This window comes from Tamandua tetradactyla, chromosome 5 (genome assembly GCF_023851605.1).
Source record: "Tamandua tetradactyla isolate mTamTet1 chromosome 5, mTamTet1.pri, whole genome shotgun sequence".
Taxonomy (NCBI): domain Eukaryota; kingdom Metazoa; phylum Chordata; class Mammalia; order Pilosa; family Myrmecophagidae; genus Tamandua; species Tamandua tetradactyla.
Genome location: NC_135331.1, coordinates 64,229,779 through 64,301,867, shown reverse-complemented (window position 1 = coordinate 64,301,867; position 72,089 = coordinate 64,229,779).

Here is a 72,089-nt window from a genome sequence, read left to right as displayed (position 1 = left end):
ACATTTTAGTTTTAATTTGCATTTCCCTAATGATTAAGGATTTTGATCTTCATTTAAAGTGCTTTCTTCATAATGTTACATCTTTTTTTTTTTCTGGTTAAATTTCTATTCATAAATTTTACTTATTTTGCTTCCTTTTTGTTGGCTTCAAGAATACTTAATATATTTTGGATACAAATCCCTTATCAAGTACATGCTTGCAAATATTTTCTGGATTAAATGTCTTGTCTTTTATTGTTTAACATTGTGTTTTGAAGAGCAAGTATTTTACATTTTGAAGAAGTCCAATTTATCAGATTGTCTATTTTTCATTTTGGTTTAATTTTTATATAATGTGAGATGCATGAATGAGGTTTATTTCATTTATTTATTTATTTATTCATTTTTTGTTAATGGATATCCAATCTCTCCAGCAACATTTGTTGAAATGACTATCTCTTCTTCAGTGAATTTTCTTGCCTTTTCTTTGGTAATCAATTGACTATATATGTATGGATCTATTTCTGAACTCTTCATTCTAGTCCACTGATCATTGAGGAAATCCTTTTCCCAGTATAGAACCGTGTTGGCTGCAGTAGATAAATAATAAGTCTAGAAATTTGTTACAGTGATTCCTCAAAATTTATTCTTCTTTTTCAGTTTATTTTTGCTAATTTGTTCATTTGTCTTTTCATATAAAATTTAAAATCATCTTGTGATTTTCTGCCAAAAAACCCTGCTACGATTTTGATGGGAAAAGCCTTGAATCTACAGACCAATTTGTAGAGAACTGACATTGTAAAAGTATTGAGTCTTCCTACCAACAAACATGGTACCTCTCTACATTGACCTAGTTGTTTTTTGGTTTCTTTCATCTTGTATAATTTTCAGCCTACAGCTTTTGCAAGTATTTTGTAAATTTATACATAGATATTTCATTGTTTGGGGGAGATGTTTTAAACAGCAATATTTCCAAATTTCAATTTCTTTGTAAGTTTATACATAGATATTTCATTGTTTAGGGGAAATGTTTTAAACAGCAATATTTCCAAATTTCAGTTTCTTTTTTTTTTCTTTTTTCTTTTTTGCTGCTAGAATGTAGAATGGTGATTGAACTTCTTATCCCATGTCCTTGCTAAACTCACTTATTGATTTTAGTAGAATTTAAAAAATATTATTAGGATTTTTCTAGTTACACAGTCATGTTAAGTTGCCATGGAACATATATTATTTCTTTCTTCTCAACTTGTATTCTTTGATTTCTTTTTCCTCTTTTAATGCGCTAGTTAGGACCTCAATTATGATGCTACATAGCAGTGACAAGAGCATATATTTTTCTTTTTATCAATCTTTGAAAGAAAGAATGTAGTCTTTCACCATAAAGTATGAATATGAAGCCCAAGGGGATCCATATGCATACATATGTCACCTACTAACTGCATTATTTTTTGCTTATGACCTTTATCAAGGTAGAGGAGCTTTCATTTATTCTTAGTTTACAGTGGATTTTTATACTGATTGGATATTAGATTTTGCTAAACACTTTTTCTTCATCCATTCACAGAATCATATGATAAGGTTAATGTTAAGGATTGGATCATGTCTGCCACAAAAACATTTTCAAGTCCTAACCTCTGGTCCTGTGGATGTGAATGCAAATGTAAATAGTATTTCTGAGGATGTTACCAGTTAACATCTTCAAATCAGAGTGGGCCTAAACTCACTACGGTGGGAGTCCTTTTACTCACAGAATGTTTGAACAGCAGGAGGAGTAGAAAATAGGAGAGACGTGGACATGTGATAGAGGCAGAGATTGAGTTATGAATCAGCTGCAAGCTACCACCAGAATGTTATGAACTTTGGAGAAAGAATGGCCCAGCTGTCAAATTGATTTTGGATTTCCAGCCTCCAAAATTATGAGACATTAAATTACTGTTATTTAAGCCAACGGGTCTGTGGTATTTGTTATGGGAATCTAAGACAGTGAATTAGATTGGCTGATCTTTCAGTGAAGAACAACCTTAAATTCCTGTGATACACTCCACTTGACTCAGGGTTTATTACATTTTAAAATTATTGTTTTGCATTATTTGTTAGTATTTTGTTGATTACTTGGCATATGTGTTCACAGTGAACCTGGATGCCCTGTTCTTTTTTTATTTCACTTTTTTTCTTTCAGTTTAACCAATTTCTATTGACCTATTCAAGTCCCTGATTCTTTCCTTAGATGTGTTAAATCTGATGAGCTTAATAAAGTCATTCTACATAGATACATGTTTTACATTTCTGACATTTCCATTTGAACCTTATTGTTTTAATCTCTGGGCTGAAATAAGCCACCTGATTGCATGCTGTTGATCTTTTCAACTAAAACCTTTTATATATTAATCAGAATTGTTTTAAATTCCTTGTCTGATAACTCCAAAAACTGTTTTATTTCTTAGTCCAGTTCTGTTGATTTCTCTGTCTCTTGACAGTATATTTTTTCCTTGTTTTCTTAATGCTTTGCTAATTTTTGTTGAATGTTAGATTTCTCATGTAGAATAATAGAGATTGAGGTAAATAGTTTTATACCTATACATGAACACAGCATCTCCTTTACTAGGCCTTTAGTGTGGAGAGTTGAATAATTTAGTTAATAGTTGATATATATATGCTTATGGCTTCTCTCAGGCTTCACATTTCTCTAGCTCTATCTGTATGTAGGGTGGAGCTTGTTTGCCTGTGGGTTTATTTCAGTGTCTGCTCCACATAAGCTTCAGATCTTTTCTTCACAACTGTGACGCACAGGTTCTCCCAAGGTTCTCACTCATCTCCCAGTAGTACTGCTGTGACTTCTCATTTGGTGATGTTTGGCCTGGGGATGGTTGCAGGAGGGGAGTGTTGTTTTCTGTTCCACTGGTGCAGCCTCAGTTTTAGGCAGACACAGTATCCCAGGGCCTGTGGTATGGGGCCGTCTTCATGATTAGGTCCCACCCAGTGTCACAGGATATCCAGTGGCATGGTCCTAGGGCACAGTCTCCTTTTCCAGGTGTGGAGGATTAGTTTTCTCTCCCTCCCCCCAGCCAAAATGGTTCTTTATCATTACCTACTCTAAATGTTACAGGATTAGTTGCACCAAGCAGATTATTATTTTCACTGTAGAAGGGATAAATGAGAAGAGTCTGAGTAGGAAGTCGTGCCTTTCTCACAGCTGCTGTGGTTTATCACTGCAATAGCTGCCCTTTGAGGGGGTTTTACTCACATGCCCATGGCCCCTCCACAGTCTTTCTTTTGAGCACATCTGAAGTATTTTGAGAAGAGTCCATGAGTAGGTATGAATTTACTTGTGTTTGTGGCTCCCACAGTTTCTACATTTTCATACCTTGCCCACACTTGAACTTTAGCAATTGTTTAACTTTTTTTTTTTTTTTAACATGGGTAGGCTCTGGGAATCGAACCCGGGTCTCCGGGGTGGCAGGCAAGAACTCTACCACTAAGCCACCGTGGCACGGCCCTAACATTTTATCTGCATCTTCTTACATCTTCTTTGACAACAAGTAGATTCTGCTCTAGGTGAGCAAGTCTTTGTATCCTTATTCTTTTTATGGAAGCTTTTCTTCCTTAGATTTTGGGCTAATTGTTTGCCCTGAGACCTCAATTGTCTGAGAGATTTAAGAAAAACTGTGGATTTGTTGATTGTCTGACTTTTCTTGTTTGTTTTACTAATGGAAGCAATGGTCTTTCCAGCTTTTTGCCTCTTAAGCAGAAGTCATAGCTCCCTTTTGCTTTTTCTTGAATTTAGCAAACTGTTAACGGGCAATTCCAATTTTCACTTGACTGTGATTTTTAGATTAATCTATCTAGTAAAACTGTTTTGAATCATGGACAAAATTTTAGTCACATAAAAATGCATTCATTTTCTTATAATAGCCATGCTAGGCACAAGTCATGTTTTCAGTTATTTTGGCTGGTTGTGCATAAGCCTATAAGCTGTTGGTGGTAAAGGATATTGCTACCCACAGTTAAAATATTAGCAACTACTGTTTACTTGCTTTACCACATGCCAAACATTTTATATCTGTTATATCTAATTTTTATAACAACACTTTCAGACAGGGGTTATGATCTTCATTCTACAGATGAGCAAGCTCAATCCCAGAAAAATTAAATTATATCCCTAGGTAACAAGGCAATAAGATGCAGAATCATAATTTGACTCATAAATTTAATTAGCTCCTAAACCAGTCCTTTTATTTTCATTTTAACTTCAAAATTTGTGTAACTTTGTATTTTACTATTTAAGCATAGATTTACTGACGTTGAAAGGGTCAGTAGACTTTATTTTTCTTAGCTGGATTCAAAACAACAACTATAACCACATCCACTAAAAGAAGAGTTGCTATTTAGTCTTCCCCATATATAGCATTTGGAGGGACAGTTGGCAGATTCCTCTAATGATCAGGTTTATATTAATGCTAGGTAATTTTTTGTTCAAAATAAATGTTAATTTTTTTAGCATGATATTTACCTCTGGCAGCTCTTGGCCTATTTTCTGTCTTGAAATAGGTTATAAACCTTAATTTTCAATCTGTCAAAGTGTGATTGAAAAGTTAAGGTAAATTTAGTAATTTTACCACTTTCATAACAAATGTCTAGGAATGTTTTAGTGAATAGTAAGAGTGAATTGATCATAAAGTTAATGAATATTAAGCTTTAGGGTCCTGCACTGACCTCTTTCTTGACCTAATTTTGTATTAATTTTCTATTTAATTTCATATCATTTAAATAGCCTGGGCCTCTAAAAATCTGTTGAAATTTCAGGATTCATGGAACTGGTTTCCTTATCCCTGGGCACAGTTTTTAATCTTTCAGAGTCTTAGTTGTTTTGCCACCACTTTGACCAAAAAAGGTTTAAGATATGGTCTTATTTAATTTATGCTTATCATAAAGTCCCACGGAAATTATACTTCTTTTTAATTAAGGAGAAACAGTATTCCTAAAAGCTTTGATTTGCAACAACAAAACATCTCTGTAAAATGACTTTTGGCAAACAATTGCAAAACTGTATTTTGGATAATCGCCTATTTTATTCACTATTAAGGGCTTTGAGTTGCAAAAAATAAGTAAAACATCAGAAAATGTATATTGCTTTTGAGACAATATAGGAATTGAGGTCAAAGAAAATGTCTGAATATGGAGGAATTAAACCTAGATGAGCTATTTTTTTCAGGTTTCTAAGTAAATGTGAATGCAACAGGCTGTTTTTAGGGTTTCTCTTCGATGGAGGCTTTTATCTCTGATAACTTTGGAAAATATGCTGTAAAATTGATCAAAACCTAATATAAAGGTAATTGTTGCATGTTACATTGAGTAAGTCTCAGGAAGTGAATTTTTGACAATTTAAAAGACAGTTTTGAATTGCCAGACATGGATAGAAAACCTTGTTTGCAAGTGCAATTCATTTTTGAATACGTTAAAATTCTCTCAACTGTGTTGGATAAGAATCACCAACTTAAAATTCCATATGCTGAATGAAAATTGTCTATTTTGAAAGTCAAAATTGTTTTACCCACTATGCATTTTGAATGCTAAGTTTTCACCACCTGGAAGATATTAGATTTTGTTTTCCTTTTTTTTTTTTTTTGGCACAGGCAGACTCTGGGAATCAAACCTGGGTCTCTGGCATGGGAGGCAAGAATAAGATATTAGATTTTAATAATTTTAATGATGTTGACCATAGTAAATTGATTTGTCTTCTTTTAGCTTAATTTTGTGATTTTTTTGTAGTCTAGGCATTCGTATATACAAATTGTCATAAGTCATTTGACAAAGCTCTCTTGGACTTTTTGATGAAAAGGAAAAAAGTGAACTTGGAGTATACGAAGCAAATACATACCTTAATTAGAAAAAAAAGTTATGTTTATTATATATCCTCCCTCCCCCATGGGTCTGTTTGCAGTTGATAATGAGAATTATAGCCATCAAAGTAGACCTTACAAGATTACACCTACTTGGATTTTACCCAAGCATATATGACATTATTTAGAATTGAATTTATTTGAAGATTACCTCATGCATCCATTCAACTGACATTATAAATGGTAGTGCCAATGCCACTACCACTAGATGGCAACCTAAGGGACCATATAATGCACTTCCATTTCCCTGGCAGAGGTGTGTGGGTGTGTGAGAGCGTGAGTGAGAGTGAGTGAATGAGAGTTGGTGAGGGTAAGTAAGAATGACTGAGTATGAGTGTGAGGATGAGAATGAGAGGGCACGAGTGTGTGTGATTGTGGGAGAGAGTGTGACTGTGTGAGTGGGAGGTGTGTGTCTCAACCATTCAGAATGTCCGTTTTGCTGACTTAAGAGTTGAATTGCAGTTTTTAAGAAAATCATGCAGATTTGTGAGTTATTGGCGAAGTCAATTTAACATTTTATTTCACTCAGCATTTTTAGAGGTGGTTGATATTGATGTTATATTAGCCCTCCAAAATGCAGATTGTACTTTTATTGAATGATGCATTCTATGACAAATCAAAACTCCACAATATTTTTTGAAAATGTGATGAGAATAGTTTCATGAACCTGTATATTTTGTATTTGGAGGATTATTTTTTCCTAATTATTTTGATGGTCGTTTCTTTGAGACTATTCTTTCATGAGAAAGAGCTATTATGTTTACATAAAGCAAAAAATAAGTCAATAATTTAATGAAGTGTCTGAATGATATACGAGGGAAAAACCTGTTAGGATGAAAAATACATGGAATGAAAAGCAATACTAGAAAAAAGTAAATAGAGGTCTGTTACATAATCAGGAGAAAAAACTTAGCTTATTGTCACAATGAGAAAAACCTTCATAGTTTATCAAAGTATAAGTCCTGCAAAGAGCTATTTTTGGCTAAGTTGGTAGAGGGAAATACATATACCTCTGTAGATATACATATGATGGGTTAATCTTTTGCCCTGTTGTTTTCAACTAGTGGATGCATCTTTGTTACTCTGCTCCCTTCTCCTTATACTCCTTTTTCCCTCTGGCCATTGGCTGTTTTCAGAAGAGAGGTTATGTAAGAAAAATAAATGCTGAATGTCGCTCAGTATTGAGCATCAAGTTTAATTTATTACTTTTGGTGTACTAGTCTGACAGTTTCCTCTAAGAACCTAAGAAAACTTGACTTTCATATGAAATAGAGAATTATGTGGGTAACAAATCTCATCTTCTTTTGTTTTTCTGCATTGAACCCAATCGTGAATTAATGGTGAAAACTCAGAAGCACGGACAGACACATTTAACAATATAGAGTTTTGGATGAAGTATATAAAATTGAGTAAAATTAATTTAACATTTAAAAAAAGTTAAAATTACGATATGAATTATACATGTTAGCGGGGCTTAAATTAGATATTGTGGGAATTATTTTCATCCTAACATGTTGTCCTCCATATATCATGCAGACATTTCATTTCAGTCACACCCATTGTCATTGGCTACCTGTTGATTACTGTTAATGCATGAGAGACAGATGTGCCCATTTAATTAGCATAAAGCTGGCCAAACCCTATAAAGAATGTATTAAAAATTGTCTATTTACATCTCACAGATAAAACACACATCAACAGAAAATATTAAAAGACATAAAACAGCATTTTAGATTTAAAAGACAGTGGTAGTAAAGCATAAATCTAGCGTTTGGATTTAAAATGGTAAGCAAAGTAATGAAGAAACTACTAAATAGCTGTGGGAGTTTGGTAAACTGAAGAATAGTAAGCCAATGTAATGGCCAGTGCTTATAGGTTAGTAAATAAACTAGATGTTGAGGTTTTATAAATAGATGCCTCTATCTCCCTTTCCATCATTATTAAGGCCAAAGCACAGCAAAGTATCTCTACAGGTTTGTGATAGTGAATAATGTAAAACTCAGTGGGCTGGTCATTAGCATAGGTAAAATGGACCAAGTATAAAAAAAGACCTAAATAAATTGCTATGATATAATCACTATCTAGCTCCTAAATCCATCTTTTCAGTGTATATGAGTTGGAAATAATGATGAGTTCCACATAGTAAGAACACTCAGTAGATAATGGTGACAGAAAGAAATTGGCTGAGCTCATAGAGAAGCAACAGAAACTGGGAATAAAATTAGTATATGGCACTGACACTTAAAGGTAAGAACCTAAGATAATAAAAAGAAAACATTTCCTGTGAGGATGTAGTTTATATCTCAGGGTATAATAAGTGCATTTAAGTTGTATTATCAAAATTTTTGCATAGGAAGACTTCAGCGATTTCTTATTTCCAAATGCCATTTGTAATTGTACACAACTGTTATTTTTTCTTAAATATGACACTCCTATTATTACAGGCGGCTTAGTAAATATGCACAATATTTTGATTCCATAACTGTATGTAACTAGATAACGTGATTTTAAGTTTTGAATTTTGGTTCCTTAAAAATAGGTTTGTATTCTACTTCTCTAAGAGTAGATGGTTGCTTCTCCTGTGTGGATTAGGCTGATTTGTGAAAGGACTTAGAGAGTCTAGTATCATTAGAGTAGGAATAACATTTAGAAGGTAGTAGTTCAAATGGAGTGTGCATATCCTTTCCAAGAACTAACAACTTACAGCAAATTCTTCTATATTTTTTCAATGTGTCTGTTTCTAGTAAGTGCTATCATTTCATATGTGTGCTTTTGCAACTTGCTATTTTCACTTTCAGTATATCTCGATGCAATTTCCTTGTCAATGACTGCATACTTTTAACTGTTGCATAGTATTTTTTCACTTGCACTGAAACACTGAAAAATGCTATGCAATTTTGGTGTGTATGTAAATGAATATTTTTAATAGATAAATAAAGGGGAAGTAATCAGGTCAAATAGTATGTGTTCTCACACTGAATATTGTATCCATCACAGTTCAATTAGGTGCACAAAGCCACCACAAATAGTATGGCGATAGAGTTTATTACAGGAATTGGAACCTACATGAATCTTGTTTGGGATTTTACTTTATAGGTACTCAGGGTTTGTCCTTTAGGAAGATGAATTCTGTCAGCAGTGTGTGAGATTGATTAGGAGATGAAATACTGTATATAGGAAATAAGGTGATGAGTGAAGACACAATAAAAGTTAGAAACTGGGGTCTGCAATTGAAGAGAGAAATTGCAACTTGGAACATAGAACTAATAGATGAAATATGTAATTATGAGAATAAATCAGATATATCACATTGGATAGCTATGGCTGAAAGTTTGGTTTTGGACAATGAATTGCATAAGAATATATCAGGGGGAATAATCATAAACAAGCACAGAGACTGGAAAGCCCTGGGCATAACTGGGAATTAAAAGATATTTCAATTTGGACAGAGCATTGGCCATGTAGAGAGAAATTATGAATATAAAGCTGATGATCCTTTCATAAAGGATAAGAGAGAAGGCTAGTTCTTTTTTCAGTCAAGAGATAATAGGGTTGAAGAAAGGGTAGTAGCAATAGAAATGAAAAGGCTGGAGTCAATTTGAAATTGCAGTGATAGAAACTACAGAGTTTAGCATCTGAAAAGAGTTAGAGGGTAAAGGAAGAGTCGTGTTTTATCCTGCATCTACTGAAGCAAATCTGCCATAGCCGAACTAACCAGTAAGTAAATGTCTTAAAGCATAAACCATTGGTTTCTGTTTATAAGCCTGCAGACACTATTAAAATAGTTGAGCTGAAAACAAATGAGAAATAAGGGTTAAGAACTTTATCTGTTGTCCAGACATCTGTACCCTCAGCAAGCTGTCAAATGCCAGCTTGGAAGTCAGTCACCCAGGGGGCTAATCAGCTTAAACACATGACAAAAGTCATAGACAATTCCAAAGTGCTAACGATGTTAACTAACAGTGCCACCTGCCAAGGAGTCACACACATCACTGCCAAAATAAAAAGAATAGTTTCCTCTGCAGAGCATTTGGAATTCGTGTGTGTGTGTGCGTATGTGCTTTTTTTTTCCCCTTTATTTTGTACCCTTTTCAACTACACTGAGAGAAAATAGTAGAAGGCAGAAATGTGAGAACACTCCATCTGGTGAGAGCCAGGCTCACAAAGTTTGGCTGCTTTGGGTACCGAGGAAAAGTAGCTAAAAAGCAAGCCTATGAGTGTTTGGGAATATAAAACTGCCTCGAAAATGCTTTCCCAGTCCCAGTTCATTTTCTTGTTTGCCTTATTTTCCCTTTCTGCAGTCTGAGGAATTAATGGCTGTTCAAAAAAAATTTAAGGATTACTCTTTTTTTTTCTGACTTCTCGTCTCTGATTTTCATATTAAAACTCATAAAGTTCTTGTGTGGCTGTAATTCACTGTCTTATCTTTATCAGGTTTTACTGCAAAACTGGTAAAGAACAAGCAGGAATTAAAATGTGCATGAGTCATTACTGTGGAGCTATTATTCCCCTGTCTTCCTGTCTCTCTGCTCCTAGGTGTCACTGATTATGTTTTATTTCATTCCCTTTACTTCTCGGTTGATAGGAACAATGAAGTCACGACACTATAATCTTGATTGTTCTGAACATGACATTTCGTGTTGGCCATTTCATTAGTGGCTCTACTTGCAGCACTCCATGTTCAAGGTACCTGGGTGGTTCATCTTACTGCTTTGTTCTGTAAACTCTCCATTTGTCCTTTTAATAATTGAAAATGTAGTTTCGAGAGCTCTTTCTGTCCTTTCTATTTAAAATTGACTTGAGGTTATTGTTTGTTCATTTTGGCACAGGTTTGCAGATTTTACTTCCAATCTGCCGTTCAAATACATATTCTCTCCGTTTTGCTGAAAGAATATAGTTAACAGTGGTATTATGATGTGCATTGTGGTCTTAGTAGCACCTTACTTATTTATTCTCCTTGATTTATTCAGCAAGTATTTATTGAGCACCTACCATGAATCAGACACAATTCTAGGCACTAGGGATTCAGCAACAAACAAAATAGACATTAGTACTCCCTTCTGTTGTGGATTTGAGGTTCTTATGGTGAGAGATAATAAGTGCAGTACAGTATGTCAGACTGTTGTAGGTTATGGGTGCTATGAAACGGTGTAGAAGGTGCCAAGACAAGTCAGAGGGGAGTTGTAATTTTATACAGGGTGGTCAGAGAGAGTGTCATCGAGAAACTTGTACTTGAGCAAAATCTCAAAGAGTTGAAAGATCAGATCACGTGGATAGCAGGGTAAGAGCATTTCATCCAGAGGAAACAGCAAATAGAAAGGCCCTGAGGCTGGGGACTGTGTTCAAGGGACAACAAGGAGGTCAGTGCGCCTGCGAAGACTAAAGGAAGGGGAGGAGGGTAGCAGATGAGGTCAGGGACAGAGTAGTGAGGAGCAGACTGGAAGAGATTTTTAGAACACTGCAAGGGCTTTGGCTTAATTTCGAGGGAGGCAACGTTGAAGGCATTTGAGCCAGAGGAATGCCACGATCAGGCTTAGGTTTAAAATGGTCATTCTGGCTGCTGAGTTGACAATAAACTGTAGATTTGCAAGGGCAAAAGCAAAGAGCCCAACTAGGAAGCCCTCTGTTCCCTGTTTCTAACATCTGATCTCTCCTGAATTCAGAAAATTCGTCTGGCTCTAATATTTTTCAGAAATGTCAGGAAATTTGTATGTATATTTTATTTGAAGAGAGGTGTGTCAGAATGATTTAGTGCTAGGGGCCTGGAATCAGAGAACCAGAACGGAATCATATTTCCATCTACAAGCTCTGTGTTTGACCTTGGGCAAATTACCTAACTTCTCTCAGCCTGCACTCCTTTATATGTAAAACTGGGCTAGTAACAGTTGCTGTTTTATGAATACATTATAGAGATTAGAGGAGATAATACATATAAACTCATTTGCCTGTGCCTGACATAAAATAAGCACTCATTAAGTGTGCATTATTAGTATTGCTAATTACTTTTATTACTAACTTTTTATATCATCATTTATGAAAGAATGCTATACAGGAATTGAGGGTGTAATATTATATCTTTGGGAATTATAGAAGAAGAAATCAGGAGACCCAGTTTCAGCCTGAAATGCAAATGGTTCATCTTAATCCTACAGGATATTGAAGGACACAAAAGAATCTTTGACTGGAAGCTTTAAAGGGTAGGATAGATTTTTATTTGTCAGGTGGTAACCAATTATATATTCTTAGAGCCATGATTCTTCTTGAAAACGCAGTAACACACCAGATTAGCCCTACAAAGCCATTTTACTTCTCAGTGAGAGAGTGGATGATAATTTGAGTCAAGTGCTGCAGAATATCAATTTCACTTATTTGCATCTGTGCCTGGTCATGGCACAGTGCATAAGTAAAAATCCATGCTTAGGCAGGAAGTATTTTTGTACTTTTTAACATGGCTAGGATATATGAGCATCAAGGATCCCTTTTAATTGAATAATTTTTTACAGAAACGAGGTTTAGATTCAAATTCTACATTTTCTTGTTAAAATAAAGGGGAGAAATAAGTCTATCTGAGTAATGCAGGAAATATTTTAAAAGTCTGGAAACATCAAGACAATTAGACAATATTATTTTGTCTTTCCAAAATTTGCGAATCTAGAGAAGGTGAAAAAGTAATGTATTTTTGTAGAGAAAGGAGGAAGACATTCAGGAGTTTAGAGCCAGTGCATGCTACTAGCATAAAAAATACCTGCATTCAGAAGTAAGGTGCTTGAGACAACTAAGGAATTTTTTTTTAAATAATTATTTTGTTGGGGTCATTTGAGGTCTTTATGGTTGTGAGCAATAATTTGTGGGATGCTCATTTTTGGGAACTAAGACTATATTCTCTTTTGGGTTGGGCTTGACACTAGAGAGTAGAGTCTAAAGTAAGACAGAAGAAAAGCTGGGAAACTATTTGTCTATGTACAAGGCTTGCATAAGTTAGGTTAGAACACACAATATACATGTTAGATTATTCTGGAGAGTTACAATTTCAGATAGTCCATCTTATTGTTTTAGAATATGTGTCTCAAATTTATGTTTGGAAGATTTAGTTGCCTGAGATAGAATTGTTGATTCAATACAGGTGCCAACTCAGAGGGACAGGGCAGGAATTGGCAGGGTGTTTTGGGTCTGTCTGGGGCAGTGGTGACAGCAAAGAACAAGGTTGAGAGAACTGCTTTTTATGTCAAAAAGATTGGGCTCAGTTTGTTGGTCAGGCACTTACTCCCTTTGTGATCTTGGGTAATTTTCTTCATTGTTCTGAGTTGCAGACATGAAATGAAGCAAAGAACAGTGCCTCATGTTTTTAGTAGGGATTTAATGGGTTTACACATCCTACAGATTTAGCACAAAGCCTGGCACATGGGTGGTTTCTGAATAAATGTTAGGTGGAGTTGGTGGTATTTTTATTAGAGAGTAAGAATTCATAAATTCTACAGGAGAAATAAAATTTTATTGGAGAATTAGTCGAAAAAAAGATATCTCATTTATTTAGAAATGTGAAATTCAGCAAGCACCTAGGAATTTTTTAACAGAAATCTTACAGAGACAAAAGTAATTTTGAGGTTTATTAACTTCTCAATTGGCTTTTATTTTCTACATGGATTGATTTAACAATTCACGTTATTTTTAAATTTAGTAAAAGATGGTGCACAGGTTTGAAAGGATGTGTGTCCCCTAGAAAAGCCATGTTTTAATCCTAATCCCATTCTGTAAAGGCAGCCATTTCTTCTAATCCCTATTCGGCATTGTATGTTTGAAACTGTAATCAGATCATCTCCCCGGAGCTGTGATGTAATCAAGAGTGGTTGTTACACTGGATTAGGTGATGACATGTCTCCACACATTTGGGTGGGTCTTGATTAGTTTATTGGAGTCCTATAAAAGAGGAAACATTTTGGGGAATAAATGATTCAGAGAGAGCAGGGAAGAATGACATGGCCATGAGAATCAGAGAGCCCACGAGCCAGCAACCTTTGGAGATAAAGAGGGAAAACACCTCACGGGGAGCTTCATGAAACAGGAAGCCAGGAGAGAAAGCTAGCAGATGACACCGTGCTCGCCATGTGCCCTTCCAGCCAAGAGAGAAACCCTGAACTTCATCGGTCTTTTTGAACCAAGGTATCTTTCTCTGGATGCTTTTGATTGGACATTTCTATAGACTTGTTTTGATTAGGACATTTTCTTGGCCTTAGAACCGTAGACTAGCAATTTATTAAATTCCCCTTTTTAAAAGCCATTCCATTTCTGGTATATTGCATTCCAGCAGCTAGCAAACTAGAACAGGTGGGTTCTGATGTTTGACTTGACAGAATTTTGCAAATTAGATATCTAAATTCTAGGTACTTCCTATAGTGTACTGATTAGATTAACAATACTTTCCAAGTTGATCCTTTGTTTTGCTCTGAGCTTATAATGAGTAAGTTAGACCCTCTGCTCACAAAGGATATTTTAGAAGAGAGATAGATATAAATAAAAATTTACTTCAGAGCATTAAGTGCTGAAATACAGGTATGAGCAAAGGAATATGGGTCTATACAGAGAATACACCAAGTAACTCTGCTTGGGTGAATCAAAAACAGAATTAAAAAATAATCATTCTGTGGCATTCTATGAATTTGTATTTCATTCTTTAGGAATCAAGTCAAGAAAGGACTTTTCCAAAGAGTAGCAAAAAATGTTACTGGCTTTTTAAAACATTTAAGATAACTATAATGGCAGTATGGGAGGGCAATTCTAACAGACATATTATAAGAATGAAGTATAACAGAAAAAGACAATAGTTTTCAGGTCAAATGCCCTGAGAAGACATAAGCTTCTGATATAACTTGCTTTGTGAAAAAAATTACCTAATCTGTTATAAATCTGTTTTCTTATCTATATTTGGGAATAATAACTTGCCCAGTTTAAAGATCCTTCCTCAGAGGGTCCAAATGAATAATGTTATATTACTCAGGATGATAAAGGAACACTGAAATTGCAGTGATGCACCTTGTCATTCAGAAATCATGCTGACAGTAGCTATTGCATCTTGCAGCTACGCCTTGTGGTCAGTGTGGCAGACAGCTTCTGACATGGCCTCTTAGGATCCACATCTCCTGGTATTCAGGGGTTTGTGTAATCCCCTCCCCCTGATTAACTCGTTTCTAACAGAATATGCCAACCCTGAGGGTAAGGCCCTTCTGTGATTAGGTTACAGAAAATTGTGACATCTGTCTTTCTAACAGACTTTCTCTCTCCTGCTGGTTTTGATGAGACAAGCTGCCATTTTGGAGAGATCCATGTGGCAAGAAACTGAGGGCAACTTCCAACCAACTGCCAGCAAAGAACTGAGGCATCCAGTTCAATAACCCTCAAGGAACTGAATGTTGTCAATAACCACGTGAGTAAGATTAGAAGTGACTCCGTCATCAGTTAAGCATTACATGTGATTCCAGCCCCAGCAAACCTCTTTATTGCAGTCCTCTGAAAGAGCCAGAAGCAGAGGACTCAGCTTAAGGAGGGATTGCTGACCCAAAGAAATTGGGAGATAATATTTGTTGTTTTAAGCCACTAGATTTTGAGGTGATTTGTTGCACATCAAAAGGTAACCAATACAGTAAAGGTAGTGATTATTGGAACATTGAATCCTGGGTCCTGAATGCTTATATCTGGAAGTGATAAAGGCCGTGTCTGCTGAAAGTCCTTTGGCCAGAACTAGTCACAAAGACCTGAGGACTGCATGAATGCTATTAAACACAGGGGAACCCATTAAATGCCTGATGTGCAATAATCTGTCTGCCATGGATGAACTCAAAATCTCTGCATACATTGAATTTTAATGAGTATATGCTGGGTTCGATCCTAATTCCATATGTAATTATTTAAGTAGTAGCTTGATATAAGGGGATTATCTTTTATTTCCTCTCTTATCTGCAACATCATGAAATTAATCCACAGTAATAATTATCTATATATGATATACTTTTAATAAAGTATTTTCATGTCTAGGAATAAATTACCTTGCCATTTGTTATAGGTTGGATGGTGCCTCCCAAAATGATAAGTCCTGTGAATGTAGATTTATTTGGAAGTAGGGTCTTTGAAAATGTGATTAGTTTAGATGAGGCCAAACAGGATTATGACCGGTATCCTTATAGAAGAGAGAAATTTGGAAACAGAAAGACAGACATAGGGAAGAACTGAAGAGATTGAAATGTTGCAGCTGCAATCAAGGAACAAGGATTGACAGCCACCATAAGCTAGGAAGAGGCAAGGAGAAGGAGTGTCCCCTACAGATTTCAGAGGGAGTGTGACTCTACCGATTTCCTTGATCTTGAACTTCTAGCCTCCAACACTGTGAGACAATAAGCTTTTTTTAAAAATTTTGTTATTGGAGGAGCTGTGGGCTCACAGAACAATCATGCATAAAATAATGGATTCCATATATGACCTCACCATCAATACTTGCATTGGTGTCAAACATTTATTACAATTGATGATAGCACTTTTTATGATTTTACTATTTTTTTAGCAGTAGTTTCCTCTGTTACAATTGATTAAAAGATTATTAAAATAGCATTGTTAATTATCATCCATAGTTTACATAGGTGTGTTTTTCCCCATAAGTCACCATATTATTAATATCTTGTATTAGTATCTTATATTTGTTGTAATTCATGAAAGAACATTCTTGTACTATTAACTATAGTTGATCATCTACAGTAGTGTTCACTGTGATATACAATTCTGTGTTTTGTCTTTGAATTTATATTTTAGTAACATAAACAACCTAAGGTGTCCCTTTTAAACCACCTACACCAATATAATTTAGTGATGTTAATTACACCTACAACAAAAAGTGTGCTACCAACATCACCACCGGTTTCCAAACCCTTACTATCAACCTAAAAGTACGAATTAAGCATCAACTCCCCCTTCCTTTTCCCCAATCTATCTCCTTGTTTCCCATATTCTAGAGTCTAATTCTATGACTTTGCTTATTATAATGGGTTCATATCAGTGCAATCATACAATATTTGCTCTTTTGTGTCTGTCTTATTTCACTCAATATGAAGTCTTCAATGTTCATCCATGTTGTCATGTGTATCTGGACTTCATTCCTTTTCATGGCAGACTAATATTCCATCATATGTTTTATACTACATTTTGTTTATCCATTCATTGGTTGGTGGAAACTTGGGTTGCTTCCTTCTTTTGGCAACTGTGAATAATGTTGCTATGAATATTGGTGTGCAAATATCTGTTCAAATCCCAGCTTTCAATTCCTTTAGGTATATACCTATTAGCAAGATTGCTGGATCATATGGTAATTTTATATGCAACTTCTTGAGGAACGGTCAACTGTCTTCCAAAACTGCAACATTTTTTATGTTCCTACCAACAATGAATGTATGTTCTTATTTCTCTACATTCTCTTCAACACTTACAGGTTTCTGTTTTTGTAATAATAGCCATTCTCATGGGTTATGAAATGATATCTTATTGTGGTTTTAATTTGCATTTTCCTAATAGCTGGTGATGCTGAACATCTTTTCATGTGCTTTTTATCCATTTGTATATCCTCTTTGGAGAAATGTCTACTCAAGTCTTTTGCCCCTTTTTAAAATTGAGTTTTTTTTGTCTTTTTGTTGTTGAATTGTAAGATTGCTTTATGTATTCTGAGTATTAAACACTTATTAGGCATGTGTTTCCCAAATATTTTCTCCACATTTAGTAAGTTGTTTTTTCACTTTTGTGAGTAAGTCCTTTGAGGCACAAATTTTTTTAATTTTGGGGAGGCTCATCTAATTTATCTATTTTTTTCACTGTCGCTTGTGCTTTGGGTGTAAAGTTTAAGAAACTATTGCCTAATACCGGTTCTGAAGAGGCTTCCCTATATTTTCTTCTAGGAGTTTTATAGTCCTAGTTCTTATATTTAGGTATTTGATCCAGTTAGAGTTAATTTTTGTACATGGTATGAGATAGGGGTCCTCATTCATTCTTTTGCTTATGGATTTTCCAATTCTCCTGACAGCATTTGTTGAAGAGGCTATTCTCTTCCAATTGAGTCGAAGTGGCAGCCTTGTCAAAAATCAATTGGCTTATAGATATGAGGGTTTATTTCTGAGCTCTCAATTCAATTCCACTTCTCAACATGTCTATCCTTGTGCCAGTACTATGCTGTTCTGACCACTGTCATATAGCAATATGCTCTAAAGACAGGAATCTTCCAAATTTGTTCTTCTTTTCTCAAGGTGAATTTGGCTATTCAGTACCCCTTACCCTGCCAAATAAATTTGATAATTGGGTTTTCCATTTCTGCAAATGAGGCTATTGCATTGAATCCGTAAGTCATTTTAGGTAGAATTGATATCTTAACTGTATTTATCTTCCATGGACACAGAGTGTCCTTCCATTTATTTAGTCTTCTTTTATTTATTTCAGCAATGTTTTGTAGTTTTATGTGTACAACTCCTTTCATCCTTGGTTAAATCTATTCCAAGATATTTGATTCTTTTAGTTGCTATTGTAAATGGAATGTTTCTTGACTTCCTCCTCAGATTGCTCATTCCTAGTGTATACATTACTGATTTTTGCATGTTGATCTTTGCTGTATTCATTTATTAGCTCTAACATATTTGTTGCAGATTTTTCAGAACTTTCTCTATATAGGATCTTATCATATAGATCTACTTCTTCTTTTTTTTCTCTTTTACTTGCCTGTCTGCTCTGGCTAGAACTTCCAAAACAACATTTAATAACCGTGGTGACAGTGGACATTCTTGTTTTTTTCCAGGTATCAGCGGGAAAACTTTCAGTCTTTCACCATTGGGTTTGATGGTAGTTGAGGGTTTTCCATATGTGTTCTTTATCAGGTTAAATAAGTTTCCTCCTATTCCTATTTTTCTAAGTGTTTTTATCAAGAAAGGATGCTGAATTTTGTCAAATATCTTTTCTTCATCAACTGAAATGATCCTGTGGTTTTTGCCCCCATCATTTTGTGAATGTGTTCTATTACAACCATTGCTTTCTTATTTTGAACCACCTTTCATATCTTAGATAAAACCCAGTTGATCATGGTGTGTAATTCTTTTAATGTGCTGTTAGATTTGATTTGCCAGTATTTTTGAGAATGTTTACATCTATATTCAGTAGAAAAATTGTAATTTTCTTTCCAGTAGTGTCTTCATCTGGCTTTAGTATTAAGGTGTGGTTGATCTCATGGCATGTAGTATTCCCTCATCTTCAAATTTTTGGAAGAGTTTGAGCAGGATTGATATTAATTCTTCATGGAATGACTGGTAGAATTCACCTCTGATGCCATCTGGCCCTGGCCTTTTCTTTGTTAGGAAGTTTTTAATAACTGATTCAATTACCTCTAACTTGTCTAGTTTGTTGGCATGCAGTTGTTCATATTATCCTCTTATAATCTTTTTTCTTTCTATGAGGTCAGTAGTAATGTCCCCCCTCTTACTTCTGATTTTATTTGTTTCTTCTCTCTTTCTTCCTGTGTCCAATTTAGCTGAAGTTTGTAAATTTTATCACTCGTTATAAGGACCAACTTTGGATTTTGTTATTTCTGTCTAATTTTTTTTTTTTTTAAAGGAAAGACAGAGAGAAGGAAGGAAGGATAGAAGGAAGGAAGGAAGGAAGAAAGGGAAACATTTTTTCTTGTTTTATTGTATTTTGTTTTTCCGTTTTTTGTTACATGGGCTGGGGCCGGGAATCGAACCGAGGTCCTCCGGCATAGCAGGCAAGCACTTTGCCCGCTGAGCCACCGCGGCCCGCCCTATTTCTGTCTAATTTTTAAATTCCTAATTTAATTTATTTTTGCTCTAAGCTTTGTTATTACTTTTCTTCTGCTTGGTTTGGGATTAGTTTGCTGTTCCTTTTCTAATTCTTCCAGGTGTGCAGCTAGGTCTTTGATTTTAGGATTTTCTTCCTTTTAATTTAAGTGTTGATAGTATAAATTTCCCTCTCAGCACGACATCCCGTTAGTATTTTTTTTTTTTTTTTTGCATGAGCAGGCACCAGGAATCGAACCTGAGTCTCCGGTATGGCACGCGAGAACTCTGCCTGCTGAGGCACTGTGGCCCACTTCCCATTAGATTTTTTTTTTACATGGGCAGGCACCAGGAATCGAATCCAGGTCGTCTGGCATCGCAGGCAAGCATTCCTGCCTGCTGAGTCACCGTGGCCCGCCCAATACATCCCATTAGTTTTTATATGTTGTGTTTTTGTTTTTTTGTCTGAAGATATTCACTGATTTCCCTTGAAATTTCTTCTTAGGCCACTGATTGTTTAAGGATATGCTACTTCATTTCCACATATGTGTGGATTTTCCAGTTCTACACCTGTTATTGATTTCCATCTTCATTCCATTATGGTCAGAGCAGATGTTTTGTATAATTTAAATTTTTAAAATTATTGAGACTTGTTTTGTGCTTCACATGTTGTCTATCCTGTAGAATAACTCATGTGCACTTGAGAAGAATGTATATCCTGCTATTTAGGGGTGTAATGTTCTGTTTGTTTCTGTCAAGTCCAGTTCATTTATCATATTATTCAAGTCCTCAGTTTCCTTACTGATCTTGAGTCAAGATGTTCTTCCTATTTTTGAGAGTGGTGTTTTGAACTCTCCAGCTATTGTTGTAGAGACATCTATTTCTCCATCCGGTTCTCCCAATGTTTGCCTCATGTGTTTTGGGGCCCTGTGGATAGGTGCATAAATATTTATGATTTTTTTCTTCTTGGTGTATTTCCCCTTTTAATAATCTGTAGTGTCCTTCTTTTTTTTCTTAATATAGCTTTCAACTTAAAGTCTATTTCATCTAATGTTAGTATATCTATGCCAGCTCCTTTTTGCCTACTATTTGCATGGAATATCTGTTTTTATCCTTTCAATTTCAACCTATTTGTGTCTGTGGGTCTAGTGTGAGTCTCTTTAAACAATGTGTATTTGGATCATGCTTTTTAATCCATTTTGCCTGTCTATGTCTCTTGATTGTGGAGTTTAATGCATTACATTCAGTGTTATTTCTGTAAAGGCAATACTTGCTTCAGCCATTTTGCCCTTCAGTTTTATATGCCATATGTTTTTTTTTTGCCTCTCTTTTCCTTTATTGCAATCTCCTTTTCTGTATAATATCTGACTGATTCTTTTCACATTTCTGTTTCTGTATTTTTTAAAATACTTCCCTTGTGGTTACTCAGGTGTTTGTATTTTGCAACCTACATTTGTAACCTACTAATTTGTAAAGATACCTACTTACTTCAATAGAATACATGCTCTCTGCTTCCATATCCCTGTTTCCCCCACTCTATGTTGTTTTGTCCCATTTTATCACTTTATATTTTGCATGTGTATTATCCGAAAATACACCATTTCCTTGATCAATTGTATTCTAACTCTTATAGGAATTAAAGAGTAGAGTTGTATATTGAGGATATTTTTTGCATTTATACTTTTAGCTACACTTTCTTCACACTACTATAAGTCACTGTCTCCTGTCTTTTCCTTTCAATGCACAGAACTCTCTTTAGTAGTTCTTATAACAGAGGTCTTTCATTGACAAACCCTCTCAGTTTTTGCTTATTTGTATATATTTTAAACTCTCCCTCATTGTTTAGGACAATTTTGCCAGATAAAGAATTCTTTGGCTGGCACTTGTACTCTTTCAGTACCTTAAAAATGTCGTAAAACTGCCTTTTGGCTTCCACAGTTTCTGATGAGAAATTGGCATTTAGTCTCACTGAGGATCCTTTGTATGAGACCAATAGCTTTTCTCTTACTGCTTTCAAAATTCTCTTTAGTTTTGGCATTTGACACTCTGATCAGTATGTGTCTCAGCGTAGGTCTGTTAGGATTTATTCTGTTTGGAGCACATCACACTTCTTGGACATGTCTATTTATATCTTTTCTATGAGTTAGAAAATTTGGGGCCATTATTTCCTCAAATATTTGTCCTGGCTCTTTCCCTTCCTTCTCCTTTTGTGACCCTCATTATGCATATGTTTGCATGCTTCATGCTGTTGCTCACATCCCTAAGACACTTGTCAATTTTTCTATTCTTTTCTCTCTATTCTTCTGACTGCTATGATTTCAACTTTTCTGTCTTCTTGCTTGCAGATTCTTTCTTCTGCCTGTATAAAACTGTTATGTGCCTCTGGAGTATTTTAAATCTTTCCTGTTGAGCTTTTCATCTCCATAATTTCTGTTGTGTTTCTTTTTATACTTTTAAATTCTTCTTTTTGGTCACACATCAACTTCTTAACATCCTTTATCTCTTTATGCATATTTTCCTTCAACTCCTTGAATTGACCTAGGAGATTTGTTAAAACTTCTTCGATTAGTTGTTCCAAATTCTGTATCTCCTCTGAAGTTTTAATTTGTTCCCTCAACTGAGACGTATCTTCCTGTTTCTTCATATGGCTTGTATTTTTTGCTGTTGTCTAGGCATCTGATTACCTTGATGAATTAATTCTGAAGGTCTGTTTCTCCTTTTTGTCTAGGGTTTTATTGTTGATTGGCTTTGTATTAAGGCACTTGTTTAATGCTTGGTCTAACTTATTCTGACTTTAAGAATAGCCTGTGTTTAACTGATCAGATTTTCTTAGCTCTTCTTTAATTCATTCTTGCCATGGGCATGCAGTATAACTTTTAATATGCAACTTTCGTGCAATTGCTTCACCTCTAGGTGAAAGCTTCTTTTTCTCTGTTCCTTTTTGGGGAAACTTGATCTTTCCTTTCATGCAGAATTTTCTCTCCAGTCTCTGATGTGTTTAAATTTGCTCACTCACTCAGTGCCCTGCTTTCCTTACAGTTTTCAGTTCTGGAATCCTGTGTTACAGCAATTTTGTTTAACCGCCCCCTCCCTTTTGTTTCCCTCTGTGTGAGGCTTGCCTGCCTCTGGTTTCTTCCCCGTTAGGGATCCCACTCTGGGTAGGCAGATGTGGTCAATCCATAAAGATGTGTCACTCCCTAAGGGTCCATTTGGCATTTAGGCATTCCAGCCTACAGATGCTGGATTGAGTGAGTGCTGCCAGCCCTTCTACCACAGTCTCTTCCACCCCCTCCCAGGGGAGGAGGCTTTTGCTGGCAGCATGCAGCTGCACTTCTCGGTGGCTGTGTTCTGCCATAGGTCTCCGTGGGACTGGGTCCCTGTGCTGCTCTAAGTCGCTGCTGTGAGAGGCTCTACAGTCTTTGTCTCTGGTGGGAGGGACCTGGGCCACTGCCTCTTAGTGACTTCAAAGCTGTGTGGGACTGAGTGAGGAGGAGGGGAGTGAAAGCAGAACCAGGGGTCTAGTATGGAAATTTCCTACCTGACGTGTCTTTTTCTGCAATTCAGCATTTATGAAGTCCTTTACCTGTTTCTACTGTCCTCTAGCATTCTAAACAAGTGGGATTTGTCCTTTTATTCACTGAATCTCTGTGGAAGGTTTCTCAGAAGATGTTTGACATCACCGTGTTGATGACATCTCTCAAGACAAACTTTTATTGCTTCAAACCACTCCATTTGTGGTATTTCATAACTCTTCTAAACTAAGACATCATTTACATTTATGTCTTCATAACATTACTTTGAGTTGTATAATATGATTCCCACACATTTTCCTGGTGTGAAAGCTCCTATTCATGTCACAGAGCCTGGGAGTGCAGATCCAGGATTAAACTTGGCCTTCTTCCTTAAAATCCTGTACCTTCAATTTAGTGAAGGATGCATTTTGCTGGTTAATCTTTTAGTAGTAGATAGGTTCAGGTGTCAGCTTGGCCAGGTGAAGGCACCTAGTTCTTTTGCTGTGGACATGAGCCAATGGCGTGAGAACCTCATCTGTTGCTCATTACATCTGCAGTCGGCTAGGAGGCGTGCCTGTTGCAATGAATGACATTTGACTTAATTGGCTGGTGCTTAAATGAGAGGGCACAATGTAGAACAGCCCAAGCAGCTTGGCATTCCTCATCTCAGCACTTGCAGCTCAGCCCAGGCCTTTGGAGGTGCAGAAAGAAATCACCCGGGGAAAATTGTTGGAACCAGAGGCCTGGAGAGAAGGCCAGCAGAGATCACCCTGTGCTTTCCCAGGTAAGAAAGAACCTCAGATGAAAGTTAGCTGCCTTTCCTCTGAAGAACTACATGTTAACTAAATAAATCCCCTTTTATTGAAAGGGTGTTCCTGGTGTGTTGCTTTCCAGCAGTTAGCACACTAGAAGGATTAGATAGTGTGTTCCTCTAAACAGGATGTATGCTTACCAAAGAAAGCCATGCTGTTGAATATTAAAGCTGCTAACTCAGATGTGTGGTGTGACAGATGCTCAAAAATGATAGCTATTATAACTGCAATCTTTAGTCAAAATATGAGCTTCCCAGTGGCAGGGATGCAATAATCCGTGATTTAAAAACAGAATTAATGGAACTAAATCTATATATAAGAGAGGCTCACAATACAGTGATTGAAAGGAGGACTCTTGAATTTCATTTCTGGACCAGAGTCTATCTTGCTGTGTGAGACCTTTGGTGCCACACTTGATTGACTTGTCTCTCAGTCAATCCAGATGGAAAAATGGGGAAAAAGCCAAAACTCACTGAAAACCAGATGCTGCCTCTGAGCTGTGATTTCCTAACTAAATGAATTATAAAACGTTGTTTGAGAGAGGGTGCATTTGAAATATCCTGGCAAAACTCAGCTGTGTCACATGTTAAAAAAAAAGAACAACAATGACAAAAACCCCGGAGGTTTTCAATTCTACATGGCAATGCTTTGAACATAATGGCAATTGTAACTCATAGAAATGAAGTAACTTTTGTTTCTTGGACTCCCTAGTGAGACAAGTGTTCCTGAACATTCACATTTTTTTCTTGCTTTCATTTTTTTTTTTTATAAGTTTGTGCTGTTAAAAACTGGCTTTGACGGCGGGCCGCGGTGGCTCAGCGGGCAAAGTGCTTGCCTGCTATGCCGGAGGACCTCGGTTCGATTCCCGGCCCCAGCCCATGTAACAAAAACGGAGAAACAGAATACAATAAAACAAGAAAATGTTTAAAAATGTTTCCCTTTCTTCCTTCCTTCCTTCCTTCTATCCTTCCTTCCTTCTCTCTGTCTTTCCTTTAAAAAAAAAAAAAAAAAAAAAAAACTGGCTTTGTGGGGGTATTTAGTGTGTGTTGACATATATAGAAAAATACAACAGTTAAGGCACTTAAAATGAATTATGTGCTATTAATCATTAAGAAATATTTCCTAACAAGGAAAAAAAATGCGGCAAATAAAACCAAAAGTAGGAAACCTATTATTTTCAACAATAGAATTTGAAGAGAATTTTGCACTTACATATAACACAGATGACAGGACAAACACAATTCCAGTGTAGAAATGCCTGTCATCAGCATGTGACATGAAAAGGGTAGCAGCTCTTATCTTTTTCACAGTTTAACCAGAATGTCTAGGAATGGCATTAGAGAAAAATTATCAGTGATATTGGAAATTCAAATAACATGCATTTCAAAATGGTTTTCTCCTAAGTCAATCAGCATGCTGGGTTCCCAGTGTGATGCTCCTTTGCCACAGTGCCAACAATCCCATGGGGAAACAATTGATCTCTGTCATCCTAGGGCTGCAGAAACTGAAGGAGAAGCAGAGAGTGGCAACTGAGGTTAGAATCTTGCAGGTATTCTAGAGCTAATAAGCTCTGCAAAGAAGGTCTTGTTGGTTTTAACAAATAGCGAACTCTCTTCTCTTTCTTTTCTTTCCAGCAACAGACAGTTTAAGAGGTAAATATGGACCAGGGAACATTTTTGATGCGTGAGTTGTTTCTGATCTTACAGTTTACCTTATGAGAGGTAAACTGTACCTCTGGCTAGAACAGTGACTAGTAGGCATTTAAACTATAGAGAAAAAGAAACTAAACAATAGGAGGGATTTGTTAAAAAATTGGTTGTTTAATTTTGTCATAAAAGGGTATTTTTAAAAATTCAACAACAGGCCAATCACTACTTTCATCACTAACTCACAGTACCACATTGTCATCGTCCTTATTTTTCTCATTTTGCTTTAGACTGATTAAAATTTGCCATGACTATATGATGTTACGAACAAGAGTATTTGAAAATTACACGGAAACAGATTTAGCTATTCTTTTAATGCACAGTCCCCAGGCACTTTTTGTGTGTGTGAGGAGGAGTTAAATTCAGTTTACTTGAAGAGTTAAAACCACTTAGTGGGCCAAGATCTAGAGGAGTGCACAGTGAAACCCTGGAATGAACAACAAAAGGAATAACATGATTCTGGCTAGAAATTCTGTGAAGGGAGCAACAGGATATACTTTTGTCCTTAGTACAGTAAACTATTTGGTCTGAGAATCCCAGCATACCTTGTTAGGGATGCTACTGGGGTTTGAATCATATCCCACAAAAGGCATGCTCAGGTCCCAATCCCATGTCCTGAGGGTGTGAATCCAGTTGTAACTAGGAACTTTGGAGATGTTATTGGTATTGGTTGTGCCCAAACTAATGATGGTGGGCCTCCATCCAGTATGACTGTAGTCCTTACAAGCAAAGGAAACTGGATACATAAGAATAAGCCACATGCTGGCAGTCAACAGAACCTGGAAGAAAAAGCAGAAGATGCTCCTTCAGAAAAGTCAATGAACTCAAAAGATGGCTAGCGAGCCAGAAGATACTGTCCCTGGAAGGAAGCAAGCTTTCTAGCCTCTGAACAGTTAGCCAATAAATGCCTATTATAAAGTCAATACTTGGCTGTTTGCTTTGGAAGCTCGGAAACTAATGCAGATGTTGATGTAAAAATGGGAAGCCAGTGGCAGTTCAAGAGTATTTCGAGAGAGCACAATTTAGAGATAAGAATCCCATTATACAGAAATCCCTAAATAACAAAAACACAATTCTGTTTTGGTTTTCATTCTCTCATCATGGGAAGAACCATTGTAGTTCTAGCCGCATTGTTTTCCATGCCTCTGCTTGCCCCACATACATTTTCTTCAACATATGCAGGTGAATTAAGTTTTGAAAATGCAAATCTGATTATGTCATCAGCTGGCTTCTCATGGGGTCGTATTTAATCCCTTTAGCAATGCTTATAAATCTCTGCCTGGTCTCATGGTACCTTCTTCTCCATCCTCATTAGGGAATAGACTGTCCTACCTTTTCTTTTTTCTACTCCAGTGATTGACTTCTTAGTTTGTCATAATTACCCTCTGCCTTCCCTCTGCAGCATGTCTGTACTGATTGTAACCTCCACCAAAACATCTGTTCCTCTGCTCTTGTCTAGCACCAACTGAAGCCCTCTCCTGAGAGTGTTCAATCCCTTTTGTCAAAATATCTTATTTTAATTCTTGGAAATACTTGCCACATGAACGTGACTTGATACTAATTTACAAATTGATCTCTCTATTCTTTCTCTAGATTTAAGTTTTATAAGAATTGTTTCTCCATTATTCTCCATAATTGTTTCTCCTTTGCTTATTCAGAATTACTAAAAATATATTGGTTGAAAAACAAATGAATGAATTGATAAAACCCTATGTAAATGGTGCATTTGGGTGAAATGTAAATGGGATCATAGGACCAGTAGTTATATGTGCAATTCAATAGTTAGGATTTGGGAAGAATCCCTTTAAGAATCACTCCATTTTTTAGTTGCTGTTTGGTTGATTAGCACAGAAGAGGAGCTAAATTGTTTGCTTATCAGCTGAAACCTTTAAGCAGTGTAGGGCACATTATTTCCTTTAGAAAAATCCTTCTTTCCCTTAAAATGCTTCTTGTAGATGTAATGACATGATTACAGCCCATTTTCATCTTCTCTCCAGAGTTTGTCATATGGTAAGAACAGAAAATGCTTCATGTTGGGTGATCTGTCTTATGAAGATTGTATTTCTGGTTATATCTAAAACACATATGACAATTCAGACACCTAATTTGCAACACCTATAAAATACCTTCTCTCAGTGGAAGATGTATTTTGTTGCTTGAATAAATACCCTTTTTCCTTCTTAGGTCAAGTGGGATATGGTGTCCTTTTGTTATAGAGACCAGACGGCACTAATTTCCTTCATACCCCTTTCCTTACATTACGAAACAAAAATGTCACCAGTATTACCAGAGTTCTGAACTCCTTGGAGACAGAAACTTATTTGGAGGAATCATTCCCCCTGGCTTGTGTTCTCCTAAACCCTTATGACCAACCCAATCTGAAGCATGTATAATGCCTACGTTTGTTAATTATTCGATACTGAGTAATGATTTTTTTCCTGCCTTCTGAAAGAAATGCATTTCTTGGAGAGGCTATTGGGACCCTGTGTCAAGGTGAAAATTCGATTCCTTTTTTCAGTGATGCATTTCTTTTCTTTGTCCTAAAACTTCTCCATTCAGAAGTCCTAACCATAGAACACAGCAGGCAACTGCTCTGCTCCAAGAAGTCTTCCTCACCAAGTGAGTCAAGAATTCATAGCTCTCTGCTTTATATCAGACATTCACATAACTGAGTACTATGCAAATCCCATAGACGTAGTCCATGCTTTATGCTGTCCTGAATACTAGTTGAACACTGCACAGTCACTGATGGTGGAGAGAGGAGCATGGTTTGGTGGAAAGAGCCATCAGAAAAACCAAGTTCATGTTGCGTCATTGGGAAGGTCGCTCATGTAATGAACATATCATAGTTTCTGAACTTTAAAACCGTGGTTTATTGTTAGTTATTATGATTGGTCACTTTACTTGCCTGTAAAATGATGACTTTTACTTCGATGGTCAAAATGTTGTAAGTCTTACCAATAGATTGAGTAGTAGGGGCAGATGAATGTATAACTTATTATGTGATAAACTGGGTAAAGCATTGCTTCAATGACTTCAAGGTGATTTTGAAAATCATCAACAAAATGAACAAGGGAAAATTGTTTTGCCCATCAACAAATTAGTTGATAAAATATAACCTTGTATATAGCTGAATGTTAGAATAAGAGTGAATATTTAGTAACTGTATATAGATGGTCACTAGATGTATGCAACTGGTGCTCTTTAACCACTAGATCATTTCTGGAACCATCATGATTGGGAATGTACAGACATTTTGAGACATTCTTCTCATCCTTGACAATCCAACCGCAGTGGTCTTAACTTTAAGTTCCTCAAAGGCATAATTTTGCTTCTTCAATATCTGCATATGGTAAGCCTTCTGACCAGAAAAATCTCTCCCTTATCCATAATTATTGACTCATCCGATTAAATCCTACTTACTTTTCAAATCACACCACAAATATCACTTTTCCTAGAAAGTTTTTTCTGTTAACCCCAAACTATATTAGGTCCCTTTACTCTAGTTTTATTGCTTCTTATAACTTTCCTTCATATTGGTTCTCTATTTTTAAAAATTATACATCTGATGAATTTTTTTAACATGGTCCATTTTGCACTCCTCTATGCAAGGCACAGAGCTCCAATCGGGTAGCACGCTTGTCTGTCTGGCTCACCTTGTTTTCTAAGTTGGCTAGCATACAGTGCTTGGCCAATTACAAGCACTGAATAAGTATTAGTTATATTATGACTATGTGAATGAATTCCACAATCCAAACTAATTTTAATATCTGAATTCTCTCCTATTGTGGCGTTTTGTTAGAACTGTACTGCTGTCCCAGTATATTTATATATTTTAAATTTCAAACTCAGTAATGACTAAGTGAAGGTAGAGGCTATGACTCTTCCACGAACCAAATAGAAACTTCTGATGAGTTCAATGGTGGCTTTCCACAGAATGTCTCCTGTTGATGAATTGGTAGTGTACGTTTATTTTTTTTTGTCTTTAAAGTTCTTCCATATTCAGCATCTTTTCTTATCTTTAGAATATCTGGAATATCATTAAATTTTTTTTTTTTGAGTCAGAAGTGAAGGCTTCATATTCATCGAGGTTTACTGACTTAATCAGATAAATCAACAAGGTCCTAACTCATACTTCTCATATTATCCTAGACCCAGACTTATCCGAAACCCATGCCAAGTCTGTGCACCAAGGAATCCAGCCATACTGTAGTCCATTTTCTTTGTTGTCTCAGATAGCATTGTAAAACATAAATTAAATAAAATCGATAATTACCATTTTCTGCATGATTTACCAGCTCCTTTTTCACAGTTATGGGCCAGAGACAGAATTTCTGGAAAAATAAAACAATGTTATAATTAATGGTAAACAGGTTTCAAATTTTGTGGTAAACAGTGAAGAAGATTACTTTGCCTTTGTGAAGCGATTAAAATTTTAGTCACCTTTTCATTAAAAAATTTTTAATAGTGTGGTTGGCACGGTAGAATAATGGACCCCTCACGTACCCATTCCCAACTTTGGCCTTCCCGTGCTGCCATCCGTGATTTAGTGTTTTTCACCAGCATATGCTTTTAAGCATTGGAAACTTTGTTTTTGACCAATGCTATGTGTGCAGTAGAGAGGCCCTGGGAAAATGGGACTTCTGTCTATCTTGTGCAGAATGCACCAGAGGGGTTTACTGGAATATGCACGTTGCCTCTTGGCTGGAGGCAGGGTTGAAGGATTTTCTCCTAGAAAAAAAGTCTTCAACATACTGAATCATGGTCTTTTGAAATGTTCAGTGACAGGGGTAGAAAAGCAAGGGATGTAGCAATATCCTCTTTAATAAATACCAATTCTGTGCAGTTATAATAATAATAATAATACATACATACCTGTTTCTAAGAATTAAATGAATTCTTTCAAATTTAAACATTGGCGAGAACTTTCAAAATACAAAAGTAATGCTCTATCTATCTATCTATCATTTAAAATTTAACACAGGTCTCTACTGGGTCCTCTGGGAAGTTTCTATTCCAGGGAGTAATTTTCGTGTTTTTCAATATCTCATTTCTACTTGCCTTTGAATATTTCCCAGTGAGCACAGGGTCTGGTATGTAACAGGTGTTTTCTAAGTGTCAGCTGAATTTATTCAATTTGTTGCCTTGAGCAGAAATTCTTTCCTTTCTCAACTAATTTCCTCATACTTGTCAGCCCCTTCACCATCCCACTCTGTTTGTAGAGGCATAAATCACTATCATCGTGTGCACGTTCATTCTCTCCCATGCATAACAAGATGATGATGAGGATGGTGGGGGTGGGGTGGTGGTTAAAACAATGAGAAAATATTCGTGATTCAGAGTCCTTGACAGATTCTTCCCACTAATAAAAACACTCTGCTGTGCTGCCTTTGCATAACTTTACTACCTCTTAGAAGTCACATTGAAATCCGTCACTTACTGTGGAATATGTTAAAGCCCTATAGGAAAGGGAGATGTCTACTCAAAGTGACATTTTTCACTTGAAAGTCACAATTATGTTAGTGACCCTGACAAAAAAAGAGGATTCTTTCCATTTCTATTCTCTCTAACGAGGTGAGGTGGCATAACTTATGGAGACTATCGTGCAAAAACTAAGCTCCTTTTCCTCTTAAATCAATCTTCGTAGTCAGAAAAGAGATAGAAATTAGTGAATTAGAAAGGAAAGAACATGTCATTTATAATTTATATGATGCAAAGATTGGCAATCTTAGGTACTCATATTTTCCCTACCCCTTCCCTTAAGCATAAATCCTACTTGTTCAAATTGTATTAAAAAGGATAAGAAAATTTTCTAAAAAAAAAACTATAGTAATGAATACATTGTAAAATGTACGATGAAGCATTTCAGAAGCTATGGAGATTCGTGATTATTTATTCTTGACTATATTTGCTGATCCTCTAAAAATAGAAGAATTCGCTAATCCTCAAGAAGGAAATAATTCTTCTTGGAATTATCATAGCGAATTATGCTTGGAAAATTGCTATTAACTAGATATTTGGGAAGAACATATTATAACCTTTCCTAAATTAGGCCCTCTGAGCTTTTTAGGGTATATGTATATACATATATACCTAAAAGATTCTATATTGGACACAATAAAAAATATTTCCTAAAGCTTGGAGGTTTTTTTTTTTTTTTTTTTTTTTTTTGGTGCATGGGCCCAGGAATCAAACCCGGGTTTCCCGGATGGCAGGTGAGCATTCTACCACTGAACCACCTGTGCACCACAAAGCTGATACCTTTGAAGCACTTTATGCTAGGGTATTAAAAAAAGAGAGAGAATTATTTTCCTCTCAATTTTTCTTCATTCCTTTCTGTAGATGTCACTGTAGCATAGCAAAAAGAAAGAGATTTTCTTTTCTTCTGAAAATATATGACTTCTACATGCAAAAGGAAGTAAGTGGTGATATGATTTATTATGCCAGGGTTGTCATATCAACAATAAGGTTTCCAAGCAACTAGCCGAATAAATTATTTTATAGATTTATTTGCTTAGCCTTATAAAATGGACCAAATATAAGATATTGTTTTTTTCACCCGTGTTTTTCAGCAACTAAAAAAAGTCTTTACACGGAAATTATGCATTAAATTCACATTACTAAAAAGAGTTCAGAATGAATTGTGTCAACGTGATCAATGTCGAAAGACTAAATGAAGATATGCTGCTTACAAGGAAGTATTGTTTTATGTTTATACATTTTCGACAATTGGTTCTTAGAATCTATACCATGAATTTCGCAAAGCTGTTCCAAATTCACTCTTCAAACAGGCTAACATATGAAGCCCTCCCAACCGTGCCCTTTAAACACCCTTCAAAGTGATGTCCTCACAGAATCTAAGCGCTCATTTTATTAAGTAGTGCCTTAGAATCCTTCACGTATGCAAATGGGAAGGGCCAGTTCTTAAAAAGACTTCCAGAAAGTTACCAAACATACTCAAAAACGAGACATTGATCTTTATGAAAGTGCCCCGGGGATGTTAGAGACTCATTAGACATTCACAGTCCAGATTCCCAAAACATCCTGTGTAGTCTAAACATTTTCATTGCTATTTATGCTTATGTCTCTATTTGGGTAAAGCCTGACCTGAATATAGCAACAGCTATTCTTTCTTCTCCTTTTTCTTTTATTAGAACTTTCTCCAAGATTTTTGTTTTGTTCAAATTGCTGGTCCGTGAAGAAAGACAAACTTTTCCTAGGCAAGGAAAGCAAAAATCTGCCACACCATCCTGGGACAAGGCATTTTGTATCCATTTACCACAGACCCACTTGTTGTTGGGGAAAAATGCTAAGTGCCTATTGAATGCACGCCCTTTTTCTTTGATTTGCTTATTCTTCTCCTTTTGTTTGGTGGCTGCTTATTTCTTTTCTGGGACCTGTAAGCTGAACAGATTCAAAGAATCAGGAACCAGGCATTTATATTGAGTAATTATTAAACAAACCAAGCATTCAACTGGATTTTCCTATTTGAATCATTTGTTGTTTCAAATATAGCTATAATTTCCTAGCTATGTGTGGTTGGGCATTTTCTCTACCCAGTTCAGATACATTTGCTCCATTATTACCAACATCTTTTAAACGCTTACCGACAATTCAGAGTCAGCAAATGGAAGGAAAATTATTCTCCCTCCAAATGACATTGTCTTAATATTATTATGCTTGCCACACAGATACGGAATAATGCTGTTTCTATGCCTTAGTCCAACTTCTGAGTGTTTTCCTTTTATTTTGTTATATTCAAGTCACAATGCCTCAGAAGAAAGGAAAAGTCAATCCTGAGATTCATCACAGTTTTAAATATACCCAGGCATTACAGTAAACATCCTTCCTACACTGTGCTTGTTTTCTTGTTACCTGTGATATCCTATTTCATTGCATCTGTATCTTATTTCTAATAGCATACTCGTAGGCAAATTTTCCCTTTTATCTTTCTGGAGAAGTCAATCTATTTTTATCTTATTCTGTCACAGAAAATAAATGGGCGAATATTCAAAGAACTTTACCCAGTCTTGCCTTTTGCATTTCCTTTACTTTTTTAAATGTCAGAATTCTGTTTGTAGAACTATGCCTCTGATTTATTAATTGAACTCACAAGTGGCCACGTGTGCTTTCCCCTACACAGACAATGAGGTCTGCAATTACTTCTGTGAAGTAGGTGGAAGATTTAAAAATACAAAGGAGGAGGTTTTTTCTTTTAATCCCCTTCAGTATGATTTCCCTTTCTTGGTGAAACAAGCCTCCTAGACCAGTGCTTGTCAAACTTGAAGTGCATAGGAATTACCAGGGGATGTCATCATTATATAGTATTTTCTGTATCTGGAAGCCTTAGGTAGCCTGGGGCCTGGGATCTGTGCCTTAACCAGCTCTCTTGTGTGACATTTGTTTCTGCTCTTCAGACCTCACATTGTGGAGTAAGGCCTTAGAACAATTCTGATTGCAGGAGAAGCAGCTTAAAGCCTAGAGTGCAGAATGGATTTACTGAAGGTCTTCTGCTAACTTACTACTAAATCAGCCTAGAACTTAAGTGTCTCAAAACAAGATAGAATATGCATTTTTTATTTTCTGTGCAGGTTGCATGAAGAGAAGGGTCGATGCCAATCTACCTCCGCTTGAAATGAGTTCCTAGATAGATCCTTTTTTCTATTCTCTGCATAGGTAGGTTTAAGATTCTATCTTCCTCAAGAAAATTTCCATTCATGTTTATCATCAATACACTTGACACTGAAAGAAATTGAAATATAGTATATTTGAATCTCAAGCCTATCATTTTCCTTTCATCTAAGATAGATTTGGGGGAAATAAGCAAACTAATCCTAGAGTAATCACAAAGTACTAGATAGAAAAGGCAGAAATATTTTTAATAGCAAAGAGTTCATTATGTTTTGATATGAGCTTTTCAGTAGGAAAATAAGTGCAATAAAACAGATGGGAGTAGACACCGACGGTGCAGCAATTAATTTTCTTTGATGATTCATTTTGCTGGCAAGGAAAAACCAGTAATTTAAGGATGTGATTGTTGTTCTCAGTGACTTAAAGGAAACCCTGTCATTTTGAAAATAAGGAAGTTCTGAACTGAGGATGATCTGGTGGCAACCTCCTCCATCTTCAACTTTTTCTGCTGTGATTAGGCAAATGTTGCCTTGTTCCCTTGGTATTCTATGTCTACCCCCTTCAGAATATCATGTTAGATTAAGGGGGAACATATTTTTTTGATGGAGCAGAATCCACTTGGGCTATGCTTATAGTATATATTGGAACTTCACACCTAGGGAAACTTGGCAGTTGGGACTTGCCCACTCACCAGAGATTAATACCTCCTAATTTTAGTTTTAAAAAATGAAGATTATGAGGTTGAAATTTCTAAGGTGAATAATTCATTTCTCATGATGAATAAAAAAGGAATGTACCTGGGTCATGTGGATTCGTGCCTAATGTGGATGGAATAGAGGATTTTAGTGGGTGGAGTTAAGGCACACACATAAATATTCTCACTTTTTTTTCTCACTTCAAAGTTGTGTTGGCAGCCTTAAAGCAATACTAATGCACGACTGCCCTGGTAGGAACTGAAGAAAGAAGAAACATCAAGATAGGGTGCATTCTGCTTCAAACAGGACCATTTTAGTGCTTTTTAAACAATTGCTAGTGAATGAATTTCTAAAGGAGGGGTGGGGAGGTCTTAACTTGAACATCAGAGAGGTTAAAAATGTCCCCCAAAATTGTATAGCAAAATTGTCTGTATAGGTGCATTTTGCTGTGTCAAAGACTTATAGTTTTCAATAAATTCTTAAAGATGCTCATAATTACAAATAATTGAGTCCCAATGCTTGATGGTAAAATGTAGTAATTCAATATTCCCAGGGTATGCCAGCACAAAGAGCATCAAAGAAATTCTCATTGACCTTAGATGTATTTTGACTCTGTTCAAGATTATTCTTTTGTGCAAAGAAATGCAGAAAGTGATATGTCGTGCTCTTACTTTGAACCTTAATGTTTCAGATTATAGGTTTTTATATTTAATTTAAGACTAAATCATATTAGTGCTTAAGAAACATTTAAAAGTGTTTTCTATGGAGATTGTGCAAGTGTGAATTTTAGAAATGTAGAAAGGATTATTGTTATTACCAAGTTCCATGAATATGAGACGTTAGACATGTCCCTATAAATTTGCTGCCATCAGTGTTAATACAGAAAAATGAAACTAGAAATTAAGACACAGTTTTGAGCAGATATAGGCATTTCTGCCTAATTGTAATTAATTAGCTTGATTTATCTGAATAACTTAATAGCAAGCTCTTTCTCATTTTTAATAGCTCTTCTGGCCAAATTGCTCTGTGATTTACATTTCTTTTTTTCCCCTGGCTCAATTGAGTGCAGTCCATTTATTAATTCATTTGCTCCACAAATATTTTGTGAATGTCAGCTACAAACTTAGCATTGTTTTAAACTCTAGTGTACAGAAAAAGGAACATTCCAGTAAGTGAAATATACTGCTCTCCCTGAAGCAATTTACAGTTTATTTGTGTAGAAATTAATATGCCAAATAACCATACCTGGCAGGAAGTACATGATTACATTACTGGTGCTACAAGAAGAAAGTTTAACGGAATTTCACCACTGCTGGAACTTTATGGGAAGGATCCATGGACTAGTGAGCACCTGCGTGCATGGTTTGGAGAACGAGCAGGATTTGACTACTATATGAAATGTCTTTGTTTCTCCGTTATTTATGGATTATATTTCTCCTATAAATTACTGATATTTCTTTTGTTTTGGAATTTGTGAAAGGGAATCCAGTATCATACTTCTTCCAGAGTTTGTGAGTGATTATTAGAGAAGTGATTGCCTAATAGGTCCTCTATGGAAATAGCAATCAAATGGTTGCCATCTTAGCTGGATGAACTGGAAGTGTTTACATGATACCTTTGCATTTTTAATGTCCTCAATCACAAAGTGAAATCATTTGTAATTGGTTATATATGTGTGCATGTGTGTGCGTGTGTCTGTGTGTGTACTTACATCTGGGTTCAGTCCATAATAAAACTCATATTATTAGAGTGCTGATTCAATAATGCCCAATGGATATTTTTGTCTTTTTGATCATTTGTTCAAGTTAAAAAAAAATTTAATAGAGAAATTGTAGGTTTACAGAAAGTGATGCAGAAAATATAGAGTTCTCATTTACCCCCTGAATTAATCAGGGTTCTCCGGAGCAACAGAGGTGACATTGTATATATTTATTTCATTTATTGTAGATATTGGCTCATGTGACTGTGGGGATTGGCACGTCTGAATTCCATAGATCAGGCCACAGGTTGGAAGTTAAGATAAAGGTGTCCATGAATTCTCCAGGAGAAGATGGATGGCTAAAGTATAGATAGAACTTCTTCTTTTTGACTGCTGAAATCATCAGTTCTCCCTTTATGGATTTCAAATGATTGAAAGAGAAGTCTTTCATTGCTGAAGGCAATCTCTTTTGTTGATTGTAGATGTAATCATCTTTAGATGAAATCAAATGACTAGTGATTTAATTCCCCCAAATGCCCTCACAGTAACAAGCAAGCCAATGCTAATTTGACTAAACAACTTAGCCAAGTTGATACATGAACTTAATACTTTGTCAACTTGACATTCATATTCAACTCCTTTTACCATGCTTAATCTCTGAATAAAAACAATGACAGGTATACTTTCACCTAAAATAATTACGCTGTCCTTCATACAACTGGAAATGTACTAACCCTTTTCCCACATAAGTAACTTGAAACATAAGCACATTTAAATTTAATATCTTATAACTTAAATATTGTGACATAAACTCAATATGCTATGTTATATGATAAGGGGAAAAGGTAGGGAAGAAAACAGATATTTGCTTTATGCATATATGCAAACATATTTCTAAAAAATAAGAGATACTCAAAACAATTATAGTCCTTATTTCTGCAACTGACATGTGGATGTAGCTTATACTTGTAGCCTTCTTCCAAAGCCTATTCCATAATTACTTTACTCTCAGCAAACTTGTCATCTGGTTGTGATTTCTTGCCAGATGGGGTGAAACAAACCTTTATTCCTGAAGAGTCTGGGCCGTTAATAGTCCTGCATAGATTTGGGTTCTTGCAGTTTTCCGTTGACTTTAATCACAGGGCATAACTGTACAAGAAAATCCCAAAGAGAGCTCTTGTATTCCAGACAAACTCTTCTTTAACTGCATTGTGTAGCACCAATCATACTTTCCCTTGATAATCAGTATCAATCACACCAGCCTGCATGAGGATCCCAAAGTGACCAGGTGACTGAACTTCTAGTTCAATGCAATCATTGTTGTGTCACCTAGTGGAAGCACTCTGCTTTTTGGAATTAAAACCTATAGATCAACAGAGCTTAGGTTGCAGGGACAGGAAGAAAAATATTTCTGGTGGATACTCTAGAGGTCACAGTGAGTGGTGTAACTCCCATATCCATCCCTTGATTCCAGGAACTGTGAATTCCTGCTATAGGAGAAACAGCCACCATAGAGTAGATGCTAATTTAGGGCATATACAGCCTCCTGGAGAACTTTGCTCCAGCCCTACTAGGTCTTGCCACCCATTTGGCACCGTAATTGAGACTTAAAAATGATCATTCCATTGTTCTACCAATCCAGCTTTCCCAGGATGATAGGGAACATGGTAAGACCACTGAATTTCATGAGTACGTGTCCATTCCTGCATTTCATTTGTTATGAATTGGATTCCTTCATCAAAAGCAATGCAGTGTAGAATAACATGATGGTGGATAAAACATGTAAATCCACAGATAGTAGTTTCGGCAGAAGAATTTTGTGCAGGGAAGACAAACCCCTATCTGGATTATGTGTCTATTTTTTTTCGAAAACCAAATGCTGCTCCTTCCATGATGGAAATGATACACACACACAGTTTTCCCTATAATTAACTGTCTTTTTTTTTTTTTTTTTTTTTTTTGGCATGGGCAGGCTCAGGAAATCAAACCTGGGTTTCTGGCATGGCAGGCAAGAATTCTGCCACTGAGTCATGGTTGCACCACCCCCTATAACTAACATTTTGAATTAATGTGGTAACTTTGTTATAATTGATGAAATAATATTATTATAATTATGCTATTAGCTATAGCTCATAGTTTACATTAGGGTTCACTGTGTGCACAGTGCTATCATTTTTAAAATGTTTTTATTCTAGTAACATATTTAACATAAAATTTCCTCTTACCAAAATTCAAATATATAATTCAGTAGTATTAATTACATTTACAATATTGTGTTACCATCAGCACTATCCGTTATCAACAATATACCAAAACCCCAAATAGAAACTTTGTAACAATTAATTACTAATTCCCATTCCTTAAACCCACCCCTGGTAGCCATTACAGAGATACTATGTTTTATTGTGTTTTGCTTCATAAGTACTGTGTTGTTTTACAGATTGAAGGTTTGTGGCAACCCTGTATCAAACAATTCTCTCATCACCATTTTTCTAATAGCATATGTTTACTTCATGTCTGTGTCACATTTTAATTAGTAGTACATGTATTTTTAGATATAGTGCTGTTGCACACTTAACAGACTATTGTATAGTGTAACCATAACTTTTTTATGTACCGGGAAATCAAAAAAGTTCCTGTGACTCGTTTCACTGCAATATTTGTTATTGCAGTAGTCTAGACCTGAACCCACAATATCTCAGATTTATCTGTATTCTAGGTTCTGAATCTATGATGTGCTTATTCTAATTATTTTGTATCTAATTATTTCATGCAATATGTGTCTTTTTTTGTTTTTGACTAATTCACTCAACATGATGTCTTCCAGGTTCATCCATATATCAGAAATTCATTTCTTTTGGTAGCAAAATGATATATTACTGTACATACTTATCACATTTTGTTTGTTTAGTCATAGGTTGGACACTTGATTGCTTCCATCTTTTGGCAATTGTGAATAATATTGCAATGAACCTTGGTGTGCAAATATCTGTTGAAGTTTCTGCTCTCAATTTATTTGTATATTTACCTAGAAATGAGATTGCTGGAACATATGGTGCCTCCAATTTCCATCTGCTAATACAAATACTGTACAATGGGTTGGCTTTACAAAAAGAATGTATTGGCTCACCATTTCAGGGGCTAGAAGGCTTGCTTCCTTGCAGGGACAGTATTTCCTGGCTGGCCAACAATCTTTAGGTTGGTTGGCTTTTTTTGTCACATGGAAATACAAATGGCAGCATATCGTGCTTTCTCTTCCATGTTCTATTAACTTCCAGCTTGTGGCTGGCATCCATGGCTTTTTCTTCTCTATATAATTTCCTTTACTAGTAAGGACTATAGCCACACTGGAGTAAGTCCCACACTTATTAGTATGGTTACACCTTATGCAATGACATTTTCAAAGGTCCTAATTACAAATGAGTTCACATCCATAGGGCCAGGGATTTGGACCTAAACATGCTTTTTTTTGGGGGGGGCATGAATCAATACCCAACATATAGTAATTCTAAACTGAAAATTTCTGAGTAACAGCCAAACTGTTTCCACCATGTGACAGTCTATGCAGGATGTAAAGAGTCTTCCTGTTTCACCACATCCTCTCTAACATTTCTGTTTTCATTTTTTCCCTCATATTTTCAATAGTAGCCATCCTAGTGAATGTACAATGACATCTCTTTGTGGTTTCATTTCCCAGATAGCTTATGATATTGAGCATGTTTTCATGTGAATATTGGCCATTTATATATATTCTTTGGAGAGATGTCTCTTCAAGTCTTTAACCCATTTTTAAATCAGGTTGCTTGTCATTTTCTAATGTTTAGTTTAGAATTTCTTTATATATTCTTTATATATATATTTTTTGAATTGATCATTCAAAAAAAAATGATCATAGTGATGAATACACAGCTATGTGATGATATTGTGAGTCATTGATTGTACACCATATATGGAATGTTTGTATGTTTGTTAAATTTTTATATTAAAAATATTTTAAAAAATCAATTAACCGTAGATGTAAAGTTTTTTTCTGACCTCTCAATTTAATGCTATTGATACATGTCTTTTCTTGTGTCAGTACCATGATGTTTTGATTACTATTGCTTTGTAATAAGCTTTAAAGTTGGGAAATGTGAGTTCTCCTAGGTCATTCTTCTTTTGCAAGGTAGTTTTGACTGTTTCAGACATGTTACTCTTCTACATAAGTGTGATATTTGTTGTTCAAATAGAGTTGAGAGGTTACTCTGGAGGTTGCTCTTATGCAAGCTTCAATTAGACATTGATACCTATAATAACCTGCCAACCCCCAACCAGGACCATTCCAGCCAATCCTAAAGAACACCTAGGGCAATATGTAGGATTCCACAAGAGTTCCATGTACTAGTGTAACTTTCCAGAAACCTCCCACCTCCAGATGCGTCCCTGGACCAGATAAGTCCTGAAACCTAGAGGGCCCAGCCTCTCCAGAACATCACTTATTCCATCTCCCTACCCCATATGAGTGACAGATCCTTCCAACATGAAAAAGTTAGAATGGCCAGAGCCCAAATACCCCCAAGGAGAGGGATGGAAAGATCAAAGGTGATGGTGGAGTTATACAGAGAAGATAGGATTTAACAAATGAATATGATTGCTGAATCATTAAATTGATATCTCTTTTAATCTCCAGTATCCTAGAGCAGCTAGAAGTAAAAACCTAAAATTGTAGAATTGTAACCCATATCAAACTCTGAAATATATTCTACGACTAATTGCGGTGCCGTGCTTTGAAATTTTTGCTTTTATGTATATATGTTATTTTTCACACCAAAAAAAGAGAAAAAAGTTGATTGTGGTGATTAAAAAAATATTTAAGTCTTCTAACATCCAATATTCTGGAGCAGCTAGAAGAAAAAATCTGAAAAAACAGTATTTGTTTTTTCCATTTCTACAAAGAAGGCTGATGGGATTTGATTGAGATTGTATTCAATCCATAAATGGCTTTGGGTAGAATTAATATCTTAATATTTTTCTCCCGGTCCATGAATACAGAGGTCCTTTCATTTGTTTAGATCTTCTTGGTTTCTTTTAGCAATGTTTTGTAGTTTTCCATGTACAAAGCTTTACATCTTGGGTTAATTTTATTCCAAGATATTTGATTGTTTCAGTTGCTATTATAAGTGGATTTTTCCTCCATTTCTTCTTCAGTAGTTCATTACTGAAGTACTGAAACACTACTGATTTTTTGATATTGATCTTATATCCCATCAAATTTGTACAAATTTTGCCAAACGTGTTTATGAGCTCTAGTAGATTTCTTGTGAATATTTCAGGATTTTATGTATATAGTATCCTGTCATCTGCAAATGGGAATGGTTCACTTCTTCCTTTAAAATTTAGGTGCCCTTTATGTTTTTTGCCTACATGGTCCGGCAAGAACTCCCAATACAATTTGAATAATAGTGGTGACAGTAAACATCGTTTTCTCATGATTATCTTTGAGGGAAAGTTTTCAATCTTCCACTGAAAATTGATGTCAGCTGTGGATTTTTCATATATTCCCTTTGTAATGTTAAGTAATTTCCTTTTATTCCTAGTTTTCTTAGTGTTTTTATCAAGAAAGAATGCTGTATTTTGTCAAATGATTTTTCTGCATCAATTGAAATATGTGTTTCTTCTTCAGGTATATATATTAATATAGTATATTATATATATTTTTATGTTGAAACACTTGCATTTCAGGGATAAATTCCACTTGATCATGGTATATAATTATCTTACTGTGCTGTTGAATGCACTTTGCTAGTATTTTGTTGAGACTTTTTGCAAGTTTGTTCAAAAGGGGTACTGAGATACAGTTTTCTCTTCTTGTGGCATTTTTATCTGGCTTTAATATGATGGTAAGTTTGGTCTTATAGAATGAATTACTGAGGGTTCCCTCCTCTACAATTTTTTTTGAAGAGTGTGAGAGGATTGGGTTAATTCTTCTTAGAATGTATGCTAAAATTCCTCTGTGAAGTCATCTGGTCTTGAGCTTTTCTTTGACGGGAGGTTTTGATTAAATCTTCAATTTCTTTACTAATTATTGGTTTGTTGAGATATTCTATATCTTTTTTTAGTGGATTTTCTCCTGTAACTTGTTTTCTTAAAGTTGTAAAATTAATTAATTCATGCATTTTTATTAGAGATTTTGTGGGTTTACATGGAATCATCTATAAATCTCAAGATTCCCACATACCACCCCATCAATAACAACCTACACTGGTGTGGAACATTTGATACAATTGATGATAGCACATTTGTATGATTATATATTGATTAAAGTCCATTGTTTAATGGGACCTTACTCTGTTTTTTTAGTGTAGTTCCATTTTTTTGTTTTAAATGTTTATTCTGTTATCATATGTACAATCTAATATTTCAACTTTTAATCATATTCAGATATATATTTCCATGTTGTCAATTGCATTCATCATGTTGTGCTATCATCACCACCCCTATGACCCCAAATTTCCATCATTCCAAATAAGAACCCTGTATATGTGAAGTTTTACCTTTGCATTCCCTATGCCCACCCTATCCTTTTGTAACCTATAATTCAGATTCCATGTGTTTGTTTATTCTAATTGTGTAAATCAGTGAGATCATAGAATATTTGTCCTTTTGTGTCTGGGTTATTTCACTCCATATGATGTCTTCAAGGTTCATCTATGTTGTAGCACATAATGTATCAGGACTTCATTCCTTTTTACAGTGAGTACTATTCCATTGTACGTATATACTACATTTAATTTATCCATTTATTGGTTGATGGATACTTAGGTTTCCTCCATCTTTTGGCAACTGTGAATAATATGCTATTGAACATCAGTGTGCAAATATTTATTTGAGTCTGTACTTTCAGTTCTTTCTGGTATAGACCTAGTAGTGGGATTGCCACGTCTTGTGGTAGTTCTAAACTTCACTTTCTGAGGAACCACCAAACTGTCTTCCACAATGGCTGCCCCATTTTACATTACCAACCAGCAGTGAATTAGGGTTCCTATTTTTCCACATCCTCTCCAGTGCTTGTTATTTTCCATTGCTTAAATAGTAGCCATTTTAATGGGTGTGAACTGGTATCTCATTGTGGTTTTCATTTGTTTTTTCCTGATGGTTAAAGATGTTGAGCGTGTTTTCACATGCTTTGTGGTCACTTGTATACATTCTTCGGAGAGATGTTGTGGTAGTTAAGTTCAGGTGAAGGTTCCTAGTTCTATTGTGTGGACATGAGACAATGGCCAGTGTCTGTTCCTTAAGTTTGTATCTAACTAATGATATAACAGAGATTTTCTCAAGTGCCAGGAGCTGACAAATAGAAACAAACCAATGCATAGTATTTGAAAATTGATTCTGTGTTGACTGGTTCCCTCCTTCAGAGTTTTGTACTCCTATCAAGATGATCGGCCTCAGGCAAAATTGAAGTACAGGGTCCTCTATCTTTTCTGAGTCTTTATGCCCTCCTGGGCTTGTGCTCACTCACTCATGGCCTTAGGAGTTTCCTCATTTACAGGAATCCAAATATCCCCCCTATTGCCCACGCAACAGATTTTCTCTATCTTCTAAAAACTCTACTATATGTCCTAAAGCTGGCAATCTTTGCCCCTGCTGGTTCAACTTAGTTGCTTTTTGCCCTTCAGAAATCTATGAGCGTCCTCTCCTGCAGGGCTAGTTCTGGGAAGCATGCCAGGGCCAGTTTTCCTGGTTCTGTCTTTTATGCTGCAACCCCAAAGATTGGCATCCACATGTGAGCACCAAACATGTACCTTGTGGCTACTATGCTCTCCGTGGAACAGGACCAGGGGCCTGCAATGGAACACAGGTCTGCTCTATAGGGATACTACTGGGAACTGGAGATATGAGTGGATAATACATACATATCCCAGCTCTTATGGACCTTAACTTTTAGTTAGAAAATACGAGGTAAGAATACTTCCCTGAGGGAATTAAAACAGTATCTATCAGGATATGGGGTAAGAGGTAGGGATAAAGTTGGAGTGATTGGTTTAAGTTGTTTCATTATAGGAGGGCCAAGAGATGTCACTGAGTTCTTACAATTCTGAAAGAGAGGATATTTCCTGTATTTTCATAGGTAGAGATCTGGCCTACGTGGGCACAAATCCTTAAGTTTTAATGTAGTTAAAAATTGTTCAGCTTGTTAAAATTTTAGATTCCTGAGTATTTTCCTGGTTAAACTTCAGTTGTCTGGGGATGAGACTCAGGAATCTGTATTTTAAAAAATCATGTAAAAAAAAATCATGTCAGGTGATTCTTATACAAGTGTTTCATGGACTGTATGAGTTAGGGTTCTCTAGAGAAACAGAATCAACAGGAGACACTCACAAATATAAAATTTATAAAAGTGTCTCAAGTAACCATGGGAACACAGAATCCAAAATCTGCAGGGCAGGCTGTGAAGCCGACGATTCCAATGGAGGGTCTGGACGAACTCCACAGAAGAGGCTTGCCAGCCGAAGAAGGAAGAGAGCCTGTCTCTTCCGAATCCTCCTTAAAAGGCTTCCAGTAATTAGATTAAGTATTACTCATTGCAGAAGACACTCCCCTTGGCTGATTACAAATGGAATCAGCTGTGGTTGTAGCTGACATGATCATGATTTAATTCTATGAAATGTCTTCATTGCAACAGACAGGCCAGCACTTGCCCAACCAGACAAACAGGTACCACCACTTGGCCAAGTTGACACATGAACCTGACCATGACACAGACCATAGTTTGAAAACACTTCCTTAGAAACTTTATAGAATTTGCTATTGTTGCAGATTTTCTGTTCTACCATCCTCAAAATAGGTGACTCTCTGAGTGACTGAATTAGAGTATAGCAGAAGCTTACCTTAGGCGATTAGTAAATTAGCTTTATATGTAGAATTTCTGTTAAATTTCTGATTTGCATAATTCACATAATGCAAGATACCTTTAAATATAATTTTCATTTGCTTTCTTACTTTAGGTTTTAGTGAAAAATACTCTTTTTCTTCTTTGTCTGCTCTGTGTGCCATAATTATAAAATTTTTGGTGTTGTTCATTTGTCTTCTTGTGTACTGATGGAAATATATCAATGTTTGGGGAGTATATAAAACAAGAGAATTATTTGAGCATGATTGAACCCACAGTAACATAAGTGTTTTATTAAAAGCTAAGTCACATACCTTGGAAAGTTTAAGCAAGCACATTTAAAATGGCACATTTTGAGGTTCTATTCCATTAAAGAACTGATGAATATATTTTTTTGGTTAAGAGATTAGTAATACAACTAGTTTATAGATAGTTTCTTTCTTCCCACTCCTACCTTTTTCTCCTTGCATTCAGTATTACTTCTCTTATGAAATCTATGATTTTAAGAGGAATCATTTTCATTTAAACTGAAAGTATTTAGTTTTTGTCCTAGGCAGATTGAGGTCTTTTTATTGGGAACTATTATGAGAAGCCACTGATTCCAGGCCTTCGCAATTGAGACATGAAGAAGCATATGCATTCTTACCTGAGAGTTTTCTGACCTCCCCCAAATGGCATGAAGTTCTTTTTCTTCCCAAAGCAATGTCTCTGGCTGGGGTCACTCCTTCCTTCCTCCAAACCATGCTTCTCTTTCCCACTCCCTAATAATGACCCAGATTCCTGGGTCCCAAGGAAACTAAGATTGACTCTGTCAAAAGGAATGGGGGAAAAGAAAATAGATGAATGTATTTACCAAAGACCTCATAAATATGAAAAATAGAATGATGTTGAAGGGAAAATGTGATAAAGCCTGGGGAAAATCAGTCCCGATAATGAATCATGGTCCTTAGAGACACAAGTTTATGTCTTTAAGTTCATCTGTTTTTGCATAATAGAGGATTAAACTGGACTGCATGGGAGAAATCTCTTTAACCTGATGTAGTATAGGAAGACAGGAGAATAAACTAAGGGAAGAGAGAAATTATAAACTGAGCTTGACTTTCAGTCATTGAAGAGACCAAGGATAGGATAGTATCTGACAAGAATGACGGAATAAGAGAAACTGTCCATCTGCTCTAGTAATCCCTCTTGTACAGTGGTAAAACTATGTTGATATGAAATACATCTAATCTTTCTGAAACTGTCAATTCACATTAAGTTAAAGATAATTAAGTTTGATTTGATTTTGAGAGCTAAGCTTTCTGTAGGCTCAGTTGTTTTTAGTGTGTCTGTCGGCTAATACAGCAAGGTTCTTGGTGCACATTCTTTGATTGCAGCAGACTTCACAGTGAATCAAACCAATCAAATTACATTATGCCTAACACAGCAGATTGATCTGATCTTCTAAGCATTCAGGAGAAGACCATTATCACCTCTGCCTATATCAAGAACTTTCCTCTTGTTGAGCTTGTGTAGAAAAAAACAGGCAAGCCTCCAAAAAGACATATATTAAAAGATTTGTAGCACTTTGGCATAGAACATTAAAAGATACAATGTCTACCTGGTTACCCAATGTTTGATGGACAGCCGTATTTCCAAGATATTAGGAAATAGGTACATATTAATAATTGACTGTGTATTATGTGCTGAATCTGTGCTAGACCTTTTTGGCTGAACAAAATTTATGAGAATCAGTGAATCAAGAAAGTTGATTTTTCCATTTCTCAAAAGCAACAGGCCAATTAATGGTTTTCATGATTATTTCTGTTCATCCTTTTAAGGCATTAAACACTAGTCAGGTTAAAGTTATTAGTCAGGAGTATGTGTATGTTCTTGGAAAAATTGATCTAGCTATCAATCCTGTTATGTTGCTGCATATTAACATATTTAATGTTTGTGTTAAATGCTTATCCTAATGTAACAGAATAAAATACTGTAATTGCTAACAGCTTGCTGGAAACACATGAAATAGTATTGGATATAAAAGTAGAGTATTAGTTTAAAAGACTACCTATCTATATAGGATTGAGAGGGGTAATATCACTGTACTTACAGATAAAAATAGTATATGCTATTTATAGTGCCAAACTGAAAAGATGTCTTTAGAAAATACCTGGTATGTTTGGTCAGAACTAACACCAAATCATATATTTCAAAAGTGAATCTCTATTCAATGAACAAATACAGTCATATGAACAAGCCTATTTTGATTATTTCTGCAAGGCAATTTTTTTATTTTAAGGACCATGAGAATTGAACATCTTATTTGAACATTTCCTCAGGACAGATATAGTTATTCATTGTTCTATGAATCTCTATACATTAGAATATTACACCAAATTCTGCTACATAGCAGAGTCCCTCTGATATGTCATTTTGACCCCCTGAGACTCAGTTTTTTTTCTCCAGTTGTAAAATAATTTTAAACCAGCATGATCTTTAAGGTCCTTTACTGTTCCAAAATCTATGGATATCAAACTAAAATGTTTGCAGAATATCTTTTTTATTAGAATAATAATTTCTAGAAATATTGCCAAGGAAAATTTCAAAGTCAATTATTTTTAATTCCTACATACCTTATGTATTAGTCAATGTTCTCTAGGGAAACAGAACCAACAAGATATATATAATATAAATATAATGTAAATATTATGAGATTTTTATAAGTTGTCTCACATGAATCTGTGGATGGGCAAGTCCAAACTCTGTAGGGAAGTCTACAAGGTTGGAACTTTGATGAAAGTTTCAATAAATTCCCCAAAAGAAGTTCTTTATCTGAAAGAGAGACGGAAATTATCTCTCTGTCTGCTGAACTTATTACTTCTCCTTTTCAAACCTTTTAGTAATTGGATGAGACTTCCCTCATTGCTGAAGGCGATTTCCTTAGTTAATTGTAGATGTAACCAGCCATGGGTACATTCGACTTACTTATGATTTTAGCCCACAAAATATCCTCATAGTAACAACTGGGCCAGCGCCTGCTTGACCAAACAACTGGACACCATAACCTGGAGAAGTTGACACATGAACTTAACCATCATACCCTGCAAAATTTCATTGAAATATGTGAACAGAAACATAAATAGAAGTTGTAATGGTTCACACAAAGCATTTCTCTAAATAGAAAGCATTTTCTATGGTCCTTGCCTAATTATGATGTTTATTGTAAATTATTCTAAAACTAATTCATTATGTAACTGTGACTTATTAAAGAGTCTTATTTTAAATTTTGTTGATTTGCATAGGGTTGCTACTATTTGAATTGGAAGTGCCCCTAAAAAGTCATCTGCTTCAGCAATAGTTCTGCTAGGAATTAATGACCTGAATTTTTCTAGTAGGTGACCAAAGATGAAAAGTTAGGACACTTTCTATGGTCATTTACTTAATAAGTAGGAGTGAGGAAATAGGAATTTTAGCTGTCTTATGTGGTGCTTATTTAATTATTCAAACCATATATGTGAGAGAATAATTTATTCCTACTATAAGGCAAATTAGGTGGTTTGTATAATTGTTGAGAATAGAGACTAAAGTTTCTAATAATAATATTCTCAGTCCATAATTTAGCTTAGATATAATATTTTGGTGGATCAGTAGCTCTGATAGGGAAGAGAAGTTAAACACATACTGATTTAAAAATAGTACAAAGGAAATTAAGAGTTATCTTCTGCAATTGAATATATAGTCTCAGAAAATAGAGTCATATAAAGCTGCAGGTAAATCCCAAACAACTGAATCAACCCTAGAAGATATAGATATAGATGTTACATAGACAGAAATGAATAAATTGCAAAGGCTTTTACATTTTTTATTGAAGTATGATTTATATACATTAAAAATCACCCATGTTTTAAGTTATATGATTTAATAAGTTTTGACATGTGCATAACCATCACCAAAATCAAGGCTGTAAATATAATGATAACCCCAAAGGTTTCCTCTTGTTTCTTTGCGGTATCTTCCCCCCCCTGAAAACTAGGCAAATGCTAATTATCTTTCCCTCATTTAATTAGTTTGCATTTTCCAGAATATCGCATGAATGGAATAATTGTGCCATTTTTCATCTGGTTTCTTTTACTCAACATAGTTATTTGCAATTCGTCTATATTGTAGTATGCATTGATAATAAATTCCCTTTTATTACTGAATAGTATTCCAGTGCAAAGTGTACTTCAGTTTATCTATCCATTCCCCTGTCGATGGACATTTGTGCCTCTTCCACTTTGGGTTATTACAAATAAAGCATTCATGTGCAAGTCTTTGTATGGACACATATTGCATTTGTCTTGAGCAAATGAAGTTTTCTTCATTGGTTCACAGAGTAAGTTTACATTTTACTACTTCAGAAACTGCCAAACTGTTTTCCAAAGCAATTGTACCTGCTTACCAGTCTTTTTAATGTTCTTTAAAGTGCACTGATATTTCATTTTGGTTTTAATTTACATTTCCCTAATGATTAATGATGTTGAGCATCTTGTCACATTTATTACCAGCAGTATATTTTCTTTGGTATCTTCAACACTTTTAAATTGGGTTCTCTGTTTTCTTAGTATTGAATACTTAAGCTTCTTTATATATTCTGGAAACAAGTAATTTTTTAGATACATGTGTTGCTTTTAGATATAGTTTCCCTTTTCTGTGACTTGTCTTTTCAATCTCTGTGATGGTTTGAGGCTGTGTATAGCCCAGAAAAGATCATGTTCAAAAAAGATCAGTTAATGCATTTTTGTGGGTGTATGTCTATTGTGGATGGGACCTTTTGATTAGGTTATTTCAGTTGATGTAAGCCTCAGGAGAGTATTGATCCTCTTACTGGAGTCCTTTATAAGAGAATAAAAGACAGAGAATAGACGCAGAAAAATGTCTCAGGAAGCTGAGAGACAAGGACACACAAAAAAGCTCAGAGAGGAAGCCACTGAAGCCAGAAGCTCAGGCAGCACCCAGGAGAGAAAGGAGATACCAGCAGATGTCATCATGTGCCTGGCCATGTGACAGAAAAATTGAGGATCACCGGTAGCCACTCTTCGAGCAGAAGGTATCCTGTTGATGCCTTAATTTGGACATATTTTGTGGCCTCAGGACTATCTAAACTTATACCTTGGCAGTTCCCTTGTAAAAGCCAATCCATTTCTAGTATAATTTCTTAAATTGTCTTTTGAGAAACAGAGGTTTTGGATTTTGTTGAAATGTAATTTATTAATTCTTTTCAGTTATGGATAGTGCTTTTGGTACCAACCCAAGTTCACAAAATTTTTGTCTTATGTTTTCTTCTAGAAGTTTTACAGTTTTAGGTTATAAATTTAGGAGGATTGTCAATTTGGGGTTAATTTTTATGTTATAGGAGAGTACGGGTTAGCATTCTTTTTTTTTTTTTTAATAATTATTCTAGTACCATTTGTTGAAAGGACAGTCCTTTCTCCACTGAATTGCTTTTCTGCCTTTGAAAAAGAATAGCTTCCATATATATATGGGTATATTTCTAGTCACACTATTTTTTCCCATTGATTTGTATATCTGGATGACAGTAAAGCACACTTTTTATTCATGTAGCTTCATAATAAACCCTTGAGATCAGGTAATGTTTGTCTTCCACATTGTTTTTTTCCTTTTTTTTTGAAAGTTGTTTTGACTGCTCTAAGTTCTTTGCATTTCCATACATATTTTAGAATCAGCTTGTCAGCTTCTATTAAAAGGTTGATGTGATTTTGATAGGAATTATAACTAACCTATGGGTCAATGCGAAGAACTGACCTCAAAACTGACTGTGAATCTCTGGGTTATTGTGAAGAACTGACATTAAAATTGACTCTGACATCTGATGAACAAGGTATATTTCTCCATTTACTTATGCCTCCTTTAATTTCCCTCAGCAATGATTTATAATTTTCATATATCCAAAGGTATTTCTTTGACATTTCTTTTAATGCAGTGCTGCAAGTGATGAATTCTTTCAGTTTTGCCTTGATACATCTTTATTTTGCCTTCTTTTCTGCAAGATATTTTTGTCAGGTTTATAATTCTAAAGTGAAAGTTTTGATCCTTAAAAATGTTGGTCACTGTCTTTGTGCTTATATTGTTTCTTACCAGAAAACTGCCATCATCCTTGTCTTGATTCCACTGTTCGTACATGTCTTTTTACTCTGGCTGCTTTTAAGATATTCTCTTTACCACTAGTGTGAGCAATTTGATTATGATCTGCCTTGATGTAACTTTCTTTATATTTATGTGATGGAAGTTTATTGAGCTTCATGCATCTGTGCGTTTAATGAAATTTAGATAAAACTTTGGCCTTCATCTCTATTTTTTTTTTTCTGTATCCCCACATCCCTTGGCTACCCTAATTGCACATGTGTTTGGAGGATTGAAGCTGTCCAACAGGCCATCGATGCTCTTTTATTTCTTTTGTCATTCTTTCATTCTCTCTGTGTTTCATTTTGGGTACTTTCTATTTCTGTGTCTTCAAGTTCACTAATACTCTCCCTTCCATGTCGAATCTGCTCTTAATCCCATCTCGTGTATTTTTGATCTCAGAAATTGTAGATTCTATCTACAGAAATTAAAACTGGGTCTTTTTTTTATATCTCCCATGTCTTTATTTAATGGTTTGAACATATGGAATATAGCAACAATGATTGATTTAATGGCCTCCTCTGCTAACTCTAACATCTGGAGCAGTTCTAAGGTGGTTTCTATCCCAGTTTGCCAAGGCTGCTATAACAAAGTTCCACAAGCCAGTTTGCTTGAACAAAAGGAATGTGTCATCTCCAGTTTTAGAGGCTAGAAATCTAATATCAAGGTGTTGGATTTTCTTTTATCTATAGCATTCTGGTGGCTAGCCAGCATTTCATAATTCAATCTCTACCTCTGTTACACATCCATCTCTCTCCTTCTGTGTCTTTTCATTCTGTGTCCAAACTTCCTCTGCTCATAAGGACTCCACTCATATTGCATTACGGCCCACCCTGGTTACATTTCACCTCATCTTATTAATATGACATTCAAAGATCCTATTAACAAACAAGTTCACATCCATAGGACCAGGTGTTAGGAATTGAACATGTCTTTGTGAGGGACACAATCCAATCCATAACAGTTTTAGTTGATTAATTCTTCTCCCATTATGGCTTGCTTTTTACTACTTTTCTGAGTAACTGGCAATCTTTGGGTATGAGACTGAATTTTACTTTGTTGGCTGCTGAGTATTATCATATTCCTATAACTATTCTGGGATTTTATTCTCAGATGCAGTTAAGCTACTTGCAGTTAGTCTGACTCTTTTTTTTTTTTTTAGGCCTTTAAAAAATTTTAGTAGGGCCAAAAGCACATTTACTGTAGAGATAATTATTCAGCACAACTGAGGCAAGACCCTATCGAATGCTCTACCAGAAATCCCATGAATTATGAGATGGTGGGAACAGGCAGCAGTCCAGGCCCTACATGAACCCTGGAGACTGGTAGCTCTAACCTTCAAAGGTTGTGAGTAGCTTTCTCACAAATATGTCTGGTCAGTTCTCTAATGAAGCTCAAGTAGGACCCACTGCAGATCTCCACGATTCTGTTTCTTTGTAGCTCTCTTCTTTCTAGCAGGCAAACTCAACTAACCTTGGTTTGCCTGGATGCTCACCTCTGTCTCTTCAACTTAGGACACCCACTCTGCTCCGTTGTGTTCCTTTTCCTGCAAGCCTCCTCTAGTTATTAGGCTGTTGCAATTGTAGGATTCCACTTGTTTTTTTGCCATCAAGCAATGAAGGATCACTGTCCTTCATTGCTTGATGTCTATAGTGCCTTGACAGCTTTGCTTCACCTTTTTTGTCTGTTTTTGCTTGGTTCAGAAGGGAGGGTTTAAACAATTCCTGTTACTCCATTTCAGCCAGAGGCAAGAATCAAAGACATGGTGTTTCTGGTTTTGCTTGTTTGTTTTTTACAGAATTAACTGTATTTTTAAGACGTAACATGCATTCACAAAAATTTTAAAATGTTAAGTGTGCAATTTGATAGTTATCATATAAATACATGCACATAATGATTATTCAGGTCAAGAAAAACATCGCTAATACCCACAATATTTTCCTTTTTCCCTTTCCCTAACAAAACAAAATAAAGCAAAACACAATGAATGCCCTGGCTTCTAACATCATAGCCTCATATAACTTCATATAAATGGAATCCTTTAAAAAAAAGAGCATTCTTTTGCGTCTGCCTTCTTCACTCAACATTATACCTGTGATAAATATTCATGTAATTGCACATAGCAATCTATTTTCACTGTTTTATCATATTTCATTTTATGAATATGTCATAATTTATTTATGTGATTGTCAATTGAAGGACTTCAATTGTTTTCAGTTTTTTGACCATTGCAATGATGCTGTGAACATTTTGGCACTTGTATTCTATTAAAAACACACATGCATATGCAATTTTAGTATTTACATTGGATTGGAATTGCTGTTTCGTAGGGTTTGCGTGTGTTAAATTTTAGTCAATGTTATCAAACAATTTTCCTTAGTGGTTTTAGGAATTTATATTCTCCCTGTCCCCATACCCAGGAAGTAGGACAGTTCAAACTGCTCCAACCCTTGATATTGTTAGCTTTGACTTTAATCATTAGGGGTGTGTGTGGTGGTATATAATTGTGGTTTTAATTTGCATGTTCCCGATTATGGGTAATGATGTCAAGAACGTATTTATATGCCTGTTGACCATTTAAAAATTATCTTCTGTGAAATTTCTGTTCAAGTGTCTTGTCCATTTTATTAGATTAGTTGCCTTTTTTCTATTGATTCGTAGGAGTTTTAATGTATAAATATATACACATACTTTATATTGGATACAAACTCTTTGTTAATTATATTGGTTACAAATATTTTCTCCCATTCTATGGTTTTCCTTTTCACTTTCTTGATATGTCTTGAGACGAATAGAAATTCTGCTTTAATATAATCTAATCTATCACTATTTTCCACCATGATTAGTGATAATGAAAAAAAGAGAATCTTGCCTTCCCCCAAATTCATGAAAACATTCTCCTATGCTGCATTCTGAAAGATTTAATATTTCCATTTCATTTAGAATGACAATCCATTTGGAATTAATTTTGTACATATTTGAGAGTAGGGGCTAATTTAATATTTTGTTACATGTAGACATACATTTGATTTGTAGTACCATCATTTGAAAACATCATCATCTGTCGTTGCCTTTTCAATGAAGTGCTGCTTTTGTCATCAATCATACATATTTTTGTGTGAATCTGTTTCTGGATCTTCTTTTCTATGCTATTGGTCTATTCATTTCTCTTTGCACCAATACCATACTATTCCTTTAGCTTTATAATAAATCTTGATATCAGCTAGGATAAGTCCTCTATTTCTTCTAAATGTTAAAAATATCTTGCTACAAAGTCATTATTTTCCATAAAGTTTAGCTCACAGATTGTATAGCACTTGTAAAGATAAACCATAACATTTACATACATCTTGAAAAATCTTTAAATGTTTCCTTGAAAGATATTTTTCTATACTTCTAAAGGTTAATCTTTGTTTCCTTTCCCATCAAGAATATACCAATACAATATTTGAGCATTAGAGATTGAAGAATCATTTTTTTGTCTCATGTTGCTCATGGCATATTATAAGTAATTAATCTCTCTCTTGACCATTTTTAGCTTTAGTAATTTCTAGTAGCATAATTTCCTATTAGAATATTCATAAGAAACGACTATTTATTCAAGTACCTTTCTGTGGGTTTAAAAATCCATTATTTTAAAAATAGATGGGCTCTAAATCCTTAAATTAATCTTTGGCAGTAAGTTGTGTATTATGAATAAAAATTAAATCTTCCAGATGCCTTTGCCAATTAGTGTAGGAGCAATGATAGTAGTGCTGTGTACACCTCCACTGGTATACAGAGGCCATGCATGGTGTGGGAGCTCAGGGCCTGGGTATTTCCCTAAGATTCTGTGAAACTTGAGCATACAGCAGCTGTGTGACCTTGGGCAGCTAGTCCAAGTTTAGCCAGTTTCTCTAGGGAGGAAAGAAAATGCAGATGATCAATATATTTCCTGCGTGTTCCCGGGAACCTTGAAATATTGCTATTACCTACCAAACAAGCCCCTTAGTTTACCCATGCCCTCGTATGCCATGGAATGTTGTGTTAAGGCCCCTATAACTGGCCCTGCTAATTCTTGCTTAATTGCAGTGTGCTGCTTCCATACTCTGGAGCACCGCCTTTGGAGCTGTTTGATTTGTCCTGTATGTAACTTCACTTAATAAAGTTCATGTCTCAGTCTGTGTCTGGCATTTTCTTTGGTCTTTTTGGCTGTAAAAGCCCCACTGGGCCAAGACAATTGGTGAGCCAGCTAGGAGACCAAGGAAACTCTGGCTACTGACAGCATAAATTCTGGGAAAGAAGACTCCCCAGATGGAATCCTGGGATGTCCTGCAATGTCCATGTACCCTCTTGGATAAGTGGGGATTACTGAGGGTATAGGGATGCCCCAAACTCCCCAATTGGACTGCCATTTATCCTGCATCAGGCCACAGGTCAGTTAGGATTTTGTAAGAAAAATGAGAGCCCTCAAACGGCAGCAACCATCACAGGGAACCAATTAGGGGCTGTGGAAGAGGCCCTGGCAGCAGCCAAAGCTGCAGTTCACTGCCTGGAAGAGGAGCTTAAGTGGGAAAGAGACATGCAGATAACCTAAGCAAACAAAAAAAATGCATTAAACGAAAGGCAATGCCAGGCAGATGAAAGCTGAGAAATACTGGCATGCTGGTACGCTAGGGTGAGAAGGCTCAAGCTGCTCAAGGAGCAAGTTAGACATGTCCTGATTTCCCCTGATTGGGACCCCAAAGTGTGGGACCCCAGTGACGTCTCTTCAGATGACGATGAGCCCCAGACTGACTGGGATATTGAAAATGAGCAAAGTGGGCTTGTTCGTTCTGTGATCCAACAAAAGTTTAAGTCAGAATGGATTCAACACCTTGATCCCCAGGTGAGGTGAACAGTGCTGCCGCTGTCACTGCTCAGCAGCACCTCCTGACCAAAAAGTGCTAGTCACAGTGAGGGACTATACTGTCTCTGAACTTGGAAATCAATATAGACAAGAACCTGAAGAGGACTTACTAAAGTGGCTGCTGCACCTGTGGGGCACTGGTCTGAAATAAGCAAATCGGCATCTCTCATTACTCACCCCTCCCTCTGCCAATGTATGTATTCCCTGGCTGCCCAGGCTGAGTCTCATTTGTTAATAAATTAGTTCACAAGTCAGTGTAAAGAAACCTGGCCCAATGTGGAGAACATACCCTATGCCAGCCCTCATTGGAGTATGCTTGGTAAACCACAGGATATACTAAGGGGTTAGGAATGAAACATACAATTTATGCTGCTGAATTCATTGAACCAAACAATGAAACTTTTACTATGGGCATAAAAGATTCCATTCTACATAATGCTTCAACTCAGTGGTATGAAACATTGGTGTCCATCCTTAGCCCATTAGTGAGGTAGCCCATCTCCAAGGCTGCCTAAATAGTAGCAGATTTAGGAGAATCTGTATGTCTAAGTGAAAGGTTCAGAGCTACAGGCCATGCCCCAAGAGGAACAACGATTCAAACCACGTGTCATGCAAACAAATATGGACGGACCCAATAGCTGCCAGCACTAAAAGGGAAGAAAAAGATAGACCAACACTGTGCTAGTAAGATTGTGGAGTAAATTACCCAAAGAACAGAGAGACACTAAACTGAAAGCCAGGTGGCTGGATGGGGAGATGAATTTGGGCCAGAAAATCCGGCCCTTACAATACATGGAACCCTCCGCTCCTCCTGCTGAGAAGGCAATTTCCTTTTTCCCTCTCATAGAGTATGGGTCAAGATCCCCAAATAAGGGCTACTTATGGGGAAGTTGGGGATTGGACACCACATGTTGAGTTAACAATATTTTGGTCTCCAACTATTGACATAAGGTTTTGGCACTGCTAGACAGTGTAGCAGAATGCGTTCTAATATATGGGAAATGGCCACCACCTGGAAGGCCTACATTAGCCATTGCTGAGTATGGGGGCCAAAGTATTAAAGCAACATGGCAACAAATCCTAATGCAAATTGACCAGTTACCACCCCAAAGATATAGAATGTGTATGTCTCCTATTCCAGAATAAATATTGCAAATAGTTATTTTGCAAAATAAAACTTTGCAAACTACTGTAGATGAATTTCATCTCCAATGCTAAGTAAAGCATCCAAAGAGGACATGCTAAGTAGTCACTGGTAAACTTACCCTCCCCCAGATGCACAGTGGCAGTGCATCAATATAAGTTACTAGGGGACCATCAAGAAATTACTGCCACCATCAAAGAATTAGAAAGAGTGGGCATTGTGATCCACACTCACAGTTCGTTTAATAGCCCAATTTGGCCAGTGAAGAAACTGATGGTACCTGGTGAATAACTACTGATTATTTAAAAACTCAGCAAAGTAACTCCTCTTTTGTTTGCAGCTGTGCTAAATATAGCCAACTTGTTACAAAACATAAGTACTCAATTAGGCCAGTTTAATTTTGTGTTAGACTTTGCTAATGCATTTTTTTGGTATTTCTTTAGATCCCTCCAACCAGCCTGCATTCACCTTCATATGGGAAGGACAACAGTGAATATTTACTGTGCTACTGCAAGGATATCTTCATAGTTCCACTATTTGCCATGGTTTAGTATCCCAAGGTTAAAAAATGTGAAAATCTCCAGCAGAGGCCACACTTTTTCATTATATCAATGATGTTATGCTAACTAGTAACTCTCTTGCAGAATTGGGAGCCACTGCTAGGATCGTACTGACCCACCTATCTCTGTGCCCACTATCGATGAATGTGGCAGTATACCCAAGTCCACCTGGTATCCTGATGGATAGGCACACAGGAAACCCACCACTTGGATGTCAGTAGCCATGCAGCCTAGTGTGGACACTATCTGGTATGAATCTGGAACGATGCGAAGTAGCCAATGGGCTGAGTTAAAGGTTGTATGGATGGTCAGTGTTCATGAAGTTCAGGAGATGCACTAACTATTTGTACAGATAATTAGGCATTATACAAAGGTTTCACATTGGCCACATGGAAGCAAGAAAAAAGGTCTATTTTTGGCCCCCCCTATGGGGGAAAGACATGTGGGAAGACATCTGGATGGCCTGCCACAAGCAAAAAGTAACTGTTACATGTCTTCTACCCATAATACTGATTCTTTACCCAGTAACATTGAAACGGATGCTCTAGCAAAAATTTGTAGCTTGGAGTCAGCAGTCGCATGAGGCTTCTGAGTGGTTACATAGGAAAACAGGACACCAAGGATACCAGACTCTGGATACTGGTGCAGTAATTCCAGTTACCCATCATGAGATAACAACTAAAAGATTTTGTGGTTGCCTGCCATTCCTGTCCATTATGACACCCAAGGATATCACATCAGCTCTGAACAGATTCTGGTCACCTAGTGGCAGGTAAATTAAATAGGACCCCTTCCCTTCTCAGGGTACCTTATCTGAGGATGTAAAATATGCCTTTACAGCTATAAACACATCCACTGGACTATTAATAGTCTTCTCAGTGAGGAAGGCTACCACAGAGGTATGATATGTAGCTTAGAAAAATTGAGCACTTTCTTTGTGGTCCCCTCACATGTGGACGGTGACAGAGGCACCCCCTCTACCAAACAGTTGACCCAAGCCTGGGTCACTGAACATGACATCTTATGTACATTTCACTTACCTTATACCTATACAGCAGTAGGGTTAATTGGGAGAATGAATGCACTTTTTTTTTTTGTATGCTGTATGGCAGGGTCATATTTCATTACTTTTCCATGTGAGTATCCCATTATTGTAGCACTACTTGTTGAATTTTTGTTTGTTTGTTTATTTGGGTGACATAGATGGACCTGGAATCAAACCTGGTCTCCCACGTGGCAGGTGAGAGTTCTACCACTGAGCTACCTTTGCACTGCCTTAAACGGACTTTTAAAAGAACAATTAAAATATGATTGACAGTCTTGCAGCAATGAACCCGTCAATTATATCCAGCTCTCATCAGCCTCAACTCAAGGCCCCGAGCTGATACTTCTTAGCAAATTAATTACAGTTGGACCCATAATGATGTAATGAATACAGGTAATAGGACAATTAATGCTACAACCCTAATGAGATAACAATAATAGCTTGCTTTTGACTATACTACAAGCATTAGAATTGGGGAAAATATGGTTGATTAGCCATGGTCCTGGGCAATGCAGCCATGCTGGTTGAGAATCTTAAGCCCATGGGGTGTTGGGGTTACTTGAAACTTAAGTATTAGGCCACAGTTTATGTATAAAAATGCCAAAAGTTGTTCATATCACCAACCTGGGACCTCCCCCCCCCCCCCCATATTTCATGTAACTGTATGCATGGCCCTTGTGGACACCCATCATGCATAAGCTGACCATAGATTTGATTCCAAAAGGCTATCTGCAATTGAAGGGGGAAAATATGGTACCTGAAACCCCCTCATGGCACCCCTTCTCCAGGAACCCTTCTGTGTACTAATGGAAGCTTAGCTTGCACATTGTTAGGTCACCAAAACATACCTCTTATTGTTCCCCATAAACATTTTTCTTTTCACCCAGAGCACTGTGGGAAGTACTCTGCTACAGCGGGCCTTTAGAGCACCCTATGTGCCCAAAAGGGCTCAGGGCTAGGATGACAAATTTGGAATGACTTCTTCTTTTCTCCTCATCACTCACTCTGCCTTCTAAGACTGTATATATGCATATATATATATATTTAGTTTGGGTACAAGTGAATAAGCCCCGGTCTTTACTTGAGTATTCAGTTTTTGGTGGATTAGGAGGGCTTACTGCTAAAACTGTAACCGAAGGTAAAATGACTCCAGTTTGTATCCAGCATATTAAAGGGCATAAAGATATAGGGTGGCTGCCCCCTGAACTCTGCAATGTAAGCATCCACTTGCAGAATGGAAGCCACTTTCAGTAGCAAAATATTCCTAGTCAAAGTGGAGCCTGCCCTTGCCCTGTAACTGGACTGGACGATGGCCATGGGGACAGCCTTATGTGCCAGCCACAATTTATGACTCTCTACCACACAAATTTGGTAAAAGGGAACTGGTAAAAACCAGATAGAGACCAAAGCAGATCAACTGGTAGTATTATCTGTTAGCCATATTTTTCTAGGGGGAGCCACCATAGTAACTGAACAACATGTAGCTGCTTTAGCCAATCACACCACTCATGTGCTTAATGAATCAAAATTAGCTGCATCACTGCTAAATGAAGAAACTACACAACTTAGAAATATGGTCTTGCAAAATAGAATGGCTCTAGATAACCTCACTGCTGTTCAAGGTGGCACTTGTGCTTTAATAAATATCCATTGCTGTGGATATATAACTGATAATTAAAAAATTTCACACAACTTTTAAATATATGCAAAATCACATACAAAGTATTGACCATTTCTGTGATGGTGGTTTGTTTAATTCTCTGTCCTGGCCATTAGGCCACTTATTAATAGAACTACTCTCTTTACGTGCTGGTCTGTCATAAGCTTTTGCCTGTTATATTGCTGCTGTGGCCTGTGGATGCAATGTCCATCTGATGGTCACCGCAGACTGCTGTGTGGGGGTGGATTGTGGGAGCCCAGGGACCCGATATTTCCTTAAGATTCTGTGAAAGCTGAGCACACAGCAGCCTGCATGACCTTGAGCAGTTAGGGCCGTTTAGCCAGCCTCCCTAGGGGGGAAAGAATGTGCAGACGGGCAGTGTGTGCCCTGCAGGTTCCCAGGAACCTTGAAATGTTGCTGTTCCCTACCAAACAAGCCCCTCACCTTACCCACGCTCTCATACTCCATGGGATGCCTTTGTTTGGTCCCCCGTACCTGGCCCCACTGAGTCTCACTGAATTGCGGTGTGCTGCTTCCACCTCTCAGACTGCCGCCTTCGGAGCCGTTTGCTCCCATATGCAAATTCCCTTAATGAAGTTCACGTCTCAGTCTGTGCCTGCCGGTTTTGTTTGTTTTCAGCTGGAAAAGCCCCACTGGGGCAAGGCACGTGGATTTATATGTTCACATTACCCTGTGGAAGAGACTTAGACAAGGTTCAGCGACACAGTTCTTAGTCTTTGATGTGTTCAAGTGGGTTCACAGGACATACAAGTTTCCAGTAAAAGCAGTGTCATATATCTGAGAAAGATAAGGAGAAGTGAAGCCAAGCTATTCTACACCCTTAAAACTGACAAAGCATTGTGGCTCGCTGCCTCCTGGATGACTTCGGTGATAGAGGAAGCAGGAAAAACTGAATAAAGGCATATCTGACAAGGTCCAAAACAGAGCTGTTGAAAGGTGAGAAAACCTGGAATGTATGCTAAGTAGTGAATTGAGAATATTACCTATGAGGAGAAAGGAGATTTTCCTTGGTAGTGTGAAATATTTTTTTAATAGATTATTACCTCTTTTTCCATCTTCCAAACATGTTTATATCCTTCTATAAATGCAAAAGCTGGAGCTTCCTTTTCCCTGCCTTTTAAGACATTCCCAAGCTATAAGTTACCTTATGGCGATTTCCTTGTTTCTTCAAACGGCATCTGGTGTTCCTTCACCCCAGCTTGGTGTTGCTTAAATGTAGTGGCTACAGCCTCACAGTGTGATCTACTAATGCCTCTAGGGGACCTTGATCCCATCGCATGTCGGCGTGGCCCTGTCAGATTCTCGGATCTTCCAACCAAATTGTTTAAATCTCATTCAATATCCTGTGAATAACAAGGAACTAGATGAAAAGTCAACTATACATAGAAAGATAAGTATAGGCAAAACTGTGTATACCCCTCCATCCCATTATTAACCCCTTGCACAGGTGTGGTACATTTGTTACAATTGATGAAAGGATATTATAATTAATATTAATTAGCTATAGCTATTAACCATGTCCATGGTTTACTTTAAGGTTCACTGTTGGTATTGTGCAGTCTTAAGGATTTGAAAAGATGTTTTTTTTATTGAAGCAACATATATAAAACTTAAATTTCCCCCCCTTTACCCGCAATGTTGTGCTACCATCGCCACCATCCATTACCAAAATTTTTCCATCACCCCAAATAGAAACTTCATACAATTTAAACATTAACTCCCCATTCTCTCCCTCCCTACCTGGGTCCCTGTAACCTATATTCTAGTTTCTGACTATGAATTTTCTTATTCTAATTATTTCACATCAGTGAGATCATATAATATTTGTCCTTTTGTGTCATTGTTTTCAAGTGTCAAATGGGATTTGATCTCAGAAAATCTTATGGTTGTTGAATGGGGACTACATGATAAAGGTTTACCCTCAAAGGAAAGTATCTCTTACATTGTAAATCATCCCACCAATACATACATAGGTAACATTTAAGATGGAACATTTTATTTACATGGTAAGGAAGCCAAGATAATGCATCAAAAAGTAAACTCAGCATTAATTTTTAATTGTGTAAGCTTAAAATAGCCAAGCAGATGTTAGTAGTTTTGTTTCTTTTTGAGTAAACAAGTTTTATATTTATCATTTTTAAAGGTGCTGATGATTTTATTTGCCTTATGAAATCATGCAAATGATTTAAAGCCTATTTGCAGTTTGGAAAATACCTCCTAGGCTGAGTGCACAAATTATTAAGAAATAGTTTATGTATCAGTGGTTTCTAAATTTCTTTATATCATAGATAGTATGATTTTAATAAAAATTTGGTTCATTAAACAAGTGGTCACTTTTTTTGTGTTAAGAGAAGTTCTCCCAGGGATATAAAAAGAAACATAGTACCTTCTATTGTCACTATTAGTTTACAAGAAAAATTGACATATGAATACCAAAAATAGGCGTGGCAATAATTTCAAATCACAGTTCTTTAATTGATATTTTATGTCTCACAAAATTATTAAATTTTCCATTTTTTCTTGTTTTGCCACAGATTGATATAAACCTTTATTTACAGACCAGCACTTCTCTGTAAGTCAGCATTTGGAAATCCATGCTATAGTGAAAATCTTTGCATTTGGTGGTACCATATGTACAAAACTTTTCTGATTTTTGGTGAAATAAACCTGTCTGTTAAAAGAGTGATGTGTGAAGAATGCTCCAGTATTCTCAACGCAATGAGTTCTGATAACCTTGCTCAGTGTCAACACCACACTAGGTGGTCGAATAAAGAGCAAGAAATGGATTCTGCTCAAAGAAATGTTACAATTTAATTAGAGTTTATAGCAGTTTTTGCCCATGCCCCTCCCATATGTCCTTGGCACTTCTGTTTCTGTGCATGCAAGCACAACTTCCAACCAAAGACGCTTAAGTCACTAAAGCCTGCCCTGTAGGGCCAAAATAAATACCAAGTGGAAAAACATCCCCCATCTTACCTCCCCATCCTGAGCAGCAAAGCAATGACTGATGGAATTAGTAGAGATATAATCAATCTCCTTTGCCCCTTGGGTGAAGTAACACTGGGTTGTAACAGTAGCCACTCTAGTGAGTGAGAAATGATATGCCTCTACAGTTTTGATTTGTATTTCCCAAATAGTTAATGCTATTAAGCATCTTTCCATGTGCTTTCTGGCCATTTGTATATTTTTCCTTCCAGAAAAGTCCAAAGAGAGAATGGGCAAGTCAGGAGAGGCCACCATGTGCATTTCCATGTGATAAGCCAAGGAACAAGAATTGCCAATTGCCAACCCCAGAATGTCACAGTTTCCAGGAAGAATGCATCATGGTGATAACTTGATTTGAGCTTTCTTTTGACCTTAAACCTGTATGTAGATAAATTCCCATTGTTTAATCTGACGCAATTCATGGTATTTGCTTGAGCAGCCCGAGAAACTAAACTACAGTGTTAAGTATTCTTGGGATGTTTGGCAAATTTCACCTTGGAAGTCATCTGGTCCTGGGATTTTCTTTGTGGGTGTTTTTTTTTTTTTTAATACCAATTTCATTCTAGTAATAAAATATAAATACAAAAATTATATTTGAAGTGACTATTGATACTTTATTAGTTTTGGTTTACTGAGATATATTTCTTCTTGATTCAGTATAGATAATTTGGGTGCTTCTAGGAATTTGTCCATTTCATCTAGGTTATCTAATTTATTGTACAGTTGTTCATAGTAGCCTCTCATAGTCCTTTTTATTTCTGTGGGGTCAGTTGTAATGTCCTTTCCTTTCTGATTTTAGTCATTTGTGTCCTCTCTGTTTTTCTTTGTCCATTTAGCTTAAGTTTGTCAATTCGATTGATCTTTTTGAAAAATCAACGTTTGGTTTTGTTGATTCTAATGTTCTTTTTTTAATTCTCTAACTCATCTGTTTATGCTCCAATCTTTGTTATTTCTTCCCTTCTGCCTTCTTTGGCTTTAGCATGCTCATCTTTTTCTAGTTTTTGGGTTTTGTGGTAAATCTCTGGTTTAAAATCTTCCTTCCTTTATAATGTAGGCATTTAGAACTATAAATTTCCTTCTCAACGCTGCATTTTCTGTATCCCGTAGGTTATAGTGTGTTGTCTTTTCATTGTCATTCACCTCAAGATATTTCTAAATATGTCTGTTAGGTATAATTCATTTAGAGTATCAATCAAGTCTTCTATTTCATCATTGATCTCCTTTATATATGTTCTATCTATTATTGAAAATGGTGTTTAAAGTTTCCTACTATTAATATAGAACTGTCTATTTTCTCCCTTCAATCTGTCAGCATTTACTTCACGTACTTTGGGACTCTGCTGTAATATGACCCCCTTATTAGTAGGTAATGACCATCCTGATCCTTTGTAAAAATTTTTGACTTAAGCCTATTTTATCTGAAATTGATATAGAAACCCAAGTTCTCTATGGATTATCACATGTATGGTATATATTTTCCCTTCCTTTTACTTTCAACCTATTTGTGTTTTTGATGTTAAAGTGATTCATTTGTTAACAAATAAAGCTATTCATCCATTGCTTTTTTATTCATTCTATCAATCTTTGCCTTTCGACTAAAAAGTTTAGTCCACTTATATTTGAAATCACTCTTGATAATGCAGGACTTTTTTTCTGTCATTTTACTATTTGATTTTTGTGTGTCTTTTATGGTGCTTTGTCCCTTAATTATTTCAGTAATGCCTACTTTCATATTTATTTGATATTTTGTATTGTACCATATTTAGTTCCTTCTCATTTCTTCCTGCATATATTTTTAATACATTCTGCTTGTGGTTATCATGGACATAAATCCAACACTCTAAATATATAGTAATCATATTTTATTTGATACCAACTCTACTTCTGTAGCATACATGTACATTGTTCCTCCACCTCTCCATCCCCCTTTTTTTGTGCTTGTTACAAATTATATCTTTGTACATTGTATATCCAAAATCATAGCTTTATTATTACTTTTTATGCATTTGCATTTTAGTGCTTATAGCAATAAACAGTGGAATTACATGCCAAAAAATACAATACAACATTACTATCATTTATAATTACCCATATGGCTATTGATACCGGAGTTCTCAATTTCTTTATCCTTTTGTGAACGACTGTCCAGTGTCCTTTCTTTCCAGACTGAAGAACTCCCTTGAGCATTGCTTCTAGGGCAGGTCTAGTGACCTCCCTCAGCTTTTGTTTATCTGGAAATGTCTTAATCTCTCCTTCATTTTTGAAAGTCTAATCAGATATAAAATTCTTGCTGGGCAACTGCTTTCCCAAAGTACTTTAAGTTTTTTAACCCACTGCCTTCTAGCCTTCATGGTTTTTGATGAGAAATCAGCACTTAATCTGACTAGTACACTCTTGAACATGACATACTGTTTTCCTCTTGCATTTTTCAGAATTCTCTACTTGTCCTTTGCATTCAGTTGCTCTATCAGTATGTGATGGCATATATTTCTCTTCAAGTTTACCCTTTTATTCTTGGAGTTTCTTGCATATACATATTCATGACTTTGGCTAATTTGGGGAAGTTTTCTGTCATTTGACTGTTTTTTCTCCACCTTTCTCATTTTCTTCTCTTCCTGGGAATTTTATAATCATTTATTAGTATGCTTGATTTTATCTCATAGGTCAGGAAAGCAAGCCCAAGGCAAACATAAAATACAGGGTCTTTCATGTCGTTTCTGAGCCTCTGTCTTGTCCTGGGCTTGAACACTAGTGGCCTTAGGATTTCCCCAGTTTACAGCTTGAAAGCACCCTCTACTTCCCAGGAAACAGAGTATTTCCCACTCTGGGATTTTCCACTGTAGGACTTGAAGCAGGTAAGCCTTTGCTCCAGGCCACCTGCTTCAATCGTTTTTAACACTGCTTTCCTTTTCTCAAGGTGCTTTTGCCTAGAAGACAAATTCTGGGGGTGGCAGAAGAGCAGGCTGGAGAGGATTTTCCCAAGTTGGACTTTCTCTGCTGTTTCAAGTCAGGAATCCACAAGGAGAAAGCCAGCAGCTTCCAAACTGCCCTGGCAAGGTATTAAAGAAGGGCCAAGAAGTGCACCAGGAGCTTTGCCATTGGCTCCCCAAAACTGTGCTTTCTTGTCATAGCACCTGCCACGTAATGCAGCCCTTCAGCTGTCCTTTGCAGCTCTGAGTTATCACGCCATCTTTAAGTCTCCTCTAGCATCTTTGTCCAGAGTGGATTGGAATGGCTACCATGACAGCTGGGCTCCCAGTGATAAGAGGTAGCTTATTCAAAGCTATGATCAGCAATTTGTCCATGCTCTCCCCTGGATCTTGGGGAACTATGTTTTTATGTCTCTCTCTGGCACCAGCAAATCGTGTCAGGGGCCAGACCACCCAGCTGCAAGAGTGGGGGATTGGTGAAAATAACCTTTATGCAGAGTGAGTAATTCACTGGTATTTACTTGAATTTTCCATCTTTTTCTGCTCTTTCCTGGTCGTTGCAGTTTCCTACTGGACTCTATAGTTACGAAAGAGTTGATTCAGATAGTTCCTGCCTGTTAAATATTTGCCCTGATGGGGGGACTTATTCCTAGAGTTTCTGACTCAGCCATCTTTCTCAATTTCCTTTTTCTCTTTATTTGCAAGGCATTATCTGTTGTTTATTTACTATGTTTTTCTTCTAGGTTGGTCTTAATTTCTGAATGAATTTTTTTTTACTTCTAATTTTTCCTTAAAAATGATTGTTATTGCCTCATTTCTGACTTCTGTTATTTTTTCTAATTCTGATTTATATTCTTTCATATATAGTATAATTTTCTAGATTTTTCATGTATTTTGAAATATTATATTACATTTTTATAGGCTTATATTTATGCCATGCTTTTATTCTTGGTAGGGATTCTATTTTTTCTACAATAACTTTATAAGGGAATGAAGTGGAATACCTTTTACTGCTCATTTTCAGATGAAATTAGTTTTTCTGCATTTTTATCAAGGAAATTGTGCCAGGGCAACTACTCTAGCTTCATGTTGTTTAGGTTATTAGGTTGTTTACATGAGGTGTTAAAATTATGGCTTACTATTTTTTGAGATCTCCTGACTCTAGCCCTTTATCATTTTTGCCTCTACCTTCTTTTGATTTGTCTCTGTTGTCCTTGATCTGCTAAATTTGGAGTATCTTCCCAGAAGTTTCTCCTCAAAGTGTAATATCATCCAGCAAGAGAGCTTCAGTTTGTAAGTTTTGAGTGTTTGTAGGATCTAAAGTGCTTCATATGTTATTCTGGACTCTTTTCTCACCACTGCAGTGAGTGTGCAAAACATCCTCTATATCTCAGCTGCATTGTCACGTTGCTTAGCTCTACTTTCTACTGAGTAGTTGGCAGCTATTTTAGGGTTCTGCTGTTCTCAATTACTTTAGTTGTTCTGCCATACCCCTTGCTTTTTCCTGATAGTGCTCATTCCATGTGTGTCTTAGGGTTGATATTTCTCCCCATCTCCTTATAATTTATGGTATGAAGAAACAAGTAGCACCTAGATTTTTGCAGATGTTTATGTGATTTCCTTTTCTATCTTAGTTGCTTTCACTGTTTTTATGGAGAATATCTTGGATATCCAAAAATCATACATTGACATTCCCATCCTTAATATTTAAAAAAAAATCATTTTATCCTTTCCTCCATTGTCTTTTTACTGTATGGACCCATATTTAATAGCTATTGTTACTTATGGGTGTATGTTCTATTTTCTTAACCATTCTTTGATATTTCCCATCATCAGACCTATCTCTAGAATATTTTCCTTGACTATTTTCTTCCTGGTCATGGATTTAATCTACAAACATACATTTTATTTTTCAGCTCAAATATTACATTTTACTTCCTCACAACTATCTGTTTTTAACTAATTGCTTCTTTTACATGGCCTCTTCTTTTGATTTTTAATGCCCTTATGTGTGGATTATTATCTCAGATATCTCTGAGATCATTAACGTGAATTCATGAAAATCTTCTTTGCTCGCTAAATTGCATGGTTTCCTTCAGTGTCATGAATTTTGTTGTTTTTTTCATTTTAGTCTTTTTCTGATATGATACTGGTTTTCTTCAAATGTCTCACAGTTTTTTATTTGTCCACCTATATTTACGAATGCATTGAGGTAGATTGTTTAATAATGATCAGATTTTCCTGCATGGTGCAATGGTTTATTTCCTCATTGGACCTTTCCACTGAATATGAGAGTGACTGCGGGCTTGGTGAGAGCGAATGCAGTATATCATAGGCGGGTTTTCTGAAAGTGCATGGTTGAAGAGCAGATTGGTAGCTGATGGTCTTCCTCAGTTGTTAAATGAGCTGGAAATCTTTGCTCTAGCTTAATCCAAGACAGATTGCCTGTTCCTGCTTCATCAGTTTTTAAGTACAGGCATTTCAGATATGAAAAGAACTTCAGTTCCAGCTGCTTATTTTACATGTCAAGAAACTGAGTCTTAGAGAGATGATTGAATTGAATAAGCTCAGAGAATAAATTGGAGCAAAGCTGAATCTAAAATAAAAACTCCTGATTCTTAATCTTGATATTTATATAATCTCAAAACATCAGCTTTATGTGGAAAGTATAATATATTTTCTTTTATATATAATTTCATAGGGTGGGGTAGTATGAAAATAGCTGAATTGTTGCTCTGATGCCATCAATGTTTTAAGAGTGATTTAAAGAGTAAAACCCTCTGATCAAGACAGGAAGGTAAGATATATTTCTTTAGAGGTATAGGAAGCTGAATATCCACCTGAGAAGTTACTGAGTGATATACTCAGAGAGAGAGTGACTATCCAAAAATAAAATATTTAGTTAGGTTAATAACCTTCAGAAAAATATGCTTGAAGCCTGAAGGAAAAAAAATGGGGAGAAAGAATTCAGAGAAGCAACCACGTCTGATATGAACTCTGAATGGACAGTAGATTTTTGCATTCTTTTGTTAACTGCACTTTCAGCTTTATGCCGAGGCATCCCCGCTGCAGGTAGGCTTATGCAATCTTCACCTTGAAGACCTTCAAGAAGAACAACTTAATGACATTTCTACTGCTCACTCTGTCTTTTTATCTGCAGAGGAGACTAATTTGCTGTTTGGTATGCTGAAGTTAGAAAGAGTTTTTGGAATAAGAAAACTTCTTCTGGTTGCTTTTTTTTTTTTCACATGGGCAGGCACCAGGAATCGAACCTGGGTCCTCTGGCACTGCAGGCAAGCACTCCTGCCTGTTGAGCCACTGTAGCCGGCCCTTCTTCTGTTTGCTTTTGAAAATGAAACTGATTCAGGGCATTTCTGTAAATTGTAACGTGATGTCCTTGGTAAACATTCTGAAACGTGTCTCTAATGCTATGGATGAGTAAATTTGGCTATTCTTCTAGAAAATTTAATACAACTGTCAATTATTTAGCTATGTTTAACTTAAAAAGAAATAAATAATTTTAATTTAAGTTAACTTCAGTCTATCTTTATAGCTAAATTTTAGTTGTTGCTAATGAGATGTATAGAGAAAAGAGCTGGGGACATTTGGTGAGCCACCATGTGTCTAGAAACTGGCTCCTGAATTTGTAGGTCACACAGTCTATTTTATTGACATATTCTTGGTATTATCCTTTTGTCAATTTTTGAGTGACTTACACAGCACAAACATACTACAGAGACTTATTTATAACCTAGATTGTCAAATTGTTAGAATGAACAAGAAGATAATTGAATTTCTCTTTAGGGGTATTTCTGGTAAACTGGAAAAATCATTCTTTGTGCTGGAGTTATACATATTCAATAATGAACATTGATTCTTGAAAGTCTGTTCCCTTTCTAATGTGGAGAATGTAATATGTCGGAGCTTCTAAAATGTTTGTTGATTGCACTGAAGTTAGAGAGAGATGGAAAACTCCAAATCTCTTTTCTTTTTGTCTGGTCATTAATCTGATCTTTGACTTTGATGACCCAAATGTCTCAGAATGTTTTGATATGCTTACACAGAATAAATTTTGTTTTCATTAAATATATTCTAGCCATCTTTTTTTTTTTCCCTGTAGCTATAGAATAAATCCAGCAGCTTGTTGAGCACAGCTTATTGAACTTGTTGCCAGGGAGCTTGGATGCAAATCCCTCTTACATTTTTTTACTAATTGCACATGCATCAATTTTCCTCGTGTTAAAAATAGAGAGATGAAGTGGTGTGTGGTGAGATGAGGTAATGCTACCCTTACTTCTGGTACATAATATTGCTTTCAATAAAATTTTAGTTGAATCTATGTTCATGCTGATAATTTGTGTCGGATTTAGGAAACATCTTGCTACCCTTGAATGAATTTATGGCATCGTCTCTCCTTGATGGATTCACTATTTCAAATGAAATAAAATTTCATAACATTTCAAACTTTTAGACAGTGCTCTGGATGTCTTAACTCAACCATTTGCATATTGAATATTATTTACTTCATTTTTGGGGGGTAATGTTTTCTTCCTCTGTTTCTAACTTTTGTAGGAGCTTGCAGTGTTGTGTTGGATCTGATGTGTACTGGTTTGCTAGAGACAATTCTCCTCAACTCTTTTTAATTTTCTGTTTAGTAACCTCACAGCAGCAATGTTAAGAGTATTTACACCATAGAAATCAGCTAGTGCTACTAGTCAGGTTCCAGGTTGGTGGAGGTTTCACCATCTTGTGCCTGTACCATGGTGCCAAAGTCATGGCTGGAAAAGAGCAGCTGGAAATATGCACATGTTTTATGCTTTGTCTCCCACTCCTGGAAATTTTCCAGAACTGATTAAATGGCTGAGTTTAACTGCAAGGAAGGAAAGAAATGATGGCGAGCAAAAGGCATGTTTGGTGAGCACCATGTTTTCTTGCTATGAAGAGTGATTAAATGTCAAATTAAATACCCTGAATTCTTAGTTATATATTCTAATTGGTTTAGAGGAGCCCATTTTGCTAATAATAAGTAATAGTTATTCAGGTACAATGAAATTAGCTTAGACCTAATTCATAGCTACCT